Source organism: Rhipicephalus microplus, chromosome X, assembly GCF_043290135.1.
Source record: "Rhipicephalus microplus isolate Deutch F79 chromosome X, USDA_Rmic, whole genome shotgun sequence".
Classification (NCBI taxonomy): domain Eukaryota; kingdom Metazoa; phylum Arthropoda; class Arachnida; order Ixodida; family Ixodidae; genus Rhipicephalus; species Rhipicephalus microplus.
The window spans coordinates 463,117,535-463,189,623 of NC_134710.1; the positions used below are offsets into that span (position 1 = coordinate 463,117,535).

Below are 72,089 nucleotides of genomic sequence, written 5' to 3' on the forward strand. Positions count from 1 at the left end.
TTCATGCCGGCTGGCTGGTAGAATGCGGGTCACGCAGAACGGCCGTTGAGTATACAGCCGGAGGATACATACGAGCCATCGTTTCTTTCATGACCAATGTCAGGCCGCCATGACCTCGGCGACATTTAGGTAGCACAGCGGCGCGGACGTGTAAGAGAATGCTTACCGTTTTCCGATCATTTCTCATAGTGGTCAGTGAAAAAGGCAGTTAGGCACTTGTGTGATTGACATAAAACTAAAACTAAAGAGGCCACGTAAGGACAAAGGTAAGTTGGTTATATTGGAGCACATTAACGCACCAGAAAGCATAGGTACTTGTGCAGTGAACCTTATTTTTGTGCGAATCGGTAATATCACTTGCGCGTGAACACGCCCTCTCATAACAGCCGGTAGCGTTGAAACATTGTGGTTTGTCAACGCACATTGCAGTAAAGATTGTTTCGTCAGTTTAATCAGTGTGAGCAAAGAGGAACATTCCTTTTCACGCTAGTATATTACAGATATTGAATGCGATCGTGGAGCCCGTTTTTTTCATATCATGACAGCTGATGGCTTTGTCGAGGAGGTTATAAAAAATTGACGCCATGCAACAAACACTTCTCCGTTGGCAAATAAAATGGCGTTTCACAGTAGCTGTTTTAAACTTGGCCAAATTTCTTAAGATAGCAGTGTGGATGCGAGGGCCATTCCAGTTTCTGTCTTGTGCGGTGAGAAAAAAAACATGTTTCCCTAAATAGAACTGGAATGCGTAACCTGTTTTTAGGTAGCTCCTGAACATGCCCTTATGAGTATGGTAGTTTGTAATGCCTGTATAAGTATAAAATGGATGTACGAGTGACGCATATTTAGGCAATCAAAATTGAAGATGGACGCTTCAGAAGCATAAATGCCTATGTTTACCTTCAGATTGACCCTGAAAAAGCCTGGACGCTTATTCTGCACTAAGTCATTTTTTATTACGAGACAAATGACGAGAAAGCAAATATTTGTAATGAATAAAAATTTCGAAGAATTTTCTAAAACAACCATTACGTAATTTAGAACTATATAGCATTGTGGGCGATTTCGTTAGGTATATCTTTGTGATTGATTACTGGTAGTCAATACTTTTTTCCTAAAATCAAGTTGTAACCAGATATTCTACAGGAGTTCTCGTCCTCAAAAAAAGTGTGACCACTTTGTACAGAAACGGGGGGATCCCTACAGAACCTGCACTATTCCGCTTTTATGTAACATTTTCTTTAATTTCTAGAAAAAGAGGACCTAACAAACACAACGGTCTGTTTGACGGGACACACATACTGCTCACTGTAATAATAAAACTAATCATGAAAAAGGTATCATCGTACAAAAACCTGTACTTACACCAAACATAAGTTTTCTCAAATTTTACAATTAGAAGCAATATTTTACCTAATAAATAATGTCGTGGCTCACAGAATGATATGGTAGTAGTCACAAAAAATTTGTTAGGGCAATATGGGCGCTTGAGCCCTCCCATTCAACCGCGCCCTTTTTGGTAGAAAACACTAAGAACCAGAATTACCATTGATTTTGTTAACTATACTGATAGCTTTTTAAGAAGCCAGCAACCATGCCAAAAATCAGATGCACACAAAGCCGGCACATATGAGTGCGTTCTCTAATTACGCCATTAACCAGGATGGACAGTGAACCCGATGTCAGAGAGCAGAACTGAGAAAATGAGCAGGACTATTTACGCAGTCGTGCAGGTGGTCTGCTTATGCGCTCCGGTCACCTGGGCAGTGCATCTTCACGGTCTTCTTAAGACACTAATAACAATATTACAAATTATATCTGGCGTCTTACAGCCCAAAACCAGCATGTGACAACAAGAGACGGCATCACGGAAGGCTCCAGAAATTTCTACCACCTAGTTGTAGGTTTTATACTGGTCACAGTTTCTTCTTTCCATCCTTCTACTAATTCATGTTCCGACAGTTCGAGTAGGTTTGTTTCCAACAGAACTCGGCGTGAGCAGTTCATTGATCTGTGTTCAGAGACAGATATTTGAATGTTGCCAAATGTCACAAGGTTTCTAAGTTTTTTATACTGTTGGCTCTGCGTCAGTTCACGCAGAAGTTCTCCGTTTGCCATTTTCATCATTTTATAGCCCGGTCCTAAGGCTTCTGTCCAATACTTTGATACCAAAAAATGGGGAAATTGCTCGTGCCTATTTTGCTATATTTTCACTATGTATCACGTGGAATTTCGGATAGTTTGCTCTGACTTCAATGAAAGGGTTCAATTCGTTGGTGCGCCTTCTCTTGAGAGGGTAACGATCGAGTAAGCAGGGAAAAGAAGGCATTCCCATTAATATTTGTATATTTGGTAGCAGTGGTGCCCACCCACCATGGAGCTTCAACTTGGTTACGCTGCAGCGTCAAAAAACGTTGCGGATGCCAGCCGTACAATGCCGTTATAACAAAATATACAGTCCTGAAGAGAACGTACATACACGCGGTTGTTCCTTGCCGCCAGGAAAAGAGAAATGTATTGAAAAGACAAGAAGACAGAAAAGATTGAAAGTGGGAGAAAAGGCGCTGATATGAGGAGAGATAGAGATAAGAAATGGCAACTGGCGGTTCCCCTGTGTGGGTCCCCGCTGGGGTGCTGTCTACGTGAAGCCGTGGCCAAAGAGGTGTGTTGCCTCCGCCGGGGGGGGGGGGGCTTAGAGGTCTAATAACTCGGTGTCCACTCAACTTCCAGGGTCCCCTTTTCCCCGGTTACGGTTCAGGCACGCACGGCGAGACGTGGGAGGGGGTCTAAGCCCCCATTAGCCCGGGTCCGTGGTGTTGCTACACACCAAGTGCCTGCTTTCACAAACGCTTTTGTAGGGGCAAAATAATGCTAGTAGGCGTGTCGGGGTCCCTTTTCCCACCAACAAAACGAGGAGTCGGTCCTCAGAGAAACGTCAGCAATTAATGCGTTAGCAACACAGTGAAACGTGATACAAGGTAGGTCGGCGACCCAATCTCACGCTCGCTTGACGGAGTACAGGTGTCCCAAGTATCGAAGCAGTTGTCTTGCTTCACGTCAAATCAATGCACAATGCAAAGTAAGCGGTGAGAGCACAGTAGTACGTAAAAAGATGAAACCCGTATACTGCTACTGCCTAGATAGAGCGCACGACCGCGCCATTTTCTTCACTACTCATAGTTGCTGTCCGAGTGACGCCTTCGGTGCATGTGTGGTCCGGCCGGCGTGACTGTAGTCCGGCCGGCGTGATAGAACCAGCCGGCGTGATTCGTCTCTGTTTAAGCCGCGCTCGTCTGCCGCCTCAGCAAGTTTTCACTCTCACGTAAAACGTACGAAGCACAGGGTGATATTTGGCAGTTATAGTTTACTGGGCTTAGCGGGACAGGGTGGTCGAAGTGCGCATGCGCAGTGACGTACATGACCCGTACACTGTTAATCAAAAGGTTGTAGTACTTCCTAACTGGTTAGTAATTGAGGTCAGTAACGGGGAGGTCAGTAAATGTTACTAACTCCACTGCTTCTAAGGCAGTTAGTAACAGGTACTAACGTCCCCGCAGGGGCGCCTGCGCAAGTAGGCGTTTGGTGTGTAGTGACACCACGGACCCGAGCTAACGGGGGAGTTTTGACTCCCTCTCACTCCTAGTCGTGTGTGGCTTTGCCGTGTCCGGGGAAAAGGGGATCCTGGCGGTTGAGCTGACGCTGGGTGATTGGACCTTTGGCCCCCCCGGCAGAGGCGACACACCCCTTCGACCCCGGCTTCACGTAGACGGCACCCCTGGGCTGACCCACTCAGGGAAAATCGGCAGTCGCCTTTTCCTATCTCTCTCTCCCTACATCTTCGTCTTTTGTTCTCAATTTACATCTTTCCTGTATTCTCTTCACTTAAGTTTACTTCGAATTTTTCCTGGCGGCAAGGGTTAACCTAGTGTAAATATCAAACCTTGGGTAGATATATTAGGTTATAGCGGCCATGTACGGCTGGCGCCTGCGCCTCCTTCGCGTCTCGCAGCGTCCCCTTGTTGAGCTCGGTGGTGGGTGGTTGGCATGGCCGCCGAGTAAGCTACCAAATTTATGGGAACTCCTAGCCCTCTCACAACCGATCGCCCCTCCAAGAGGTGGCGCACCGATGCAAGTTTTGAACTTCTTCCAAACAAGAAAGATAACTTCCCGAAATACCACATTATCCGCTGTGAAAGTACAGAAAAGAAAGCTAGAAGCATTTCACGTTCCCTTGTACGCTGGGCGCAGGCTACAAGGCCACAAAGACCGCCAGTGGTGACCTGTTACTCAAAATAAAAGACAACGCACAGTACCAGAGACTGCATAAACTTATAGCATTTGGGGATCAGCCTATCACAATCACACCGCATCGAACCATGAACACCGTGAAGGGTGTTGTATCAGATGGAGACCTGATGGACCTCTCTGATGATGAACTTCTAACAGGCTGGAAGGAGGAAAATGACATTCAGGTGCAGCGTATCAAAATAAGAAGAGAAAATAAGGAAATCCCAACGAAGCACATCATACTCACTTTCGCATCTAGCACTCTCCCCAATGAAATAGCAACAGGATATCTTAAACTGCCAGTTAAACCATACATACCCAACCCGCGGCGCTGCTTTAAGTGTCAGAGGTTTGGGCACGGCTCCCAGAGCTGCCAAGGACAGCTTACCTGTGCGAAATGCGGCACCAAAGGTCATACTGCTGACGATGACTATCAGCTACAAGTTCACTGCGCAAACTGTGAGGGTGACCATCCTGCATATTGCAGGTCATGCGTGGCCTGGAAAATGGAAAAAGAAATTATTAATACAAAGTTTAAATTGAACATAAGCTTCCGTGAAGTGCGGCAGCGTGTTTCCCCGCATTTTGCTGGGAACACTTCGTATGCCGAAGTGGTGCGAGGGGGGTCAGCACCACTTCGGTTTTCGGCACTGTCTTGGACCACGCCCAGCGTGCCGAGGCAAACGCCACAAGCCCCTATGGAGGGAGCTGCCTCGGCTGCCCCTACCTCCTTGAGAACAGCCCCACCGAAGGCCCCTGTGAACCCTGGCAGCAGCCAGGGCACCACACAAACTAAAGAGGTCCCCTCGGCCTCCAGCCCGGTGGGGTTTAAGGCTCCGTCTGTCACGACGAAGCCTACAACGAAAACAACATTGTCTGTCGTCTCTCCTGAGGCGATGGAGACATCACCTGCACCGGCGCAGACTGCGCCAAAGGAGCGGCGGGGTTCCCTCGACCGCTCTAAAAAAAACAAAACTGTAATTACAGGGCCTTCTAAAGGCTCTGTAAGATAAGTCACTTCTCTCTTTAGACACCAGCCACACTCATTTCGTACACACAGCACTTCTTTACTCCCATAATGGAGACACAAATTATCCAATGGAACGTCAGAGGACTACTTCGAAACCTCGACGATGTCCAAGAACTTCTACACAAACATTCTCCAAAAATGCTGTGTGTACATTAAGCACACTTAAAATCCAAAAATACAAATTTTTTGCGTCAATATGTTGTCTTCCGAAAGGACAGAGATGATGCTGTGGCGTCATCTTGTGGTGTAGCCATTATTGTTAATTGCCTGGAAAAACATGATTTCCAGTCTTTAATAGATGAGTTACCAGAACCTTATCTGGTTCTAGAGGACCTGAATGCGCACAGCGGTTTATGGGGTGACTGTCGATGTGATGCACGAGGTCGTCTCATCGAACAGTACCTCTTTTCAGCAGGTGCTTGTCTGTTGAATAGGAAAGAGGCAACATATTATAACCTTGCAAGCAATACTTACTCCTCCATAGACCTCAGTATCGCATCTCCTTCACTTGTACCACTACTTCAGTGGAAAGTCATAAATAATCCATATGGAAGTGACCATTTTCCTTTAGTTTTGAGTACACCAATAATATATGAATGTTCGCCACATGTTCCCAAATGGCTGGTAAACAAAGCCGACCGGGAACAATTTCAAAAGATTACACACTTAAGTTAGACCGACATATGCGGATTAGGCATAGATGAAGCTGTGGAGTACTTCACGGCTTTTCTTACTGACGCAGCAGCCAAGTGCATTCCACAAACATCTGGACTGCTCGGCAAACGACACGTCCCGTGGTGGAACACTGAGTGTCAGAATGCGCGAAAGGAACAGAACAGGGCATGGAGGTTGCTGCGGAACTCGCCGACAGCGGAAAACATTGAGAGCTTTAAGAAAATAAAATCTCGATGCAGGAGAACGCGTCGGCAGGCCAGAAAGAAAGCTGGCACAAGTTTTATCAGGAATAAATTCATATACACAATAGGCTAAAGTCTGGGACATGGTTCGTAGGGTTGCAGGAAGACAAGTACACTCACTCCCACTCGTAAACACACAGGGCGACAGCCTGGAAGATCAGGCGAACTTCCTCGGTGCACACTACCAGCCAGTGTCTAGCTCGTCTCACTATACTGAAGCTTTCCAAAGATACAAAGCAAAGATAGAAAAGCAGAAACTAGAATACAAGTTCACAAATTACGAGACATACGATCAACCTTTCAATTTAGCTGAGCTACAAACATGACTAAACTCCTGCAGTAATTCTGCCCCAGGCTACTACCGTGTCACGTATGAAATGTTGAAAAACCTGCCGCTTAAAACACGAAAAACTTTACTATCTCTATACAATGCTATCTGGCTTTCTGGCACCATCCCTGCTTTCTGGAAAGAGGCTATTGTTATCCCTATTTTGAAACAGGGCAAGAACCCTTCCTCAGTTTCAAGTTATAGGCACATTGCACTAACCAGCTGCCTTTGTAAACTTTTGGAAAAAAATGATAAACCGCCGACTTTTACATTTCCTTGAAACACACAATCTGCTCAACCAGTTCCAGTGTGGGTTTCGAGAGGGTCGATCCACCACCGACCATCTGGTGCGTATCGAGGCACAGATCTGAGACGCTTTTGTCCACAAACAATACTTCCTCTCAGCGTTTCTCGATATCGAGAAAGCTTATGACACAACATGGCGTTTTGGCATATTAAGAGACTTGTCTCACCTGTGTGTGCGCGGTAGAATGCTTTCCATAATCGAGAGTTACTTGTCCAACCAGAAATTCCCTGTCCGTGTGGGCAGTATTCTCTCCCAAACATTTGTGCAACAAACGGGAGTACCGCAAGGTGGTGTACTTAGTTGTACACTTTTTATTAATAAAATGAATTCCTTGCACCTGTCTATCCACCACAACATGTTCTATTCCACATATGTCGATGACGTCCAGCTTGGCTTTGTGTCATGCAACCTAGCAATCTGTGAGCGGCAGGTTCAGTTAGGTTTAAACAAGCTCTCCAAATGGGCAGATGGAAACGGATTCCGGCTGAACCCAGAAAAAAGCACGCGTGTCTTGTTCTCTCGAAAGAGAGGCGTGCACTCAGAACCTGACATTGAACTGAACGGTCAACGCCTGTCTGTCAATGTGGAGCATAAATTCTTAGGCGTAATCTTGGACAACAAGTTGACATTCGTACCACACATCAAGTATTTAAAAACAAAATGTCTAAAGGCCATGAATGTTATCAAAGTGCTGTCACGTACTACGTGGGGTAGTGACAGGCAATGTCTCATGAACTTTAATAGAAGCCTGATTCGCACCCGCTTAGATTATGGGGCCGTTGTTTATCAGTCTGTGACTCAAAGTGCTTTGAAGATGCTGGATCCCGTGCACCATTTGGGCATCCGCCTTTTTACGGGTGCTGTTCGCACCAGCCCTGTAGAAAGCCTTTACATTGAGTCAAATGAATGGTCGCTTTATCTACAAAGAACTTATATATCCTTTGTATATTTTCTTAAGGTGAAAGCAGACAAGAAGCACCCTTCCTACTCCACTATTAATGATTTGTCGAGCTATATTCTGTTTCAAAACAGGCCTTCGATGAGGCAGCGCTTCTCAGTTCGCCTGAAGGGTCTAGCTGAGGAAACTGGAGTGTCACTTCAACACTGTTTAATGGCTAATGTAGTATACCCGCCACCCTGGCAGTGGCAGATTATAGACAGCGATGTGTCTTTCCTAGAAGTTACAAAACATGCACCTATTGCCCATAACAGATACTGCTTCCTGGAACTTGAACACAAATACACACGTCCTGAGTTCTTTACAGATGCCTACAAGTCTGAGTACTCCGTGTCCTACGCTGCTGTCGGCTCATCCTTTTCGGATGCTGGCGCTCTACATCCAGGCACAAGTATTTTCACAGCGGAAGCTTACGCGATACTTGCGGCGGCTAAACAAATCAAGCAATCACAAATACGAAAAGCAGTAATTTATACGGACTCCCTCAGTGTGGTAACGGCTCTGCACAATTTTAAAAAACAAAAAACCCCTGTCCTCGTCTCACTTTACTCTACTTTATGCACACTCTACACGCTTAAACAACATGTTGCAGTGTGCTGGGTGCCAAGGCACCGTGAGATCCAAGGCAACGTGATGGCGGATCAGCTTGCTGCATCCGTCGACGAAAGCACTGCCACTACACCCATACCAATCCCGGCCCTTGATCTTAAGCCGTTTGTCAAACGAAAGCTCACGGAATACTGGCAGAGCAAGTGGGATAGGCACACGAAAAACAAGCTACACGTTATCAAGCCACATCTTGGCCATTGGCCACCAGTATCGAAATCACGTCTAACAGAGGTAACACTAACAAGGCTCAGGATAGGACACACATACACGACACACTCGTATCTTTTGTCCGGTGGCGATCCACCATTGTGTGACAGATGTGGTGAGGCATTAACAGTTCTTCACTTTTTAGTCCAGTGTAAACGATTAGACCCTCTAAGAAGGCAATACTTTCTATTACCCTACCGACAACATATACCATTAAACTCCACAATGTTTGTCGGTAAGGAACCACTTTTCACACATAAACCATTGCTAGCTTTTTTAAGAGATGTCCGTTGTTACCATGTAATATACCCAGGCATTGCGTAGCGCGACCTCTTAAGAGAGGTTGCTGCTGTAGTGACTACATTTAAAAGCACTTGCCTCACAGCCCTTGGACACAAGGGCGCTGATGAGGCACTTGTGCTAGTGCCAAATATTTGTACGCATTTTTATTATCACAACCTTTGTCCTCCTTTTTACTATGCATATCACGCCCCTGTCATGATTTTAATACTTATGTTTTTACCCGCATTATCGCGAGGAATTTTAAGGCCCCTATACAGCCACGCAACATATCATTGTCCACATCTCTACTCATTGAAATGGCGCTCTTTGGCCATCAATTGGTCCTTGCGCCATAAAGCGCCACACATCATCATCATCATCATCATCAACGGGTACTAACGTAAGTAGTAAAGATAAAAACCTAAGTAGTAACTGTTTCTAAAAAAATGTACAATACACGATTATTTCGCCTCATAATCACCCGTTTTTTAACGGTTCTATTTGCGAGATTTAACATCTCGATACATCACTGAGTAATTACGCACATGTTGTCATAAAGGAGAACAGCACACATGCACAAGTGCACACAAGAAGTACAGTTTCTAAGTGGTTCCAGGAGTATTTGTAGCCCTAACTCAAGCGAATGCAGCTAGTGCCGTTGGGCGGCTATGCTGTAGGATGTAAAATTTATGTTTGGCGCCTTTATTTGTACAACTCACACTTGTTGTTTTTTTTTCATTAAGTGAGGTAACGTAGGGTAGGACTTTCAATCAGGCATAATGAGAAAATCGATTAGTTAGGTCTATTTAGCATATTGCCGCCTCAAAACGATCTAATATACAACACTTAAGGGTAGCAAGCACAGATATATTGCCTCAATTAACTTTAATGCGTCTCCGTGCTACTGAACAGGTTGTTAGACACTCCTAGTAATAACCTCTTAAGTTTGTTTAAGAAGTTCATTAAATGTGTGCATGACGAAAGGTTAGTACCAGTGCGCAAAAGGTAACCGTTGCAACCTTCAAGCGTTTGCTAACCTGGTTAGTAAAACGGTTGTGAAAAGTCGGTGATGGCCCAACAAACTTTTTTTTAGATTGTACGGCTCACTGCACACTATTTTAGATTAAACGCCACCGTGTTTGCGTGGTGTATGTAGTGCACGTTACCATGGCGGCGCTTTCGGACGTCCGCTTCAAAGTGATTTCGTGTATTGAAAAATACTGTGGATAACAAGCAATGTGGAAAAAACAGGAACATGGCCGTCGGAAAAGCTAACACCACTCGTACACGCTCCTATGACGGCCACAGTTCCACCATCCGCGACACAGACGGCTTGAGTTGCGTCAGGCGTGTGTACTTCTTTGAGGCGGCGCTGTGGGCTGCTATGTCTTGCAGCAGGCGTGTTGTTTTCAACATCGACATGCAGTCGCACAAATGTTTAAGTAGCCTGCGCGAGCGTTTTTTTTAATCTATCTTTGCCATATGACAGAATGGACCCACCTGTCACTCTGGTCCGGCACGTGACAATACATATTTTGACATTTTTTTCAAAACATGTAATCGCACTTTCAGTTACACAGAGCACCGATACAGGTACAGAGGGTTACCATGTATATATATATATATATATATATATATATATATATATATATATATATATATATATATATACATGCATTGATAACTGCTCAGCGCATGCTCCATGAGTGCAATGTAAATCCCTGGTGAGATGTTTTAAATACGCCTGACTTCTTCTCCGAATTACCTAAATGATTTGTTAAGAAAGAAATGTCAGCTTTGGAAAAGCGTGTTATTTAGAAGTAAAACACACTACAAGACCATATGACTTGCAGGTAGCATGGCAACAGACACTTACCCATGATGCAAGCTGTTCGATTCTGCCATTATGCAGGATTCTGTAGAACTCACCAGCAGTAATAAGTAAGTGTCCGTCAGCTTTACGCAGGAAGACGAGAAGAGAAATGGCGCAGCCACCACCACGCAGCGACAAGAACGATTCATCACACTACCACCCTACAAAGCTTCTTCTGGCAGGCAGGAAGACGAGAAAGGATATGACGTGGCCACCACCACGCGGCCCCATCAAACCATCGAATAAAGAACCCATTCGGAGAAGGGAAACTGTAGCCTCGACAACAGTACGCAAGATAAGCAACGGCAGCGCGTGGAACTGCCGAGGGCAACCAAGAGATGGCGCTGCGTAAACAGAAAGCAGAAATCTAAATTTGTTGTTTTTTTTGTTTTTTGTAGAAAAAATGGCCGCACTCTTCATTCCGTCCTGGGTTCGTGTGCGTATACGCGGGTACCTCGGCTTGTTGTTTTTTCTATTGCTATAGAGCTATTGGTGTCTTGTCATATTTCGCCCGTTTGTTTTAAGCGCGTCTAAACGCCTTGAAGCATGCCAAATCGTTCTTCGGAACACAGTACTTGTGTGTACAATGGTTACATGTAATCGAAGGGGATACATTGCAGCTGGCACCGCTAAAAACAAATCACGAGTGAGTAGAGGCAAGAATAATCTTTATTGACAGTGATCAAGCGGTGAGAGACCCTTGTTGAGACATCGTGCGCTTGTGAGTGGCTAGCCTTTGCCCTCCGTGAAAGAGACGAAACAAATTAGATGGCGTGTTGTGCCCGTTTGAACCTCAGCTAGTGCTCACAACAACAAACTTGTATTGTAGAACAGGCGTCAAGCATCAAAATTGTTTTTTGCTTAACTTTGAGTACGTTCTGTCAACAAGTACGTCTAAAGACCCCCGGGTTTGTTGTGATTACAACATATAGCGGTCAGAAGGAGAACACAGCTGAGCAGATTCACGCAAAGAAATCACGGTATAGCAGACGTCAACCGAGTGGCAGAAAACGTGACTATTTTGCACGTGCACGAAAATACAAGTACACACAAACGAACAGTGATTACAAAAAACCATCAGCACGCACGCAGTGACAAAAGACAATGTGCGCAAACAAAGCACAAGCATATGCACATGTGCATGATCAGCGCTGGAGTACATAATTGTACAACATTGCATATCGATGAAAGCATCGAAATTCAATTGCCAACAAAGAAATATCTACACATAAAACAAAGGAATTATACTATGCGTTAAAATGCTAACTTTTGTTTTATTTCATATTAGGGACCACTGATGAATTCATCTCGCTTGGCTGACATTTTAGCAAACACGCATGACCCCCTTCGTGGGCTTCACCTTACGCCTGCAATGTCTGAAGGTGTATTTGTTCATTAGGCAATAAACTTTGTACACTTTTAATTATCCAAGCAAGTGTACTGGTCTCTGTTTCAGTGCATAAAGGAAAGAACCACAGCTGATGGACACACCAGTGCAACATCTGCAAGAAGAGCTGTGGGAAATTCTACTAGGCGCACCAGCATCGGAGGGCATAAATAAGCAACCCATCCTCTCTATCTTCAGAGAGAAATGGTCATGTCGAAAGGCTATTCTCACCACATTCTGCCCGTACGACAGGCAGATGAAGGAGGGGGACAGCAGAGAAATATTACGACATCAGCAAGGTTGTCGCACAGTGCTGAGCCACTTAGTGCGAAAAAACAATGACCCATGTTTGTTAAAACATACACAAACGGAAAAATGAAATACTCTGGAAACGCGCACGCTCAAATGCACATGGTGCAAAACATTGTCACTTGAGCAAGCCTGTCAGACTACTTGGGGCCACGTGGTAGAAAAAAAATGACTCGTTCTCGATAATACGTACAGATACTCAAAAATAGTCGGTAAACACATGTACACTCTACAGTACATGATTTAGAGGTGACAAAAACATACATGCTACACTGAAGGTATGAGCCACAGCCGGCTGTACAGGTACCACAAAAAAAAGAACACCTCTCCAACGATGTTCAATTTACCCTGCCCTGCATTGAATGTTTTCATTTGATGCCTGGAAACTCATTTCCCTATTACTGCATTCATGGGAGAGATTACCGCTGCATTTATTTTGACATTCCAACCATGCTGGAGCCTCCTTAACTTATTGGGTGTGCGCACACGGGGTCAACACTGCTTCGTAAGTACTGATGCTGATTGTGGACAAATACACAACGAGAATGCGTGTGCAATGTCTAAGAGGGGAAAAAATGGTGGGCACAACAACTGCACTGCGCCACTCTGCGCAAAATAATCATGGTAAAGTGAACAGGGAAATAACTCGTGAACAGTGCAAATAAACGCACTGGTAGGCCTGACGTCCCAGGCACTCTTCGTAATTGGCGAACCGTGCGCCGTTCAGTACCCAGCTGCATTAATAGAACCCTGGCATCCAACAAACTGGAACATGCGACTAAAGAACATGATACGTGACATGGAACGTGAAAGTTATAGCTAAAACATGCCTGTGTTCAGTGAAATATTTCCTTAAACAGAGCAATGAATTCGGAAAAGGTGTGTACCTGAAGAGTACCAGTGCGAATTTGTCAAAGCCACATCACTTCTGAGATCTGTGTGGGAGACGCAAATACTCTGTACAATATGAACAGCAAATATGGCCTACAACAGAGACAACTTCAACTTGGAGGAGTATGCCACACGGCTGAATGTAAAGCAGAACACCTCACAATAATGACAGCAGTTAACATGTTATGTAACAAATCTACACTCACCTACACTAGTGCAGCACTGTTTTGTGAAATCATTGCAAGCTTTGTTGCAACCTTAAAGAAAGAATAGTCTTCCCCGCATACCACTGCACAAGGTTTCCAAACGCGATGAGTGGGTCATCGACTGCTTATTGCAGTGCAAAAAACAGGAAACAGAAATATGTTTTTTTTTTGCGTCACACAACTAAAAAACAGGGGCTGACCCACCCAGGGGAAATCGGCAGTCGCTTTTTCCTATCTCTCTCTCCCCCACATCTTCGTCTTTTCTCCTCTTTAAATCTATACTGTCCTCTTATTTCTTCTGTTACTTCCCCATTTTCATGGGCGGCTTGGGTTAACCTTGTGCAACTAGCCAACCTTGGCCTACGCGCATTAAGTTATCGTAGCGGTGTACGGCTGGCGTCTGCATGTTTCTCGTTTCGTGAACCTTGCAGGGTCCCCTCGTTGGGCTCCATGATGGGTGGCCGCCATCGTTACTGAATTGCATTCCTCTATCATGCAGAGAAGTTTTCCACTCCTCAATGATCGTACCGCTTCAAAGCGCGTATGCACCGAAGAATTTTCCTTTTTCAGCCGACCCAAAGAAGTATTCCCTCGTTATCATGTTGTACACAGTGAGAAGCCCAACAAAACAGCCAGAACAGTGTCCCCGTTCATAGTATCGCGGTCCCTGACAGCCACATTAGGTTATGGCTACAAAGTTACAAAAATGGCTAGTGGTGACCTTCTTTTAGAACTCCGTGACAAAACACAATTTGGCAAACTAAAGAACCTTGCAACATTCGGCGACATCCCCATCAGCGTAACACCTCATCGATCCATGAACTCTGCACGTGGAGTTGTTTCTGACACAGACCTCCTTGACCTGACGGAGGCTGAACTCCTCGAGGGCTTGAAAGAACAGAATGTGACCAACGTGAAGCGAATCACTATCTGAAGAAACAATCAGGAAACCCCCACGAAACACTTGGTACTGACCTTTGCCACAAGTGAACTACCACAAACAATAGAAACTGGCTATACAAAGACACCGATCAGACCCTACATACCAAACCCCCGCCGATGTTACCAGTGTCAAAGGTTCGGCCATGGCTCTCAGAGCTGTCGTGGTCGGCCTGCTTGTGCCAAATGCGGTGCCCAAGGCCACATCTCTGACAATTGTAATGAAACCCTACATTGTGTAAACTGTGACGGAGACCACGCATCATATTCACGTTCTTGTCCTCAGTGGAAAAAGGAAAAAGACATTATTACACTGAAGATTCGCGAAAATATCTCCTTCAAGGAAGCACGCCGAAGGTGTTCGGCTTTTCACGGCACAACTTACGCTGATGCGGCGTGTCAGGGGGCAGCGTCGCATCACCCTCCGCCACTACCTAGGCCCACGCAAAGTGAGCCATCGGGTGTGGTGGCCGCCCCCATGGTGAAAGCAGCTAAGCCTGCCCCACCTATCAAGCCGGAGACTCAGGTGACTCCAGGGTCGTCGGGTCGACCGACCACGTCTCACCAGGCGAGGTCGCTAATATGCAGCAGCAGCTCGCGTACGCGCGCGTCCAGTGCTTCACGTGAGGCAATGGACACAAACACGGTACCTCAGGTGCCGGAAACGCGGCATGGCTCCATAGAGCGCGCTAAAAAAACCAAGAAACCAATAACAGGGCCCGTAACGGCCCTGCTACTTAAGTTACAACTTCCAACTTGAACAGCCACTTCATTTTTGTACACACAGCACCACTTTCCATCAAATATGGAAACACAGATTCTACAATGGAATGTCAGAGGCCTTCTCACTAACCTCGACGATGTCCAAGAACTTCTACACATTCACTCACCAAAAGTGCTGTGTGTACAGGAAACACACTTAAAATCTAAACACACCAACTGTCTACGCAGTTACATTATTTTCCGAAAGGACCGTGATGATGCCGTGGCATCATCTGGAGGTGTAGCTGTTATAGTTAAGCAAGGTTTAGCATGTAAACACTTGAAACTCCAAACGCCTCTTGAGGCAGTGGCTGTTCGAGTGGTGCTTCTAGGCAGACTTGTCATCGTTTGCTCTATATACATACCTTCACATATTCAACTACGCAACCATGAATTCCAGTCTTTGATGGATGAACTTCCCGAACCCGATCTTGTTCTAGGGGACTTAATGCACATAACAGGCTATGGGGCGACTCTCGTTGTGACGCCCGAGGTCGACTGATTGAACAGTTTCTTTTCTCTTCAAGCGTGTGTCTCCTGAATCGGAAAGAACTAACCTATTATAACCTCGCTAACAATACCTCTTCCTCAATAGACCTGATCATAGTATCTCTATCGCTTGTGCCTCTACTTCACTGGAAAGTCATCAGAAATCCCTACGGAAGTAACCATTTTCCCGTAGTTTTGAGCACACCTACATCAACTGAATGCCCGCCCCAGGTTCCAAAATGGCTATTAAGCAAAGCCATCTGGGAACAGTTTTATGCCATCACACATATAAATTGGCGCCACATATGCACTTTAGACATTGAAGCGGCTGTCGACTACTTCACAGCATCTCTGATCGATGCAGCAACAAAAAGCATACCACAAACGAATGGACATCATCGAAAACGACGTGTGCCATGGTAAAACTCAGAGTGCCAAAATGCACGCAGGCAGCAAAACAAAACTTGGAGGGTGCTTCGGAACTCACCGACAGCCGAAAATCTTGCCACGTTTAAGAAAATGAAGTCTCAGGCCAGGAGAACACGTCGGCAGGCCAGAAGAGAAAGCTGGCACAAGTTTTTATCGGGGATTATTTCTTATACCCAAGAGGCTAAAGTCTGGAACATGGTTGGTAGAGTAGCAGGAAGACAAGTGCATTCACTCCCACTCGTGAACACACAAGGCGACAGCCTGGAAGATCAGGCGAACTTCTTCGGTGCGCACTTCGAGCAGGTCTCTAGCTCGTCACACTATACTGAAGCTTTTCTAAGATATAAAGCAAAAATCGAAAAGCAGAAACTGGAATACAAGTGTACAAAATACGAGGCATACAACCAACCTTTCAACTTAGCTGAGCTACAAACATCACTAAATTTCTGCAGTAATTCTGCCCCAGGCCACGACCATGTCATGTACGAAATGTTGAAAAACCTGCCGCTTGAAACGCGAAAAACTTTACTCTCCCTGTACAATGCTATCTGGCTTTCTGGCACCATACCTACTTCCTGGAAAGAAGCCATTGTTATCCCTATTTTGAAACAGGGCCAGGACCCTTTCTCTGTTTCAAGTTATAGGCCAATTGCACTAACCAGCTGCCTTTGTAAACTTTTTGAAAAAATAATAAACCGCCGACTTTTACATTTCCTTGAAACACACAATCTGCTTGACCAGTATCAATGTGGGTTTTGAGAGGGTAGATCTACCACCGACCATCTGGTGCGTATCGAGGCACAGATCCGAGACGCTTTCGTCCACAAACAATACTTTCTTTCTGTATTTCTTGATATCAAAAAGGCTTACGACACAACATGGCGTTTTGGAGTATTAAGAGACTTGTCTCACCAGGGTGTGCGCGGTAGAATGCTTTCCATAATTGAGAGTTACTTGTCCAATCGTACATTCCTTGTCCGTGTGGGCAGTGTTCTCTCAAAAACATTTGTCCAGGAAACAGGCGTGCCACAAGGTGGTTTGCTGAGTTGCACACTTTTTATTATCAAAATGAATTCCTTGCACTTGTCCATCCCCCGCAACATGTTCTATTGTACATATGTCGACGACGTTCAGCTTGGCTTCAAGTCATGCAACTTGGCAATGTGTGAGCGGCAGGCTCAGCTGGGTTTAAACAAGGTCTTCAAATGGGCAGATGAAAACGAATTTCGACTTAACCCACAAAAAACCACGTGTGTCTTGTTCTCTCGAAAGAGAGGCATGCACTCGGAACCTGACATTCGACTGAACGGGCAACGTCTGTCCGTCAAAGCCAGGTATAAATTCTTAGGCTTAATCTTGGACAACAAATTGACCTTTGTACCACACATAAAGTATTTAAAAACAAAATGTCTAAAAGCCATGAATGTTATAAAAGTGTTGTCACGTACTACTTGGGGTAGTGACAGGCAATGCCTCATGAATCTGTATCAAAGCCTTGTTCGCACCCGCTTAGATTATGGGGCCGTTGTTTATCAGTCTGCAACGCAAAGTGCTTTGAAGATGCTGGACCCCGTGCACCATTTGGGCATCCGCCTTTCTACGGGTGCTTTTCACACCAGCCCCATAAAAAGCCTTTATGTTGAGTCAAATGAGTGGTCGCTTCATCTGCAGAGAACTTACATGTCCTTTGTTTATTTCCTTAAGGTGAAAGTGGATAAGAAGCACCCCTGATACTCTACTCTTAATAATTTGTCAATCTCAATTCTGTTTCAAAACAGGCCTTCGATGAGGCAGCCCTTCTCAGTTCGCCTGAAAAGTCTAGCTGAGGAAACTGGAGTCTCACTTGAACACATTTTAATGGCTCCTGTAGCATATCCGTCGCCGTGGCAATGGCAGACTTTAGACTGCGATGTGTCCTTTCTAGAAGTTACAAAACATGCGCCTATTGCCCATATCCGAACATACTTCCTGGAACTTCAACACAAATACACACGTCCTGAGTTCTTTACAGACGCCTCCAAGTCCAACTCCTCTGTGTCCTACGCTGCTGTTGGCCCATCCTTTTCGGATGCTGGCCCTCTGCATCCAGGCACAAGTATCTTCATAGCAGAAGCTTACGCGATACTTGTGGCAGCTAAACACATCAAACTATTACAAATACAAAAAGCAATAATTTATACAGACTCCCTCAGTGTGGTAACGGCTCTGCACAGTCTTAAAAAACAAAAAAAACCCGGTCCTTGTCTCACTTTACTCCATTTTGTGCACACTCTACACGCTCAAACAACATGTTGTAGTGTGCTGGGTGCCAGGGCACCGTGAGATCGAAGGCAACGTGAGGGCGGATCAGCTCGCTGCATCCGTCCACAATAGCACTGCCCCTACACCCATATTAATCCCGGCCCTTGATCTTAAGCCGTCTCTCAAACGAAACCTCAGGGACTACTGGCAGAGCAAGTGGGATACACACACACAAAACAAACTACACAATATTAAGCCACACCTTGGTCATTGGCTGCCACTATCAAAATCGCGTCATACAGAGGTAATACTAACGAGACTCAGGATAGGACACACATACACGACACACTCATATCTTTTGTCCGGTGGCAACCCACCATTGTGTGACAGATGTGGTGAAGCACTAACAGTTCTTCACGTCTTAATTCAGTGCAAACAATTGGACACTATAAGAATACAACACTTTCCATTACCCTACCGACAACATATACCTTTACAACCTGCAATGTTTGTCGGTAGGGAACCGCTTTTTAGTTATAAGTCATTGCTAGCGTTTTTAAAAGAAATTCATAGTTTTCAAATCATATACCCGGGCATTCCGTAGCACGACCTCTCCTGAGAGGTTTTCGCTGCGGTGGCTACACAAGAAAGCACTTGCCTCACGGCCCTTGGACGCAAGGGTATGAACGAGTGAGGCACTTGTGCTATTGCCATACATATCCACCATCGTATTTTATTATCACCAACTCTGTTCATCTATTCGCACCACACACACCTTTCACGGCATGGTCATGATTTTATTACTTGTATGTTTTTACCTGCCTTACCGCGAGGAATTTTATGGCCCTTATACAGCCGCTAATCACAATCATCGTCCACATTCCTGTCTCATGAACTGGCGCTCTTTGGCCATCAAATGGCCCTTGCGCCAAAAACACCATATATCATCAACTAAAAAACAGAGTGTGATATTGTGGCGTAATAGCAGAAACAAAATCGCACGAGGAAAGCCTCAGCCAACCAAGCACACAAAAGCACACAACCAAGCACACAACCAAGCACACAAAATATACATTTCGCTACATCAAGAATCCTCATTGGGCCCCGCGGCGTTGGTCTAGTGGCTAAGATACTCGGCTACTCACCCGCAGGTCATAGGATCTAATCCCGGCTGCGGCGGCGGCGTTTTCGATAGAGGCGAAAATTCTGTAGGCCCGTCTGCTTAGATTAGGGGGCGCGTTAAAGAACCCGAAGTGGGACGAAATTTCTGGAGTCCTCTGCTACGGCGTCTCTCATAATAACAAGGTGGTTTTGGGACGTTAAACCCCACTTATCAATCAAAATCAATAATTTTCGGTGGGGCATTAGTTCAATGCATACAGCTTGCTACAGCTTTTTCAACTTTGTTTTTGCAGCAGACTTTGGATCTTTTACCAAGCAGAACTGACAGCTTTTGAATTGAAAGTACCAAAGCAGCCGAATGGGCACGAAAATATGAAGAAATAGCCGCGTGCAGTACACTCTACAATAGAGAGTGTCAAGCTCTTGGTGTGCCACAATGGAAAGCAGTTTACTTTGAACGGTAGGACAGTGTGCGACAGCATCAATTACGTGCGCAAACGGGTCTCCTCCAGTTTAACCACATATTTAAATGCCTGGTCAGTGGGTGCGGGTAAGTGACCATGCAAGTGTCTTGCTGTCTATTTCAACAACCTTAAACATCATAAATAACTTGTTAGGCCATGTGGGGTCCTGTGTTCTTATATTTTAGGCGATCTCGGCATGTATGACACTGACTTAAGAAACGTGCGTTTGAGGTAGCCACACGCATAATATACTTCATCACTAGATGCTCCGCTGCAGTCAGAGGAGATGTCTGCAATAACAACACTCGTGGAGCTAGGTGTCTCTTGCGTCGGTTGTCTACCGTTTTTTTTTCTTTTTGACAATGAGAAGCGCCTTCAGTTGGCTTAAACGAGCTCCTGCGTCTTGTTCACACAGCCTAACAGTCGCTACAATCCAAATGCTTGAAAATTTTTCACACAACAATGTGTCTCAGTTTAGCAGAAAACGGGTAGACATTTGGAGTTTTGTTACACCCATGTTTCTGGCATATAAGTTCAACTAAGTTCTCGAAAGGGTCTTGATTAAGTTGGCGCATCAGCAAGAAGTGAAAGTTGAAAGAATGCTGCGGGTCGTTTCAAAGCAATATGATCGCCCTGATTGTCACTTGTCATCCGACTATGGTCCTAGGTTGCCGAACAGAATTGTACTTCCAGGACTGAATCCAATGAGTACAAGCCCTTAGGAATTCGATGTGGTCTGTGGATGGTGAAATTGCATGTCTCATTTTACGCTTGTTGATGCGAACTGCACGGCTATTGTGTTGTATCAAAGAACTGACCCATGTGTTCTACAAAGTGCCCAGTGTGTGTGGCATCAGGCAGTAGGATGTTGAACGCGATTAATGGCTCAATTGCCAGAAGCACAACGTTGCTTAAAACTTGTGAGGCATACTTTACTGTCATATCACCAAAAGAGGTATCGTACAAATGCTTCTCGGTTATTTTCGGAAGGTACTTAAGTTTTGGATGGTGAGGGGCCTTGTGAACATGTTTCTTAGAAATCACACGTTTGCAAATGTGCAGGTCATGTTTTGGCAAAATATATCTAGTGCATTCAAGTAAGTGCGGAGGGTCATAAATAAAATATATTCTCGTGCCACCCATCTAAAAAAAAAAGGCTTCTCCGGGATTATGTCGAGCCCATTCGCAACCACGCAATTGTTGCCGCCTTAGTTACCATAATGGCTTTCACGCGCAGGCCAGATTCTTTCAGCTTGCGTATCAGGTGTTTCAATAAGCTCAGCAGAGGCCGAGATTGTACTGCACCTTAACCTGTCAGGAACACAACTGGCTGAAGGAGCCACCGTTTTGCTATACCAGACACCAAGAACAAGAGTGCTGTGTTTACAACACAACCGGTTCTTTCACTGCCATTGTCAACAAAGCCTACTACAACATGCCAGGTACCACAAAAGAGGTATAATCCATCTTGTTAAGGGATATATGGTATGGACTGACTTCATGCCCGATCGAAGAAGTCAACTTCAGGACGAATTTATTTGAGATGAAAAATCCTGCTATAAGACAGACTTTTAAAGACGCTTGCAAGCATCTTCCTATTTATAGCTTGTCTTTTTGCGAATATATCTTCTTAGCCATGAGCAATACGGATATTAGATGTCGGCTTCGGTATGAATATGAGTAGAACTTGAAATGCCGCTATAACACACATTTTTAAAGACCTGATTTTCTCGCCAGGCAGCAGATTGGTGTCATTTGTTCAATGCATGCTCGGGCATGCATTAACCGCCACGAACTAAAATTTGAAGTCGAGCACTCAATGCGATGAACAATATTGCGTGAAATGATAAATCCGTGTGGTATTGATCTGTGTGGTATTTATGTGTTTTTGTGACATTCGCTGAAGTTGCCATTGTTATCGTTTTGGTGTTTTGAACTAAAGCTGCTCTCGGTGTGATCACATGTTTTTTTTATTTCACCGTACCTGATGTACCCCTAGCTTTGTGATTGCTGAAGCATACCTTTTATATGGCGCACTTATCTGAAACTTATCTTGAAGGAATAATATACATGATTTGTTTTTCATTTTATCTGATGAAGCATTAGGATTGTGTTTGAAGTTTACACAATGTATGGTGTTAAGAATAAAGTGTCATTTTGAAGTGACCACATAGATTTTTTTTTATTGTACCTGATGTCCCACAAGCTTTCGGATTGCCGAAGTGTGTGTCTGCTGCCACATTCTTTATTTTCAAAATGTGTTCTTTCTTAATTTTATAAGCAGCTTTCTCTCGTGCTCTGGTTGCTGTTTTTGAATTTGCTGCATGTAGTAAATGTCCTGCGTAAAAGTTTTCAGAAAGTAAGATATGAGTGCACTATAGGCTAATTGTAAATAATAGTGCATATCACAAAAGTGAAACTTTAAGTGCATAATGGGTACGTTTGACAAATTCGAAACCTGTGTTAAGAGTTTTTATAGACTGATAGTTATGTTGTTTCGTGATACGTCTTTGATTCTGTGTTTAATTTTAGAGCACTTAATAAAAAACTCGAAGTTTAACAATAACCTGAACGGTTAAATTTATGACTTTTGAATTGACTGGTAGCATTGTATTGGCGCAACAACTGAAAAATTGGCAGATACCACGTACAGTGGGAATCGATTATATGTGAAGCATGAGTAAGAAAGGTTGATATGTCACTTTAAAATCAGCACAACATTAAGAGGTGGAGGTAAGTGATGCCATACATGATTTCCGTGTCAGAATTTCTATGTTTGGATGTGTCGTTTACCTTCGTAATCTATTCACGTCACGTGATACCAAATTTAGTTTATGTGGAGCTAGCAAAACGCCCGCGAGCACGCTATTAGCGTGGTATGTTGTCATCTTCTTACATGACACGCGTGTCACTATTATTATGTTTGCAGCAGTCATATATTTCGTTATTCATTGACGCCAGGTAACACCAAATTTTGTATATGTGGAGCTGGGCGCAGCGACGCTACGTTAGCAAAACGCGAGCACTCTATAGCCTGACGCCAGGTGCGACCGGCGCGACCAGCGTCCGTCGGCGCGGCTCGACCGACGGCAACCGGCGCAAAATTCGCGACGATGCGTCACCCAGACAACACCATGTCTCCTTCTTTTCGTGACGGAGGGATGCCGGACGCGCTGAAGCGCGCAGGCATCAAGGCAACGCAGTGCGACGGACGCCTGCGAGTATATGGCAAAACCGGCGCCTGGCGTTGCAACACCGGCGAGCACGCGCACCACGTCACGTCGAAATGTATTGGCACCTTGACTGTGGCATGTAGTCATGTTCTTACATGACACGCACCTCATGATTATCATGTTTGCACCAGTCACATACGTTCGTCATCCATTGAAGTCACGTATTACCAAATTTGGCACAGGTGAGCCTAGCGGAACGACCACTAGTGCATCATGAGTGTGGCGTGTAGTCATGCAGTAACATGACGCACATGTCGTGGTTAGTATGTTTGGATGTGTCATTTACCTATGTCGTCCATTCGCGTCGCGTAATGCTGAGTTTGTACATGCGAAGCTAGCGAAATGGCTACGAGCGCATCATGAGTGTAGCATGTAGTCATGTTGTTACATGACACGCATCCCATGTTTATCATGTTTGCACAAGTATCATACATACCTTCGTCATCCATTCACGTTCCGGAATACCGAATTTGGTATAAGTAAAGCTAGCGAAACGGCCGCCAGGACATTATGACCGTGGTGTGCAGTCATGTTGTTACATGACACGCGTCTAATGATTATCATGTTTACACCAGTCACATACCTTCGTCATCCATTCATGTACCGTAATACCAAATTGGGTATATGTGACGCTAGCGAAACGGCCGCGAGCGCATCATGAGCGTGGCATGTAGTCATGTTGTTACATGACACGCATGTCATGATTTTCATGTTGGGGTCTATCGCTTGTGTTCGCCATGCAATCAAGTCATACCATACCAGTTTTGCAGCATGCCATGTGAACGAAACCACCGCAAGAGCCACAGGACTATGAAATGTAAATCATGACATTCATGGCATACATGACATAATTTTCATGTCATGACTAGCCAAATATGTTCTTCATACAGTCGTGTTATGCCATACCAAGTTTGGTATTGATACCATTATCGAAACGGCCAGGAGAGCTAAAAGTCCTAGGCAGCTAGATAGATAGATAGATAGATAAATAGATAGATAGATAGATAGATAGATAGATAGATAGATAGATAGATAGATAGATAGATAGATAGATAGATAGATAGATAGATAGATAGATAGATAGAAGTTGCCAAAGTTCGCTAAGAAATGCTTCACACTTAAAAGCCTTTGAGCTGGTGACTTGAAGTGTGGCAGCTTGGGCTAGTTGGTATGGCATGATGATAGTTACAGCGCGAGAACAAAACGACGACACAGAGACCTTCTTGTCTCTGTGTCGTCATTTTGTTCTCGCGCTATAACTATCGTCGTGGTGACTTGAGCTCCCCATTTCTCGGTACAATGTGCAAGTTTCGTAATGCCTTATTTATGTCTGCTCTATATGTCAGTCCCATTTCTTGGCAATGTTTTGACACTTAACTGCTCTTTGAGCTAATCCATTCAGTATATATGATTCATTCATTATGTGCCCACAAGCGTGAAATAATGAATATGTCTACTGAATTGGGCATTTCATTACTAAAGAAAACTTTCGTGTCGCCGATTTTTACAGAGTTTATTGTAATAGAACATATTACATTGCGCCAATAAATGCGTTATGTTGCGAACAGACATGTTATAAATTGTGTGATTAGCACTGATTACCCTCTCATTTTTATACATACAGTTTTAGTTTGATTGCTTTTAAGCTATCATTTTGCTTTTACTATAATTTTGTCACTTGAACATGTCAATTTGAACGTCTAATTGCTCATATACGGACAATACACCATTAGGAATAAAGTTTACGAAGCGCTGATAGTAAGTAAAATTAGGTGCAGAAGCCAGCAAAGTTTGCCGGCGGCTTCACCTAATACAAAAACTACTTTTCTTGTTTACTTTTTCCAGCGATAAGTGCTGGTCCTCGTACACAATTCCACGTGCGAAGACATGATTGCTCGCAGTGTTCGCGCGGGAAAGATTAGGCGACTGATGTCAGTATACTCGTGAGCCGTCAAAAGGGGGCGAAACTCTACTCGGCAAAACTTTCGGATCCGTGCTCGAAGCAACTCATGCCTGTATCAGTACAGCAAAGCATATATTCAAGTTGTTACTTTAGGCTACGAGCTATAATACACCAGTAGTTTAGTTTGTTTGGTGCCCAAGAACTTTATTGAAAGTCAATCAGGTTCCTTCGGGCGAGGCGGTTTGAAAAGGAGATTAACCTCTGTCCCTTCTTACTCGCCATCTATAGTGTGGGTTTTTTAAAATCCTCGCTTGTGAAAGGGGCGAAACGTGAGAAAAAGGCATCCACTTGTTTGAAAGAGTCTCTTATTACTTGAGCTTTTAACTTACACTCATTATATACTCTATTTGTTTGTTTAGGAGGGTTCGGATATACAAGAGAATATCATATAGAGGAGACTCTAAGAGAAAACAACATAAAAAAGCACTGATTACCATTCAGGACATGACTCTCTACATTAGCCCTTCATCGAGAAGTTTCCGTGCTCTCAACGATGCCCTCAAAAGACGCATAAAAAATATGGCAGATTCTGCAAGTCAAGCCGTTCACAAATACGTCTTAGCATATAGTTTTCACAACGTTTCTCTAATAATACAGTTGAAAAAAGCGCTAGAAAATCTAAATCTAGCACACTTTTTAAGTCATTCCCTCTGAAAGCCCAGCGGAGTAAGTTCAAAGCCATGAAACACCTGAGCAGTTCTGCATCCAAACGGCAAGAAGTGAGTATGATACGTCGAAAGATATATCTAGCCTCCACTTGCTGAATAATGCAATGAAGTTGAAGCGTTCAGCAAGAGACAATATTAGCAGAAAGATTGGTGGTGTTTGTCAGCAAGCAGTTTAGGAGCAACACAACACCACGTTCTGTCCAGATTCAGCGCGTGGAGTCCAAGTAGTGGGTTCTGAGTAAGAGCCCACAGAGTCAAGTTCAAGTTTTTCTACATGATAAACTGAAGGAATAATTTTTTTTTCACACTGTCTTGTTTTGCTTCACTATGCGTCTCATTTTGCTTCGCAGGTTGGGGCAAAATGAGACATCTGAAGCACTTTCAATTTATTTTTAAGATAATGTTTAGAACAGTGGCGACAGGGCGATGCTTATGTAGCACATACCTTATACCCAAAGGAAAGTTTCTGAATTGATGTTGAATTGTAAGGAGTCAAATTAAAATAAATATTTACTGTTGTAAAATTTTTGTTGCATTTTACCCCACCCTACCCTCAACCCGGAATGTTAGTCAGCAACACTCGCGTTTATCAAGGTGAGAATGAAACACCTTCTTTTACTAACTGCCGTCACGTCGGTAGTATCCGTCTTACGAGCACGCTACTCGAGGTATCAAGTCTACCAGAACTAGACTCTGGCTAATTAATGAGTGAAAGTTCTTAATTTCTTAAGACTCATATCAAAATAATTTATTTACATTGAAACCACTGCAGATAACGTCCCGTATTTTCCTCAGCTTCATTGTCTGTTGGCTTTCATTGACATTTAACACGATTAATTGCAGTGCATGTGTGGACGGCTATGTTTACAAAATATGATATCACTGCCAGTATAGGAAACCATGCAACGCGAAATTATTGGCGAGTTTTGTATCCCAAAGACTTGGAAACAAATTCGTCAGCAAATAAGCCGTCAGCAATAAGCCTAAGAACCTACACGCGTGCGACGCAAGTTTCATGCAATCATTTTATTCCTTCATTTTTTTTCAGTTCTAACTATCCAGGCCTGCATATGCAGCTATATGATTTTGATTCATTGAATTTCCCAAATTATTTCCTACTTTGTACTGGTGCTCGCCAATATCGTTCTGTTCTTCCCATTCTAAATAAAGCACAGCATTTCCAAGAGCGCAACCAGATACATTGTGCTGGATTAGAAGGGTTTCTTTTTTATGTTTGTAATAATTCAGTGCAAATGGATGTCAATTTGGATTACGTAGTTCTCTAGTGAACTTAGTCGTCTTTATTTTGTTCTCATTTCACGACTACATTGAGTCGCTGTCTTTCTCATCTTTATACCGGTTTGCGCGCAGGTAAACAGCTACGCCTAGGTAACTGTGGGGATGTTTACCCCGATCAGCAGGGATCGCATTTGCCCTTTAAAACAATGAAGCCGGTTTCTACAAATACGTCGTCGGTTATCTATTTTTCAGGAGCCTCTCGAAATTTTCTCTTGAATTTATCAGCAAGCTCTGAAACTTTCTCACCTACCAGATGATTTATGCTCTGCTGCTGCTTTGACAAGCTTCGCATCTTTTAAGGTTGAAATTTTCAGAAATGTAACCTTTTTTTATAGCGCGTTCAATAAAATCGTTATTTTAATAGTCAAGTCGCATGCTGCAAACCTTTATTCATATTCACGACTCCCCTATGACTTCAAAATATTATTTTTCTCTCTATCACCAGCTGCAGTACGTGAAACAGCGTAGGAGCGTGTCAATAAATTGTGAGACAGCCGTTCATCCTCACAGTAGTGAATGCATTGATGTCAACGTAGCCCTATAAAAAGCAAACAAGAAATACCTGCAACGAATCACAATTGTCGTTATATACCATTCAATATGTAACTTTCTTCACCAAAAAATTGCAGTTACACATGAAAGTGATTTCGCCAAGTTCAGTTGTTCGATTACCTTATGAAGTGTTTAGTCATGTAACATGCTATGCCATTGAAGATTATTGGAGAGGGGAGCAAGTTGGGAATGATCACACGATCGTATTTTTTACGAAAAAAAAGACACAGTCTGACCAGCTTTCATTATCAGTTCAGTTTATTTTCGTAACTGGTAGTACAACGCAAGAAACCCGTGTTGAAGAAATATTTACAAAAAGAACACGAAACTCACGCTTATCGAGAGTAGGGATGGAGTGCTCAAAGGCAGTTCGAGAGTCAGGGTTGCGTCAGCGTGTGAGACTAGAAATGAATTGAATTACTTCCTGAGCGAGGTTTTCTTGGGGCAGTAAAACATGGACAACTCAGTCAAGACAGTGTTCACTGCCCACCGTATCCACATGACGGAGACTTCATAAACACTGGAAGCCGACCCCGGCGCCCCTGCGTAGCCAACGCGCCAATGTGAAACACTGAAACGGTGGTTGAAGCTGAGCTGGAATATGATAGTTCAGCAGCACATGCTATTGGTGTGATGTACATTTATGTACCTAATCATATGCACGCAAGCATTGGTCTTTGAAACCAATGCGAAGCATTGACCACTGTTTGAGTGTCCAATTTGATACGACCGAGCGCGAGAAAAGGAGCTCTGACCTTTGAGCCGTGGTGAAGTGGCTCACGTGCGTGAAAGATCACGTATGTGCTTCGTGTGCCTAATTTTAGTGCTTTGCAGGTTGACGATTCGGATTGTTTTAGAAAAATTTTCGGCATCTAAACCACTATCGCAAGTAATGAAACCGCGTTACGCTATCTATAGCGATTCGAGTGGGAACAGATGCGCATTGTTGAGGAAATGTGTACAAATTGAAACTTTTGAGCCGGACGTCTTACTTTGCCAGTAAAAGGTGCTAAAGATTCCCCAACAAAGACGGGTCAGAAAACTATCTTTTGTACAAGCTTACTTGCCTGCTTGCGCACGGGTCACGCTCCTTTCCGTCCTCTTTCGAATTGATTGATATGTGGGGTTTAACGTCCCAAAACCACTATATGATTATGAGAGACGCCGTAGTAGAGGGCTTCGGAAATTTAGACCACCTGGGGTTCTTTAATGTGCGCGCAAATCTGAGCACACGGGCCTACAACATTTCCGCCTCCATCGGAAATGCAGCCGCCGGTCCTCTTTCGAATCGCATACAGACTTATATTTCGATAGTCTGCGAAGCCCGAGCCCGAACATTCTTTGTAGTTTTACGAAGAACACAAGCCTTCACAATACTGCTGACGTCGCGAGAGTTTCGTGATAAAGGGTAAGCGTGCGTACGAGACTCCGCTTCTGGCCACGGAATGTTGAAGTGTGTGAGACATGTGACGCATACCTAGCTGCCACTGAGTGACATGTGCCTACGGCCCAGAAGGAGTGATTTGCGCACGCTCCTAGTGCTGCTTTTGAGAGGCTAAGGTATTTGCAGTCTAGCTGCAATTACTTTATGAAAACTGTTGTACCCGCACCACAGCTAAGCTGAAGGCCACAAAACATCAAGTAAATAAACAAACAAGCAGCTGGATTCACTCCGGTTAGCAGCAACAGCTGTAAATGATTCCACGGAGAAACTTATCGGCGAGTGGCGCCTCAGCACATCGGTTTCGTGCAGCTTGCCATGCGTGCATGTGGTGCACATGAGCAAGCTTCATTGTACCTCACATCCTGCTTCATATTTATGCCTTGATTCAAGTATAATTAGGTATTTAATATGTTTTCTTTCTTATGCAAGAGTAGATGTCATTCATCTTGTACTTTGAATATTCGTATTCATATTAGCGTTTTTAGTATAAGAAAACATCCTCAAATGTACGATTTAATATACGCCTTCCTGAGTAACACTGCCAGCGCTGTAGTTAGGGCACAAGGAATGGTGTGAGAAAGTGGACAGAGCTGCCATTCAAATGGCAACCAGGCTCAGTCGAATGGCAGCGTGGTTAAAGCTCTGTGTGATTTACAGCCTGGACAAGACCGAACTAGTGGTGGGTGAGCGTTCGTGTTTCAAGGCCCAGTATCCGTACATTATAGCTTCCGTTTATGGATACATAATTGCGGTGGACGTAAACGATTAGAGCTTAAATTCACCTCACAAAGAGAACCACGACTACCTCGCGCATCCTTTCGGAACGTGATGGCAGCCTAGGAAGCAAATCGAAGTATTTTTTTTCGCGTGGAAGTTTTCACACGTGGACGTACTTAGAAAGCACTCGTGAGAAGTTCTGCACTCTCGTGTGATGAGAGCTGCAACTGGGGATGACAGAAATCGAAAAACAGCGTTGTGATAGCGCACTCGATGCTGGGGATTTCTTGCCGAGCTGCCGCAAAAAGCATCCACTTCCTGACCACTCAGACACTAGCAACGCGGAACTTGACGGAAACAAACAGTTGCACATTTCGTCTGTATCTTAGCCCATTATACTTTTGTCATAATTGTAACGCCCGCTATGAAATTACGGGTTCATACCGACTAAAGGCGACATTGTCATTTTAGACGGAATGCATTCAAGCCCAGCTTGTTCGTTTGAAGCCATTTAAAGTACATATATGTGTTTTGTCTCGGAATCAAGCCTCCGACACGTTCTGTTAGAATCTCTGCCTTCAATTAAATTATGGGTCTAGTCATTTTCTTGAGGAGGTGGGTGTTGTATGAAGCACCGAGAAGCGCACTTCTTAACTAGGAATTGGCGTTTTAGTGACACCTGCAAATTCTGCTAAAAAGAATTCTCACAATATATCTATCTGAAATCGCGAATGATGCCAAAGGTCTGTGGCTTTACATTCAACGCTACGATTTTCTGGATTTGGAATCTGTGCAGCTCAGCACGGAAACACCGTAGCATGGAGTGCCCATGGTGCTTAGTGGGCGGCAGCAGCTACTCTAGCCACCATAAGGTACACCGCCGGCACCGGGAAGGCCTCCGAAACCTCCGGGTGCAAAGGCTGAAGACGTAGAAGCCGCTGGTGTGCCGCCAAATCCGCCAGTGTTGAAGTTCAACCCACCAAAGCTGGCCGAGTAGGTGCTAGGACCGGTACCGGGAGCGAAGGCTGCGCTACCGCCAGGGAAACCTCCACCGAAGCCTGGGGCCAGACCTGACTGCGCGCCCATGGAAGCGCCGTAGGCACCGGGGTAGCCGCCCGCATAGAACCTGCGAGTCCAAGAACGTGCTCAATCAAAGAGAAACCACGCTGCTTGCGCTGGACAAAATCAAACCACATTCTGACAGTTTATGAATCGTCTGCATGTTTCATGTAGCCTTCACTCTCGTAAGCAATTCAGCAGCATACAGATTCGCGGGTGCAGGGGCAGATTCAGTGTCGTTTAATCTAGCAGAGCTTTCATTCTCCGTGAACTGCACTAGTTGGATATCGCGCGGTGAACCAGGCGTAATGTTGAATACACATTCAGGCAATTCAGTCGGAAAATGTCCAGAAACCGCTTAGGAACGACTTCTGAATTCCCCCTTGCCATTTATTGATAATCAGCGAAACTGGGGTCTCAAAGAACTCAACGCTTATTTCTGCGTCTTAGGCCATCCGCTTTTCTTGGTTTATATTAATCATATTGTGAGCATAGTATGCCCTGGTGTTCAAATTCGTATATTTGAAGACGACTGCATCTTATTCAAAAAAATTCTTCATCTTCATGATCAGGTTGAGTTAAATAGCAGTTTAAATAACGTATTGCAGTGGGGCGAAAAATGGGGAATGATTTTGAACGCCAATAAAAGAGAACCGCTCCCTATAACGCGTAGAAAAGCACCCCTGCCTTTTACTTACCAGCATCGTTCTTCTTGGGCAAGTCGATGGCTATAAATACTTATGTGTTACAATAAAAACTAATTTATCTCGTGGAATAAACATATAAATACTATTTCCTCCTCTGCATTCACAAAGCTTTGCTTCCTAAAACAAGCTTCATAATGCCCCAAGCAATGTTAAACTACTGGCCTATTATTCTTTATTAGGACCTAAATTAGGTCTCGAATTCGCCTAGACTTGAAGAACGAACGACAGAAACTGATACGCAAGAAGCCAATCAATGATCTAGCACTGAGAGGGAAAGTACAGGAATTCAGAGTGTCGCTGCAGAACAGGTACTCGGCTCTTAGTGAGGAACCCAACCTTAGCATAGACACAATGAATGATAATCTGACGAGTAGTATTACGGAGTGTGCAGTGGAAGTTTGAGGCAGGGTAGTTAGAAAGGACACTGGCAAGGTTTCCCAGGAAACGAAGAACCTAATTAGGAAGCGTCAAATCATGAAAGTGTCAAGTATAACAGACAAAATAGAACTGGCAGAGCTTTCGAAGTTGATTAATAGACGTAATGTATGCGATGTAAGAAGGTATAACATGGATAGAATTGAACACGCTCTGAAAAACGGAAGAAGCGTCAAAGCAGTGAAGAGGAAACTTGGGATAGGCAGAAGTCGGATGTATGCACTAAGGAACAAAGAAGGCAAAATAACTACCAATATGGATAGGATAGTTAAAATAGCAAAAGGAGTTTTACAGAGATCTGAACAGTAGCCGAGACAACCACGACCTTAATACTATAAGAACTAGCAGTAACCCAGATGACACCCCACCAGTAATGATAGAAGAAGTCAGAAAAGCTTTAGAGAACATGCAAAGAGGCAAAGCTGCTGGTGAGGATCAGGTAACATCAGATCTGCTGAAAGATGGAGGACAGATTGTGTTAGAAAAACTAGCCACCCTGTTTACGAGGTGTCTCCTGATGGGAAGATTACCAGAGTCTTGGAAGAACGCTAACATCCTCTTAATACATAAGAAAGGATATGGCAAGGACTTGAAGAATTACAGGCCGATCAGCTTGCTCTCTGTAGTATACAAGCTATTTACAAAGGTAATTGCTAACAGAGTAAAGAAAACATTAGAATTCAATCAACTAAAGGAACAAGCAGGATTTCGAACAGGCTACTCAACAATTGACCACATTCATACTATCAATCAGGTAATAGAGAAATGCTCAGAGTATAACCAACCACTATACATAGCCTTCATAGAGTACGAGAAGGCGTTTGATTCAGTAGAAATATCAGCCGTCATGCGGACACTGCGGAATCAGGGCGTAGATGAAGTATATATAAACATCCTGGAAAAATCTACAAGATATCAACTGCTACCATAGTGCTTCATAAAAAAGCAACAGGATACCAATCAAGAAAGGTGTAAGGCAGGGGGACACAATCTCCCCAATGCTATTTACCGCGTGCTTACAGGAGGTTTTCAGAAGCCTATAATGGGAACAGTTAGGGATAAGAGTTAATGGAGAATACCTTAGTAACCTGCGCTTCGCCGATGCCATTGCATTGCTGAGTAACTCAGGGGACGAATTGCAACTCATGATTACGGAGTTAGACAAGGAGAGCAGAAAGTTGGGTCTTAAAATTAATCTGCAGAAAACAAAAGTAATGTACAACAACCTCGGAAAGGAGCAGCGCTTCGAGATAGGTAATAGTGCACTTGAAGTTCTAAAAGACTATGTCTACTTAGGGCAGGTAATAACCGCAGAGCCGAACCACGAGATTGAAGTAACTAGAAGAATAAGAATGGGGTGGAGCACATTCGGCAAGCACTCTCAAATTATGACAGGTAGATTGCCACTATCCCTCAAGAGGAAGGTATATAACAGCTGTATCTTGCCGGTACTTAGCTACGGAGCAGAAACCTGGACACTTAAAAAGAGGGTTCAGCTTAAATTGAGGACGACGCAGCGAGCAATGGAAAGAAAAATGGTAGGTGTAACCTTAAAAGACAAGAAGAGAGCAGAGTGGATTAGGCGACAAACGGGGGTTAAGGATATCATAGCTGAAATAAAGAAGAGGAAATGAACATGGGCCCGGCATGTAGCGCGTAGACAGGATAACCGCTTAAGGGTAACTAACTGGATTCCCAAAGAAGGGAAGCGGGTTAGGGGGAGACAGAAGGTTAGGTGGGCAGATGAGATTAAGAAGTTTGCGGGTATAAATTGGCAGTAGCAAGCACAGGACCGGGTTAACTGGCGGAATGGGGGAGAGGCCTTTGTCCTGCAGTGGACGTCGTCAGGCTGATGATGATGATGATGATGATGAAATTAGAATATGCGAGTGCAGTATGAGACCCATACACTCAAACTAACATCAAGTGCCTGGAAAGAATACAGAGTAAAGCCGTCCGTTCATTTTTGACACGTTCTCACGAGTCGACTCTCTTTCTGAAATACCGAAGGCCAATAGCATTTCTCGTCTTAGCACACGTCGAAAGCAGATAAGAATTGACCTTCTTTCCCTTCTTCTGAACCACAAACTTGCGATTGACCATTCGCCGCACCTGAGATGGTTATCGACCAGACGCACAAGGCATCATCACGCCAAATCTCGTAACACCTTATTTCTGCAGAAGGGACTCTTATATGTACTCATATTTTCCTCACATGGTCTCAGATTGGAAAGGAACAACTAGGCATCCTCATAGAATCTATTTCTCCTTCGCTCTAAAATAGCATTGTCTTGAAAATCCAGGTTTCCGATCTTTTATGAGAGCGTTTTTCTTTTCTTTTCCTTTTCTTTTCCATCTTGTATGTGCTGTACTTATTGTTTACATAAGTATTCATTACTATCTTGGCTTGAACAGTGAAAGTTATTTTTTTATTGTTTTGCTTTTAATATGTATTTATTTTTACTTCAATCGCACAACATATGAAGTACGAATATGTGGTGTTTGTTTTACTCTTTTGCGCGGTAAATGCGTTATTTTGAAATAATTTTCTGTGTCGATCCTTGTGTTCACTATGAGTGTACGCAACACTCACCTTATCTGATCTTATTACTGCTCTTATTACTGATCTTATTAAGCTGATCTTATTACTCAGTCATCTTCTTTAGCAAAAAATATATTCTTAAGCATGCGTGAGAGTATTTATTAAATGGCTCTGAAATCACCTTGGTGTTAGTGGTCATCAGTCGCGTAGCCAGAATACTGTTTCGGTGATGCACGATCCTACATGTGAGCAGGGAAGGCATGTGGGGTCAAGTTTCTGCGTATGCTCTGCATATAATAGCAGACAGATATTTCGGGAGGATCACGTGCTTGCTGAGGCACCCCCTGGTTACGTCACTCTGATGCACCAAAAGTACACTTTCTCTTTTGCGATGACTCTTACAAAACGCTTTTGTAAGACACTGAAAGTTGTACAAGTAACGAATTTTCATGCCGGCGCCTAATTATTTCAGAAAAACGCCGCCTAAATCAAATACAACGTAGTCAAGTGGACTCTTGCTCTCGAGAACGCGCCGTAATAATTTTATGGTGGGTTCGTCGTTATGGTATGGGCACTTATGTTAATGCAACATGACTGATTGCCCTTTTCGTATGTTCAAAAACACCACCATGCATATTTTCTTGTATCATTTATGGAATATGCATGACATATATTTTAAGTTCAGTCTCGTCGTACATTATTTTGACCCGAACAAAATATGCACATATCCAGCAGAAAATGTTTTGTTCATTTTTTATGTAAGATGGCAAAAGGCTTGCTTCACTGCTGATTGCTTCAACAACGGTCATGCTGAGCCCTGCGAGAAGTGCTACTTCCAATAAGTTTTTTACTCTCTGCAGTCATGCTCTTTACTGCTGTAGTTTAGCAGTTCTTTAGCCCAAGATACGGAGCTTCTTGCGCTAGAGTGTTTATACTATTTCAGGCTTACAACTGATATAGCCAAATAAGTGACGGGCCTTCTGCTTGCAGACAGACGCGAAAATGTACAACGATATGAACTGCCATCATTATTACAATATTATTGTATGGACATCGCACAACTTAGGATTCTCCGTATGTTGTTCGGTTAACCTATTCTACACGAGTTGATCTAGTTTGCTCGTAAATTTCTGAATTTCCTCAGTTCAATGAACTCATTGTTGCCCTCGGCTGCGTTCAACGCCTCTTTGTATCGAGTTTTAGGCCTCATTGGTCACCGGTGGTTGACCTGAAGGGCTACATGTCTTTTTTATGCCTCTTCACAACTCACTCATTTACCAGCGGAGGTTTTCGTCTTCGTAGTAGAGTACTCAAGCCACCACAGCCCGCTTAGAGCTTGATATGGTACTAGTTTGAGAATCTCTTAACAGATTGCAAGTACAACGAAAAGGCGTTGTCGGCATGTGCAGCAAGCATGATATTACCGTAACTACATTGACTCACGGGATGTTTTGCGAAGGCAGGCCATAGATTGAGGGCTCCGGATGGGATGCTAAGGGTGTCTGGCCAGCAGACTGGCTCTGGCTGTTCTCGTTCTGGTTGTTTCCGCGGAATCGCCTCATAATGGCGGCAGTGGCCATCAGACCGAGCAACCCTTGCTGGTGCGTCGGCAGTGCCAGCAGCAGTACGCAAACCACGGTAGCGAGGAAGAGGTGCATCGGATTCATGGTTGCTGCAAGTGAACGTTGACATGAGCCTTCTACGAGTGAGAAGATGTCGCGTTCCGGCTCAAGCACAACTTATCGCTCGTCACAGGGCATGATTGCGCTTGATAACCAACAAAATACTACCCTTAGTTATATTGATGAAGGTTGACAAGCAACACACTACCACTACGCTGATGTACCAAAACAATAAAGTGAATTTATCGCATTAAAACACACCAAATTCTTGTGTCTGTATATAGAAATGAAATGTAAGCTGCATACACACTACACTTCGGAAGAAGCTGAGTTAACAAGATGCAAGCGCAGAATGGCTTTTGCTGATTATCCGATACCAGCTAGTACAGCAATGTCACAGCGCACCAGTGCATAAACACAACGCGCAAACACGCGAAAATAGCTTGATATATTGTAAACAAAGTTTACTAAATAGTGACACTACCCTAATTACAACAGTCAGTCAGGCGATGGCCCTACATGCTCAAAGTGTGCCTATAACAGTAAACGCGAAATTGACGGATTATTAAACGTGCATTCTAAACGTAAGGCGAAGGTATGATGACGGCCAACGCTCTCTGTTTTCGGTGTTTCCGAGCTTCTCTAGTCACTCAAGTACCAAGATGAAGTTCTAGACGCACGTCTAAACGATTCCGTAACATTTCCGATGGGCTATTTCCTTGTCCACAACTGCATTTGGGCTACTGATATAAATAAAGGGTGAAGGATAATGTATTCTTCTCATTAAAATATTTGATTATTATACATATAGTGTTATTATTCTATTAGTTACCGCCATGACCACTTCTACGTTACGTGCAGTTTGATCACCTTCCGCATCCACAAAATATCTAACCAGTACAGTAGCCTAAAAAAAAACCAGGCATCTCCGAGCTATTGGAACGAACCTTTTTAAGGAAGTGCAGAACTGGGCAGCCATCGTTGTTTAGCTTGATTTTTCTCTTTCTCTGTTCATGTATTTTTCTTCTTTCTCTCTCCTTTATCTTCCTGTGCATTTTTTGTCTGCTTATTGCTATTTATTTTTTTTCGTTCTGCCATTTCCAGCACTTAATCTCTTTCTTCCCCTTTTTTTCTCTCTCTGCCTGTATATTTTTATCTTTTTCGGTATTTCTGTTTTTTTACTCTTTCACTTTTTATGACATGCCGTAATTTCCTCTCCCATTTTCTTATAGTCCTCACACCTTCCACTAGCCCCCTCACGTTCCTTACCCACCTCCTAGTTTAAGATATTATAGAAGGCTAAATAATGCTCCGCTAGCGGGCCGAATCGCCGATTGGTTACGATGATCATCTTTGAATTCGGGTACGTTGGTTCATATGCCGCCTCCTCAGGACTTTTTTTTTTCGCCAAGAAATTACCTCTTTCACCTTCTTTCTCTGCCTTTTTCTGTTCTCGTTCTCTGACTCAACATAATTATTGCAGAAAACGTCTGAAAAATTGGTGCACATGTTGTGGAAGCGAAGCAGGAGGCAACAAAAAGGACAGATAGGAAAAAGAGAGCAAGCGCCAGACCGATTGATTGATTGATATGTGGGGTTTAACGTCCCAAAACCACTACATGATTATGAGAGACGCCGTAGTGGAGGGCTCCGGAAATTTAGACCACCTGGGATTCTTTAACGTGCACCCAAATCTGAGCACACGGGCCTACAACATTTCCGCCTCCATCGGAAATGCAGCCGCCGCAGCCGGGATTCGAACCCGCGCCCTGCGGGTCAGCAGCCGAGTACCTTAGCCACTAGACCACCGCGGCGGGGCAAGCGCCAGACCGAGATGATGATAATCTATGTTTACTCGTCACCGTCTAACGCCTCAAGGATCTCCGCTTTTGATAAACTTCCCTTGCTGTGTTGCGATATAGTTCATCATTCATGTGGGCATAGCACACCACAACAAGAACACAAAAGAGAGACACGCAAACACACGCAACGCTGTGTGTGTGCCTCTCTTTTGTGCCTGTCGTGGTGCGCTATACCCATATGACTGATGAACCACAACCACCTAGCCCGGCAACGTGGCATCGTGATATAGTTCTGCGGCTTATATCACTCAAGCATTGCCAACTGTCACAATCGAACTCCTTGGTTGCTCTCTTAGAAAAGAAAGTTGTCCTTTTATCTGATTGTTTCCACGCGCTATGGAATTGGTTTTGTGGTGTTAATTTTTCTTTTATCTTCGACTATCACTTTTGCCTCTTTTTTTCGTTACGCTGCGTAGGTATATAAGCGTAGTGTGAATAATAAAAATTTTCCTGTGAGGAGCACTTTGTTGTGTCCTTCATTGTGTGGTTTCTCGTTCTTCGCGCTGTTTCCTTCCAATATGTCGTACCAACACGCCCAAGCTACCACTTTAGCCCAACTCCTTCGATGCCCATGCGTACATATCGATATAAGCACGGCTTAAAATCCGCATATAAAATTCAGACTCAATTATTTCAAAAAACGTGAACGTCTCCACTCGTTTTCATTTTTGTTAGAATTTAACTGACCAGACAACTCTACAGACAATAGTTATATAGCAATACCTCCACCCCCACCTCCCTCTTCGCTCTAAGTCCCGCCACAGTTAACATCTTGTTTTGTCTAGCAAAGGTTACTTTGTAACGAAAAAAAAATTTACGCTGTTCTGTTCTACTTACAATTATCAATAGCGAAACAGCGTTCGCGGCCTGTATGAACAAACAACAGCCACAAGGAAGTACAGAAGATGTCGAACCCAAATAGTTGCGTTCTGGTAATCTGCGTTTTAGCTTAACATCCCTTGTATGCTTCCTTATTATTTCGGCCATGAAGGCAGCCTTACTTTCCAAATATATTTGTCTTAAGGCCGGTGTAGTGCTATCTTCAGCCTCTTATGCATTTCTTTAGTGAACCTGAGGTCTCTCAGCGCGGTGTTTTATTGGTCAGCCAGCTTCTCAAATCGTATGCCCTACACAGCGGAATGGGCTGTAAGGTTTGCTTGCAAAACGTTTTGGCGCAAGATGAACGCCAGAATACGAGCCCTGCCTAGACACTCGAACAACAGCGAGGATATCTTATCTAGTATGGTATGGTTCAACTATATCGCGCACATTAAGAAAATGACGACAAACAGGTGATGCTAAATATATGGCACAATGTGGATCGGAAGGTTGACCATCGCGCTCCATGAAGGGGCTAGTGAACGCTGTTTGGTAACTGTAATCACTTATATTGCTGGCGTGAGCATTCAGGTGTCGGTTTAGTCAGAACTTTAAGGAGTGAAGAGCCACTGCTTGGGCAGCAGCTACGGCATGTGGCATTACGAAATGGTCTTCGACTGTTATCTGAGTCAAATACATCTGTTCAATTGGTGGAAAATGGGCTCGTTAGAAAGCTTCCACAAAGCATCGCACTCATATGGTGAACTGTCGGACAGGAGGGAGGCCGGCCAGGCACCTCTGACCCATCTGGCAGCTCTACCAAGTGCTCGTAATCTTCAACGTCTCTCGTGTCATACGTGAGAAGAGCGTATGCATAGATTACCAATATCCTATCAGCATTGCTAGTTACAACTTGTGACACCTCCGAAGAGAGTCGTGAATAGCGTGCTTTGATAGACTAAGCCTCTATGCACACTTCAGCCTTTTGCGGATAAAGTAGTGAGCGATGCACGCCTCCGCTTTAGTTGTAGCATTTCAGAAATAAGAGAACCGCAAACGGCATATAGCGATTTTATGGGTTCAGCATATTGAACTTCGAGGGAACTGTCGGAACCCGCCTTAGTGGCATGTTCCGATTTTCATAATAACAGGTGAAATATTTACAGTGGGACGGGCCTGAGTAAACCTCTCACGCTGTAAATTACACGTTCTGTATTTCAGACTGTCCGTACTCTCTACCAAACGAGGGTCCGTCTAGCAGGCCCTATAATTACGCCTGTAAACGCGAACACACGCTGAAACTTCCTGGGCAGCCATCCATTCGCGATGCTTTCAGGCAAGCTTTCTGAACTGTCTCACCATTATCGCGGACCTCGGTCCCCTTTACCTTTTTTTCAAGATCTGCGGACAGAATTACATTGAAGCTGCTCCTAAATTCGAGTTGCACAAACAAACAAGTATTGCATAACAATGTCACTATGCCGTTTCAGAAATAACGGCTGCGTGCTTTTTGTGTTTGAGATTCACGTACCCCCCCAATAAGGACACCTCAATTGCTACTAGGCTTTGGTAGGATTGCTCACCATGCATCAATGGTAGTGTCCTGCAAATTGCACTCGGAAGAATTTAACATTGTTTGGAAAAACTTCTAGAGGCTTTCCACGTACTATACTGGTTTCCTCTTTCATAATCACTAATTAACGTAGATATCAAGCAATCATAACTCATTGTCCTGGTGCGTACGGTCATTTTCCTCAAGATAACCCGTCTGCACTTGCTATTCACAACTATTATTTTTATGGAAATACACGTCCTTTTTTGTTCACAACGATGCCTCAAAGATCAATGGCGCTCGCTGTCAAATGCAAAGTGCCCTCAAAAGGAAGGCCGACTGCTCTGGAGACAAACTTCTTGGAGCGTGCGCCCATCATTGGACAGTCAGGTCGTGCGTGACCTGTTTCCAAAGGATGAGAAGAAGAGCTGGACGCCAGTCAACCATCGTATACCACGCCAACTAAACTACCCCCCAGCAGTCCTTCTCCCCAACTACTTGAATGCCTCTCCTCCTTCTCGATCTCTCTCGAGCGTTCGTGAAATCGAGGTCAAGACGAGTGGTTGCCGCCGGTGCACTGGCCGTTGTTGCTATTTACGGCTCAGCCTTTGATCTGAGTGTTGATGATGACGCCGCAGCCTCGCTATTACGCCCTCGTGCTGTGAAACTTCCCCGATGTACGACGCGGTTAAGAGAGATGGAATGGGGGAAGAGGGGGGTGGAGGGCACAGCTCAGAGAGTACCAAAGGCAAGCGGGCCGGGCGTGTGTCTTAGCTATGTATGAGAGTGGCGCGCAGTACTGCAGCATGCAATGTATATTTTCTACTAATCTATGAAACTTGCACTTTCAGTTTTATGCAAACAACCTTCACAAAGTGAACGACGAGCAAGTTAAACATTTTCAATGCAGTGAACGAACCGCCTAATAAAGTGTGAGTTTAAATCCATTTAATGATCGCGTACGCATCGGTTCCAGTGAACTTGAAGCGTGCAGTAGGTATTGAGTTGTCACAAATCAACGAAGATGCGCGAGCCTAAGAGGAAATAGTTCATTTCTTATATCGACGGTGGGAAAACATCTTGTGCAACGTACACAAGAAGTTACAGTGGGCGCAAGCAAACGCATTAGCAGCACTATGAGCATCAGCATGTTATCATACTGCCCGCTGGCTCTCACGTGCGGCAATAATGGTATGCTGAAAATATGGTAGCCTATCCCGTTGTGGTCAGCACGTTTAGCTTTCTATGAAGCCTACCTGAATGCTGTGCGTCCTGCGTGGTGCGGCACTTCCCTCTAGCAAAGAGGAAGGCGCATTCTTCCAGACAGAGTGAACGAGATAAGCAAAGGCATTAAGGGCTGCCGAAAGCGATAGGCCTCACCATCACTTCATTCACAATATTTGTCACAGAAATCAAATTTTCGGCTATCAAGGTATTCCACTGAAAGGCAAATTGCCAAGACCGTGTTCTCAGCCATGAGCCAAGTTACCATTGCTGCGGCAAAATGAACATTGCGTCGCATAACCAGAGTATACTTGATCATGAACAATTTTAGAACTTCCTTCCATAGCATAAGTACAAGCACGTCACCATAAAACACGGCTCTGCAGCTGTGAAAGCAACTGAGCGTGTTTTTTGCATTCAAGTTCAAAGTATACAGTCAAAGTGAAGATGGATGCTTCGGCACGGGAACTATTTTCGCATTTGCTCACTGCCCGTAGTCTCAACGCGTCTATGGCCAGGTGAACGTGGTCTAACGTGACAAGGCAGTGCTGACACCACATACATATGACAGGCATGAATTTACCTGGAAATAAGAAACAGCGTGCTTAATCTTACCTTGCGATGGCTACTGTCACTGCTCCTCTCCATAAACTTTTTACTTGGGCGAAACAACGTGAATCTATCTTTCACTAGTATAATTTTAACATGAAATGGCATGTGTGAATTGAGAAAAGTCGATAAAACAGTGCTGGTAATTCTATGAAGTTGAAATGGGTACCAACAACAAACCTTGAAAGCAACAAATATAAAGTACTCGAATTCATTATTTGACGTTAATTAATGTACTGTGCATAAATATATAGATGTATATTAGCAGCGTGTGCTCCAAATGCACTGTTGTACTCGGTAATGGACAGAATTTGGAGCACCATGTACCCAGCTGTATGTAGGTCAAGCGTGCACAAAGCTACTGACCGCGCGCAAAACAAACTGTCATTGTTACTTACTCGCAATACAGACGCGGAGCGTTAACGCTATGACAAACCAGGAGAAGGTAAAAAAAAATACTGAGCGCTTCCGTAGTTTATAGAGTGTACATCCCAAATGTGGGTGGCAGCTCGATTCCACAGCCCTGTCTTGTCTGCAGCCTTGTCTGCAGGGTGCATATTCATATCAGTGCTGTTTAAGCACACTGCTGCATTTCACTGGTGCAGTTGAGCAATTCCGATGTTACCCATAAAGTTTAAAGGGATTAACGTCCGAAAAACACAATTTGATTATCAGATGCACCGTAGTGAAGGGCTCGGGAAATTTTGACCAACTGGGGTTGTTTAACGTGCCCGAAATCTAAGAATCTGGCCCTTGTGGCGAGTACCATAACGACAAGACCACCGTTGTGATTCGATGCCGATAATGGACACCGACGAGAGAGAGCCATATTACCTCCAGTCTACTTCCATACCTGCAAGTGGCAAGCTATGCCTAAACGAAGTACATTGGTGCGAGTACATGGTCTTTCGGCCGAATGACCTTGCAGAAGCGCCCACAAAGTGCACTAATTGGCATTCTAGGATTTGGCGAAATATCCCATTTGTTTAGCTTTAAATCTATACGCTTACAATGAATTACTGAATATGCCCGTTCTTGGCCGCTTACAGATACTGCAGGTCCCGTTAAAGCGCGACTAAGATGAGGCCAAGCTTACAAAATGACCGTGACCTATATCATCAATCGTGGTGCGGGAAGTTTCATACAAATTATCTTTCTTAATCCAAGTGATACAATTGGGGGCATCGTTTATACCGTTCCTGTATACACATAACTCTTTTCAATAATTCCACTTAGTGAATCTTTGAAACCGAGACAGCGTTGTCTAAAGTACAGCCATCGATGAAATATATCCTTACTGTGCATAAGGAACTTTTTAAATTTAACTTAAAGAGATGTATACACCATTGGTACACACACGGAAGTATCTATTGTGAGATGGCGTAACACTACTGCCATTTTTTGAACATTCCGAAGAACTCATTTATCCATGCACGAAAGAAGGGTACCCCATTAGTGGAAACTCAGAAATTCTTGAATGAGCTCAAGTTCATCCTGGTTTACGCATCAGAGACAGCTTTTGCATAGAGAACCCTTCAAACCCTCCATAAAACACACTTCTTCAATGATAGAGGTTTGTATTTGTAATAAAAACGGAAATACTTGGCGCTCTTTGTACGGAGTGCCTTAAAGGAGTCCGCTCCGACAGGTGACCGCGTGGCAGTCCGAAACGCCACGCGGTGTCACTCCCACACTTCACTATTCTGCGACAACACAGAAATATTTCGTTGCCGCCCAGAAACATTGCATACACCGTGCGCTGCTCAATCATGAATCTTGCTAAATTCCGGAAGCACCAAAGTAGTCCCCCATAAGGGACAGGCCGACATGGACGCTGGTGCATTGAGGCAAGTGAGCGCCCGTTTGGGGCGGCCGCGTCTGGCCCAGCCACGCGCACACACATACACACACTCCACTCACCGGATTGCGTCTGCTCCGTGGGGCGATCTAGGTCTGGGCCAATGCCGCGCGGCCCCTTATATACTAACCTCCATTGGCCGTGCGGCGTGTGGGCACACGTTCTGGTTTCGCGACGCCCTTCGCCGCCATAACGGGGAAAGAATGAGCGCCCCTTTCACGTCTGCGTTTTTCCTTTCCAAGTTCACTGGCCTCGATCGGCAAATAAATACGCGCCGCCGCGTTCCTTTCGGCCGCTGCTGTTAATGCTAGAGTTTGGGTGCTCCAGAGGAGTCAGAAAGCGAAGGGCGCTTGTGGCCACCAAAAAGCCACGAGGGCTCGGCGATAACCTCCTCGGGCCAGCCAGGAAGTGGCCCCCGCTATCATGCACACACCTCACGTCAAGCGCCACACAGCAGAGAAGAGAGGCATTCCTACCCCGCACGAATCGAAAAAAATAAGTCAATCGCTGGCTGCTCTGCTTTGCCAAAGGTAGCGTACAGTGAGGCATCGCCATTCGGGCATGACACAGATCCTTCTCGACCATTGTCGAAGTCTGCGGATAACGCGATGCGCACTCGGGGAAGGCAGAAAGGGTGGGGAAATCATCGCAAGTCACTTCCACGGGTGCGTGCAACTTCGTCGGCCGCATATTGCTTCGCAGCAACTCCGGCAGCCTAGGCGCACTATACTCAAGCACATGTGGGGGCATGCAGCGGGGGCTATTATGGCAGCCGCGATAACAGGCCTCGCTGCAAGTGGCTACAAGAGGAATATAACTATGGTCTATAACAGTAAAAAAAATACTGCAACAACAAAAACTAAGAAGAAGGGAATGTGGAATATGAAGCCGTCGAAGTATAATTGAAGCCGAAGGAGATGACGGCCAGTTTGCAGTGAGTAATATTTCTAACACAATTTCGATCTCTTTCAGTGCTCTAGCCAAGAAAAAAAGCGTTTCATGTCGATGCTGTTAAACTGCTGCTGTTTTGCCGAAACCAACTGAAAATTGCGGAAGTTGCCAACAAAAAACCGATCAGTATACAAACGCGCGTTCTCTATGACTGCTGCCGTTTCCGCGATCTCAATGGCTTCTATATTTTCTCGTCATGTTCAGGGTGTTGGGATTTCTGGTTCGTTTTATGTCCCATTCGTATACAAAGAACTGCGAAGTATGAATTCTGAGCGATTCTGTGTTTGTAACAGTTTCGTTTTTTTTTTTTTCGCGACGACTGCTGTTTACGTATTGCCTTTGCATTATTCGCCTTGAAGGCGCATGCTATACTTAACTCACAAATAAAACCACGTCCACGAGTGATGTGACTTATTTAATATTCCAGCTCGTGAAGTTGTGTATTGTTGTTAAATGCAAATAAACAAATAATGTGTTCGCTTTTAGCTTATTTATATGATAATATCTCGGCAATACAACTTTACTTGTTTTAGCCATTGCGTTGTTTATCCGAGTTAGAAAAACGTTGGTCGACGTATGCGAGGGTTCCTGTTTGGTGAAACGAAGAGGAGCGAGAATTTCAGAGTGAAGCCAAAGTATGCTCTCAATGTAATTTATTTTGCCATATGTGTAGAGAATGAACAGTGGTATTATGGATAGAATTTTTATTATTGTAAGGTTGAAAGGTTTCTATAATAAATAAACTAGACCATAGAATTGATAGGATATTCTTTTGTGTTTCCTGGGTCTTGAAGTCGCAGATAAGTTCAAAATAAGTAAATATGTTAAATGAATTCACTCTACCTGTATAGAGTCAGGAGAGAATATATGGAGTTATTCCCAAACATGTATACTGGCTTTGGAACATTCCAGGCAACAAGCTCGTTTTTTTTTCTTCGAAGCCGCAGACCAAATTCGATCAGTAGGCTTTCCATATCAGCATTCCAGCATGAGGTACTGAAGTCCGGTTTTAAAATGAAGAGCGCAGTTTCATTTTGACGCGCAACTCTGTTTTTGTCCACACCATGCGAGAGAGCCTGCGCTGAGCATCAAAATTAGAAATTTGTGCGTAGTATAAGCACAGCTTCCCGAACAGCGTCCTCGCCACGTGTTCGCGAGCACGCTAACAATTTCGCCACTCCGTATTTGCAGACCTGCCGCAAGTTGCTTTGGGGTGCCCCGATATGCGGCAGCATGTTGGTGGAGGTAGAAAATGCATCACGTGACATGACAGGTGTATGCTCAGACACAGAGTACTTTATCTGCAAGCATTCAGAAATTTATCTACGTAATGCACAAAAAAAGAGAAGTTCAACCATAGTTGTCAAGTAGCCATGAATATAACCTGAAACTTTCGTCACCACACCGTGTCGTAAAGAGACCAATTGTGTGCGAAGTAGATGTCAACAGCACCACTGACCTCTGTTTTCAGCAATTGTTTATATTACGACAGAAAAGCGTGTCGCTACAGAGGTTGTTACAGCTCTGTTGGAGCTGAACAAATACAATTTCCGCTCTGTGTGTTTGAACAGGACTTTCAAGGCATCCGTCAACATTGATGCACCCGTTTTGACAATCACGCTAAATCCTTGCCGTGAATATCGGTGTAGCGTCGTACAGTATTTGGGAGCCCGGTATACATTACAATTCACTGAAACTCACGAATGCGAAAGGTGCAATTCGTTCTATGCGCCTCGTACGCGTCAAAGACTTGCACTCACGGTGGCGTGTTTTTTTCGCTCATCTTACTCGGTCATTTTAACGAGGCTCGTGTGTAGGAGTTGCTGCTTTTCTGCGCTACTGCACGCGGCACTAGTCTCGTTCGGTGTCGTTGTAAGAGAGCAACAAATCATGTGTCAACAATTTTATCCGCCTAAATAGCGCAGGGCAGGAAACGACGCCTGATAGGCTACTCCCCCTACTGAACGAATAGAGAGCGTGCATAAAGTGTTCTAGGCGACAACTGTGTGCGCTTACGCGGCGCTGTGATTACTGCATCCGGATTGTCTTGCCGAGAGCCTTGGCGTCAGCGGTTGGATTCGACGATTGAGTGGCTACGCTAGGTTTACCCGATGGTACTTTACTTTCAGGCAATCACTTATCGCTCACCGGTGACGCTGAAAATCCGCGGGCTGCATTCTGAGTGCATGTCGTGTTTCACTCACTGCGCATTCTATTCGCAAACGTCAATGAAATCACGAGCGTTCATGTTTTGCTTGTGTCATATATATATATATAATATATATATATATATATATATATATATATATATATATATATATATATATATATATATATATATATATATATATATATATATATATATTTATTTATTTATATATATATATATATATATATATATATATATATATATATATATATATATCACTCATACCGTGTTTGCGATAAAAGTACCACACTTCATGTGTAGGGAACCAAGAAACCAACACTGTCCTGCGAAGTGACGCATTTAAGAGGGACTAAAGGGCAAGCAAACGTTCGGCGTTCGGTGGCATTCTCGCCGTTGTTGAGCGGATTAAATAACATACTAAATGTACCGAAATAATCTGGCACAATTTAAAAAATAGTTTTTTCAAGAGAAGCATCAATCGCCCGTTCATGCGACATGGGTATCTGGCAGCAACCTCACAGAGACATTTCTGAAATAAGGCGACTTGCCTGTAGCGCACGCACAATAGGAGGGAAAAGTGGTACAAACACTAGTAACCCTGCGTTGTATATCATTGCCCTAAAGCAACGTAAGGTGGTTTAAGTGAAGCTATGACAACTCAACGGCACTTGACGTAGAGGAAAGGAAAAGTCTTCCTTAAAAAATGATAGCATATCCACGCAGTGAATGATGATGAGTCGGGCGAAGCATCCGTCAGCCAGTCCGTCCGTGCTTCCATCCGTCCGTTCGTTCTTGCTTATGTCCGTCCACGTGACCATCCGTGCGTCAATTGATGCGTCCATCCGTCTGTCCATGCGTCCGTCCGTTCGTGCGTCTATGCAGCCGTTTGTCCGTCTGCAAGTCTGTCTGTCCATCAGTCCATGCGACCGCCCGTATGTCCATCTAGTGAATACTTCTAGTACCGCTATATCCCACCTCGCAAACCACTGTGGCACATACCCGAACCGGTGGCTACATACATGCATACATACATACATGCGCACATACATACATACATACATACATACATACATACATACATACATACATACATACATACATACATACATACATACATACATACATACATACATACATACATACATACATACATACGGAGCAGCGACAGACCCACGCCATAGGGAGCTTCGCCCCTTAAAGCTTCTGTTCCAAACCGACCGCCATATATGAAAGAACAATCCACGCGTAGCGCCCAATTACACCTCGCCCGTGCTCTGTTGGCTCGCGTATGTAACGAGGAACTGTTTTATGTGGGCGTAGATGCAGAATTGACTTCCCGTATTTCCATCATGGTACTCACGTCAGCAAAATAATAATAGCTCGTAAACTGAAAGCTTAGCCTGAGCCACCCGACAACCTTTCGCTACAGAATCTTCGAGTGTAGGAGCCTTGTTCTGGCACTACGGGACGAACGTAAATGGCTTTCTCCTCAGGAATGCCTTATGTATATATATATATATATATATATATATATATATATATATATATATATACACATCAAGCGAGTGTCTTCTGTGCATCCAGTGATAAATAGAAATTGGCTTGAGCGGACAAACGTACGAAAACATTTATTACTCCTACGTTTCGGCCGGGGTCCGGGGCCTTCGTCAGCGAAAACATTGCAAACGTCAACGTGCTGCTTATATATGTTGGGGTCCCCCAACACGTGTCTATTCAATATCTAATGTCACATATATGAGAGTGGCACAGAAATCAGCATGCGAAGAGCACGATGTGATAATCACAGGACTATATCACGAAATGATAATATACGGCGAAGTCTCCGCAGCACAAAAGGGGCGTTTTCACAGTCACGGAAAGGATCAACATGATAACAGGGAATATTATGTACAGCGAATGCATTTAACAACATTGCGTTAAAACAAATCGATCAACTAACAAGAAATATAGGTAAACAACCAGCAATACTGCGCTAAAAGAACTAAAAAAACAGGTGTAAAGCAACGAGAACAGCAATATAAAGAAAACATAAGTGAATTATGCGGCAATGGTGATTAAAAAAACCATTTAGGTAAAAGTGAGATACGTGGCATTCATGAGAATGAAATAAAACACAATTGTAGGTAACAGGCTGAAAACTCATGAAAGCGGCGCGGCAGACATGTGATATAGAATTTAGCCTTGTCCCTGACATAGTGATCCCGTTGCTTAACGTGTGCCCAGGAACGTGAGCTTTTCTGCACTTTCGTTAATGCCGAATGACAGTGCTTTAAAATTGTAGATGAGAAATGATTCACATGCTTCCCGTTCGTGGTGAGATTTAGAACCAGATTCTAATATGATTGCTGTTAGGTTATCGATTGAATGTCCTGTCGCATTCAGGTACTTAGATAGGGGTAGGTTAGGAAAAGTTGTGATAGCCCCGCCGCGGTGGTCTAGTGGCTAAGGCACTCGGCTGCTGACCCGCAGGGCACGGGTTCGAATCCCGGCTGCGGCGGCTGCATTTCCGATGGAGGCGGAAATGTTGTAGGCCCGTGTGCTCAGATTTGGGTGCACGTTAAAGAACCCCAGGTGGTCGAAATTTTCGGAGCCCTCCACTACGGCGTCTCTCATAATCATAGAGTGGTTTTGGGACGTTAAACCCCACATATCAATCAATCAAAACAACCTTTTAAAACAGAGCGCCTGGCTGTACGGTATGCATGTATTGTTTTGTCTTACGTGGCTACTTTCAAAATGAAGGTATACCGGTGTCTATCAGTCGATTTTCTGTAAAGCTTTGTCGTTATTTTATCGCCTGATATGCATACCTTGACGTCCAGAAAGCTTATGTTCGATGCTGAGTAGACGAGCGAGAAGGAGATTGCTGGATGAAAATTGTTAAATCTTGCCACAAGAGACAAAAGTTCAGGTTCCCCTTGATGCGATATCAAAAAGATATCGTCAATAAAGCGCTTATAGTCAAACGGTATTAGGGCGCACGTGGCAAGAAACCTGTCCTCTAATGTGCCCATGAATATATTAGCGTAAATCGGTCCTATCTTCGTGCCCATCGAGGAGCCACTTGTCTGTACATAGTGGGTTTGATTAAATTCGAAGTTATTTAGTTGCAGAATTAGTTTTAAAAGGGAGGCTAGAGTTGAGCTGTCAATAGGTTTGTCTAGTGAAGATTCGTCATATGCACGTATTACGGACTAAATGCCGTCGTCATGCGGGATATTCGTGTATAGAGAAGCCACGTCTAGAGTGACTAGTAGCGCTTTGTCGAGGACGTCACGATCAGCAATGTCACTCAAAGAATGGTTAGTGTCTCAAAGATACGAGGGAAAGGAGGCGGGAATTTCTCTGATAAGAGCGTCAATGTAGCCGGAAAGAGGTTCAGTAACCGTACCAATAGCCGAAACTAATTGACGACCGGGGGATATTTGGTTTGTGCACCTTCGGTAATGAATAAAACCTTCCTGCTACAGGACCCCGCAGGGGCGCCTGCGCAAGTAGGCGTTTGGTGTGTATCGACACCACGGACCCGAGCTAACGGGGGAGTTTTGACTCCCTCCCACGCCTAGCCGTGCGTGGCTTTGCCATGTCCGGGGAAAAGGGGATCCCGGGGGTTGAGGCGACGCCGGGTGATTGGACCTTAAAGGCTCCCCGGCAGAGGCAACACACCCCTTTGGCCCTGGCTTCACGTAGACGGCACCTCTGGGCTGACCCACCCAGGGGAAATCGGCAGTCGCCTTTTCCTATCTCTCTCTCCCTATATATTCGTCTTTTGTTCTCACTTTACATCTTTCCTGCCTTCTCCTCACTTCACTTTACTACAATATTTTCCTGGCGGCAAGAGTTAACCTTGTGTGGCTATCCAAACTAGGGTAAACCATACTGAGTTATAGTAACTGCGTACTGCTGGCGTTGCGCAGACATGCCTACATGCTCTGCCACGTCCCCTCGTTGGACTCCGTGGTGGGTGGTAGGCGCCGTTACCGAAAAATCCACATTTTCTCATGGGATCCTCGACCCCCTCTCTAACTGATCATGCCTCGAAAAGGGTACGCTCCGACACAGCTTTACTACTTTGGCCTAAAAACAGAGAAACGTTCCCAAAATACCATGTCCTTCACTGCAAACAATTATCTACAAAAGCTAGAGCAATCTCACCCTTCCTTGTGGCCAAGTGCTTGAGAGAGACCATTGGAACCGGTTATAAGGCCACGAAGATGGCAAGTGGTGATCTGCTTTCCAAATTAAAAGACAAAGAACAGTACAATAAACTCTCGCACATTGTAGCCTTTGGTAACATCCCCGTCTCTTTGAGCACACATCGTGCCATGAATACAGTGAAGGGCGTGGTATCGGACGAAGATTTGATGACACTGAGTGAAGAAGAGCTTCTTGATGGATGGAAGACCAAGGTGTGATACATGTTCAGCGCATCAAAATCAGACGTAACAACAATGAAATAGCAACAAAGGACTTGATACTCACCTTCAATTCAACCACTTTACCTGAGACTCTCGAAACTGGCTATGTAAAACTCCTTGTCCGACCTTTCATTCCAAACCAGAGGCGTTGTTTCAAATGCCAGTGATTTGGTCATGCATCCCAGAGCTGCCGAGGACAGCTGATGTGTGCTAAGTGTGGCACAACCGGCCACAGCGCTGATGAATGTAGTCATGACGAGGTCCTCTGTGCTAACTGCGAAGGTAGTCACCCCGCATACTCCAGAGTGTGCCCATCCTGGAAAAGAGAAAAAAAAATAATAACTATAAAAGTTAAAAAAAATATCACATTCAGGGAAGCAAGACAACGGGTCTCGTTATCATTAGCACTAAAAACACCTTTTTGCCGAAGTGGTGCAACGGGGGGCGGCACCACAAAGGCCCTTGGCAGTTGCCCGGACCGCGCCCAGCGTGCCGAGGCCAATTCCACAAGCCCTTGCGGCGGGAGCAGCCAGCGCTGCCCTGCCCATAATCAGCCTGTCCACACCAGTAACCTCTACAAGCTCTGGCAGCAGCCAGGGCAATCACGAGGCCAAGGGTGCTTCATCAACCCCCAGCTCGATGGGGACAAAGACTTCGTCGATCGAGGCGAAGTCTAAGCGACGCACAGATCGCTCTGTAGAGCGGGCGTCCAGTGCCTCGCAAGAGGCTATGGACACCAGTCCAAGCCAAACGGCGCAGGAAGCGCTGAAGAAGGGGCGAGTTTCACTCGACCGCCCCAAAAAGGACAGAACGCCAATTACAGAGCCTGACAAAGGCCCTGTAAAATGAGCTAATTTCCGTCTTCTCTGCACACAGCACTTTTCCCTTCTTTTTTTCCACTATGGACAACATCATACAGTGGAACGTAAGGGGAATACTTAGAAATTTAGATGACGTCCAAGAACTTCTGAGTAAGTTCAACGCGAAAGTGCTATGTGTACAAGAAACGCACTTGACTCCTAAGCACAAGGACTTCCTACGACAATATATTATTTTCCGAAAAGACCGGGATGATGCTGTCGTACCATCTGGCGGTGTAGCCATTATAGCTGATCGTAGTATAGCATGCCAACATTTGAAGCTCCAAACGGCCCTTGAGGCAGTGGCCATTCGAGCTGCACTTTTTAACAAACTCATTACCATATGTTCTGTGTACATACCACCGCATCAACAGCTACACAGACATGATCTAGAATCATTAATAAACGAACTCCCAGAGCCGTTTCTGGTTCTAGGTGATTTTAATGCACACAATGTCCTGTGGGGCGATGCTCACTGTGATGCGCGAAAACGTCTCAATGAGCAGCTCCTTTTCTCTTCTAGTTTATGTCTTTTAAATATAAAGGAGCCTACGTATTTTAGCCTTGCAAACAACACGTACTCCTCCATAGATCTTAGCATTTCATCACCGTCCCTTTTACCTGTTTTTAAGTGGAACGTTCCTAAAAACCCTTATGGGAGTGATCACTTCCCAATCATCCTGAGTGCGCCGAACAAAGATCAACTACCCCCGCAGGTTCCTGGATGGAAGATTGACTCAGCTGATTGGGAAGGGTATAGAACTCTTACACACATTACATGGACTGAGCTGTCTGCCCTGACTATAGATGACGCTGTCACGTATTTTACAGCTTTTATACTTGATGCCGCATCTAAATTTATTGCCAAAATGAGTGGTATGTGTTCTAAACGGCGGGTCCCATGGTGGAACGACGCATGCAGGAAAGCATGGACCACTCAGAATAAAGCATGGGCGTTGCTTCGCGATTCCCCTACAGCAGAAAACCTGGAAAATTTCAAGCGGGTCAAATCGCAGGCAAGGAGAACGCGTCGACAAGCTAGACGAGAGAGCTGGACAAATTTCATATCGAGTATAAACTCGTACACAGACGAGGGAAAAGTGTGGAATAAGGTAAAGAAAATTAAGGGCCAACAAACGTATTCCCTTCCACTAGTAAATAGCCTCGGGGAAAGCTTGGAGGATCAAGCCAACTTTCTTGGCACACATTTCGAACACATATCGAGCTCCTCACACTACTCCGAATCCTTCCAGAATTACAAGGCCCGAATAGAAAAACAATACTTAGAAAGAAAATCCGCAAGAAATGAGGCATATAATGCACCATTCTGCTTAGCAGAACTGCGAACAGTACTCAGCTGCTGTAATACATCTACCCCAGTTTCTGACAACATAATGTACGTGATGCTGAAGGAACTACCCTCCGAAACTAAAGAAACGCTCCTCACTCTTTATAATCGCATATGGTTTTCAGGTGTGATTCCCTCCTCCTGAAAAGAGGCTGTTATAATTCCAATTTTGAAGCAGGGAAAGGATCCCTCTACTGTATCAAGTTACAGACCTAAAGCGTTAACAAGCTGCCTCTGCAAACTATTTGAAAAAATGATTAATTGCCGCTTACTCCACTACTTAGAAACAAACAAATGGCTCGACCCATACCATTGCTGGTTTAGAGAGGGCCGATCTACCACCGACCATCTTATACGTATCGAGGCACACATACGTGAGGCTTTTGTTCATAATCAGTTTTTCTTATCTGTGTTCCTCGACATGGAGAAGGCCTACGATACTACATGGAGGTTTGGAATATTGAGAGACCTCTCACACATAGGAATACACGGTAATATGTTCAGTGTCATTGAAAGCTATCTGTCTGATCGTACCTTCCGCGTTAGAGTGAGCAATGTTCTGTCCCGAACATTTGTACAGGAAACCGGAGTGCCATAGGGTGGGTTGCTCAGCTGTACGCTGTTTATTATAAAAATCGATTCTCTCCGTCTGTACATTCCACGTAATGTCTTTTATTCAACATATGTCGACGATGTGCAGATAGGTTTTCAATCGTGTTCTCTTGGGATCTGTGAGCGACAGGTTCAGCTCGCCCTTAACAAGGTATCCAAATGGGCTGATGAAAACGGGTTCAAACTGAACCCACAGAAAAGCACCTGTGTCCTTTTTTCACGAAAAAGAGGCTTGCACCCTGATCCTGAACTGGTCGTTAAGCGTGAGCGTCTACCCGTAAACACAGAACATAAGTTCCTAGGTATAATTTTAGATGCGAAGTTAACCTTTGTACCGTACATAAAACATCTTAAAAATAAATGCTTGAAAACGATGAATATCTTAAGGTGCTGTCGCGAACAACGTGGGGCAGCGACAGAAAGTGCCTCATGAATCTGTATAGAAGCCTTATACGCACACGTTTTGAGTATGGGGCAATAGTCTATCTCTCTGCCACGCCAAGCGCTCTGAAAATGTTGGACCCTGTTCATCATCAAGGCATCCGCCTGTCCACAGGCGCCTTTCGAACAAGCCCAGTTGAAAGCCTTTATGTAGAATCGGACGAGTGGTCACTCCATCTGCAGAGAACATACTCTGCCTTCATATATTTATTTATTTATTGAAAATATCCTTACAGTAAATGCGAACAGTGAGCTACCTGCATATTCCACCATCAACGACCTGTCCAGCTCTCAACTTTTTTACAATCGACCCGCAATGGCACGTCCTTTCTCGCTGCGTGTTAGAGACCTTGCTGAAGAAACAGATGTCCCACTGCTTGAATACCACCTCAGTCCCCCCCCCCCCTCACTCGGCGGCTCCCGCCATGGCAGTGGCATGTTATAGACTGTGACACATCTTTCGTAGCTGTCACAAAGCATGCCTCCCCCATACACATTCAGATGTATTTCTTAGAGCTGCAAGATAAATATGACTGTCCAGAATATTATACTGATGCTTCCAAGTTCATACTGGCGTGTCCTATGCGGCGGTCGGCCCATTCTTTTCGGATGCCGGCGTTCTGTCCACCAGCACAAGCATTTTTACAGCCGAGGCTTACGCGTTATTCGTAGCGGTTAAACACGTCAAAGAATTGAATACGCCAAGGGTAGTTATATACACAGACTCCCTGAGTGTCGTAAAAGCATTGAAAAATCTTAAGAAACACAGAAACCCTATAATTATATCTCTCTATTGAATACTCTGCGCGGCCTATACTTCCAAGCAACATATTGTCGTTTGCTGGGTGCCAGGACATTGCGAGATCGAAGGAAATGTGTTGGCCGACCAGCTCGCCAGGTCGATTAACGGAAGCTCTGCCAACTCCTCAGTTGCTGTTCCTATAATGGATCTAAAACCAAAGATACGGAAAAAGCTCAGGGCTTACTGGCAGAAGTTATGGGATCGTAACAAGTTACACTTGATTAAACTATACCTCGGTAACTGGCCACCCACGTCGAAAACACGCCGTACAGAGGTCAGTCTCTGTCGGCTTAGAATAGGACACACACACAGCACGCACACACACCTTTTGTCCAGTGGTGACCCACCCAGCTGTCACAGATGTGGCCGTCCACTTACCGTACTTCACATACTCCTTGAATGCTCTGAGCATTCAATGTTCTGCAAGGCTTACAGGAAAAAACATTTTCCACTAGCGTACAAGGAACGCATACCCCTTCATCCAGCTATGCTTATTGGTCGCGAACCTCTTTTTAAATATAAAGCATTGAATGCATTCTTAAAGGAAGTAAATACTTTTCACGTTATCTACTCAAGTGATCGGTAGCACGGCCTCTGAAAAGAGGCTGCTGCTGCGGATGCTACATCCAAAAGAGCACCTGTCTCCCGGCCCTTGGGACCAAGGGCGCTGGCGAGAAATCGGTGCTAATATAACGCTCCTATTTTATGATTTCATGATAACTAAAGACTCATTCTTACCAGGCATGCTTCACTTCACTTTCATGATTTTAATAAATATATGTCTTACGCATCTTTAGAGCGCAGAATTTTAGGCCCTTTTAGAGCCATTTATCATAACCATTGCTCCCATCCGACATCATTTCCTGGCGCTCTTTGGTCATCAATGGCCCTTGCGCCATTAAACAACATATATCATCATCATCGTTCCTGCAACAGGACTAAGCGGTATTAGTGATACCATCGTATTTTCACTGATGCACCCTTTTTGTAAATGTTCCCCAAGGGCCTCGGCAATAATGCGTTTAAAGTCCTCAGTTGGGTCGTGACCGAGCTGCTTATATAGTATGCAGTGTCGCCTAGCTGCCTCAATGCTTCAGTGATATAGACGGAGGTATTCATTACCGCTACTTCACCGCCTTTTTCAGCGGGCTTAATAACAATGGCTGAACGGTTCTGCAATGTCTTATTGGCTTTCCTTACATTTGAGATCAGTTGTGTTTGAAAGAATGTTTCTGGTTATATGCTGCAAGAATATTGTGTTGGACAGCTGAATATAAATATAAATGAATACCTGAATGAATATGAATATGAATAAATATGAATGAATACCTCCGTCTATATCACTGAAGCATTGAGACAGCTAGGCGACACTGCATACTTTATAGGCAGCTCGGTCACGACCCAACTGAGGACTTTAAACGCATTATTGCCGAGGCATTTGGCGAACTTTTACAAAAAGGGTGCATCAGTAAAAAGACGAGGGAATCACTAATACCGCTTAGTCCTGTTGCAGGAAGGTTTTATTTATTACCGAAGGTACACAAACCAATTAACCCCGGTCGTTCATTCGTTTCGGCTATTGGTATGGTTGCTGAATCTCTTTCCGGCTACATTGACGCTCTAATCAGAAAAATTCCCGCCTACTTTTCCTCTTATCTTCGAGAAACTAACCATACTTTGAGTGACATTGCTGATCTTGACGTCCTCGACAAAGCGCTACTAGTCACTCTAGACGTGGCTTCTCTATACACGAATATCCCGCATGACGACGGCATTTAGACCGTAATACGTGCATATGACGAATCTTCACTAGACAAACCTATTGACAGCTCAACTCTAGCCTCCCTTTTACAACTAATTCTGCAACTGAATAACTTTGAATTTAATCAAACCCACTATGTACAGACGAGTGGCTCCTCGATGGGCACGAAGATAGGACCGAATTACGCCAATATATTCATGGACACATTAGACGACAGGTTTCTTGCCACGTGCGCCCTAAAACAGTTTGACTATACGCGCTTTATTGACGATATCTTTTTGATATGGCATCACGGGGAAACTGAAATTTTGTCTTTTGTGGCAAGATTTAACAATTTTCATCCAGCAGTCTCCTTCTCGCTCGTCTACTCAGCATCAAACATAAGCTTTCTGGACGTCACGGTATGCATATCAGGGGATAAACTAACGACAAAGCTTTACAGAAAGTCGACTGATAGACACCGCTACCTTCATTTTGAATGTAGCCACGTAAGACACAACAATACAAGCATACCGTACAGCCAGGCTCTCCGTTTTAAAAGGTTGTGCTCCGCACAATCTGACTTCAGGGAAAATTGTGACAAGCTCACTGATTCGCTAAGAAGACAAAAGTACCCACCTCACATAATTGACGATGCCATCAAACGTGCTAATGAAATGGACAGGAGCGTGCTCCTCCACTCCAACAAGCCTGCTCAACAGCGACCATCTACAAACCTCATATTAACGCATTCCGCATCAGCACCAAACGTTAACCACACCCTATGAAGGCACCACAACATTCTTATGCAGAGCGAACGCCTCAAAAACATACTTTCGGAATCGCCACGTGTGGTCTTTCGCCAGTCGAGAAACTTGCACAATTTGCTGTCTTCACCTGTACTAACTCATCCTGCCTATTCACGTTGCCACCCTTGTGGCAAACCACGTAGCAAGGTTTGCGTACACATGACCACCTCTATTTCAGCCCACAGTTCGGCGTCGAATTTCACAATGAAAATTAAAGGTGATTACAATTGCGATACGAGTAGCTCTGTGTACCAACTTGAGTGCTCAGTCTGTAAGCTTCCGTACTTAAGCCATACAGCGACACCATTCAGACTTCGGTTTAATAAACACAAGGCAATGTCACAACTTTTTTTAACCTACCCTCATCTAAGCACATGAATGCGACAGGACATTCAATCGATAACCTAACAGCAACCATATTAGAATCTGGTTCTAAATGTCACCACGAACGGGAAGCATGTGAATCATTTCTCATCTACAAATTTAAAGCACTGTCATTCGGCATTAACGAAAGCGCAGAAAAGCTCACGTTCCTGGGCACACGTTCAGCAACGCGATCACTTTGTCACGGACAAGGCTAAATTCTATATCACATGTCTGCCGCGCCGCTTTCATCAGTTTTCAGCCTGTTACCTGCGTTTCTGTTATATTTCATTCTCATGAATACCACGTATCTCACTTTTGCCTAAATGATTTTTTTTAATCACCATTGCCACATAGTTCACCGATGTTTTTTTTTTTATGCTGTTCTCGTTGCTTTACACCTGTTTTTTGTTAGTTCTTTTAGCGTATTGTTGCTGGTTGTTTACCTATGTTTCTTGTTAGTTCATCGAGTTGTTTTAACGCAATGTTGGTAAATGCATTCGCTGTACATAATTACCCATGTTATCATGTTGATCCTTTCTGTGACTGTGAAAAACGCCCCTTTTTTGCTGCGCAGACTTCGCCGTATATTATAAATTCGTGATATAGTCCTGTCATTATCACATCGTGCTGTTTCGCATGTTGATTTGTGTGCTATTCTCATATATGTGATATTAGATATTAAATAGAGACGTGTTGGGGGACCCCAACATATATGAGCAGCACGTTGACGTTTGCAATGTATTCGCTGACGAAGGCCGGACCCTGGCCAAAACGTAGGAGTAATAAAAGTTTTCGTACGTTTGTCTGCTCAAGCCAATTCATATATATATATATATATATATATATATATATATATATATATATATATATATATATATATATATATATATATAATATATATATTATAATATATATATATATATATATATATATATATATATATATATATATATATATATATATATATATATATATATATATATATATATATATATATATATAATATCGTTACAATACTTTGCGTGAAAGTCCTCTGATGTTTATCAGATGATTTTGATGGAGAGTGTTCCAATGTTTTTACTGTCATACGCGAGTGCCTTTGTCCACTAGAAGCTATATTCGAGGGTCCCGTGCCGGGAAGTATTAGCTTTTTAGATGTTAACTTTACCTTCAGTGATGACCGGTCTTACTTGTACTACGGCCTCAGGGCAAATAAACCATTGTTATTGTATCTCTAAGACTATTCAAAATTAGTTAAGGGAGGAATTGTCGGAATCTGTTTCAAGAACGCACTAACTGTACCATTGAAGCGCTCAGCCAGCAGGATGTGCGTCTTCAGAATGCCGGTTATCCCAGACAGGTCTTGGTCGCTGAATGAATATTGAATGAAGTGCGAAAAGATAGTAACCCTGAAAGCAGACAAGAAACTTGTGAAGGAGAGAAAAAAAACGAACGGCAATGACTCCTTATATTCACTGGTTGTCGCACAACCTAACGAAAATTGCATCGCGTAGTGAAACTGACGTTGTTTTCTCAGCGCGCAATTGGTTGATTTGCCTTTGCAGACAGACAACACCAGTATAGAAGTTTGCTGCCAACGGCCAAGTAAAACACAGAAATAAGTTTGTCGAATGTTTGACATCAGGCATTTATGCCACTCCCTTGACTTGTGGAAAATGGTACGTAGGGCAATCTGGGAGATGCATCAATGGTTGCGTGACCATAAAAATAAAGTTGGAAAAACTGCTAGTCATGGTTTTCTCCCGCAACATTGTAAGCAGCATCAATGTTCCCCTATCTTTGAGAACATCAGAATAATCGCTAAAAGCGAATGTGAAATGGCTCATCTTTTAATAGAATCTGAGCAGATTTAGGCACTTGGCGATTTGTGTGTCAGCCAGCCATCGATAGCACTGTCAGAAAAATAATAAACATATCTGCGCAAGACATGAGGTTATCAGTGTATATTTGTACGTATGCGCTTATATATTTTATGTTGACTTTTCATTCACGTGCTCACATGACTGTGACTCAACAGACGAGTGCCTAAATGTTCTATGGTTTCTGTGAACAAACCTTGTTGGAACTTAGCGCTCTGTCTGTCTGCATGTACCCTCATTTCTTCCTGTTGCTTACGTGCGCTGCAAAGAAACTTGCTGAAGATGAACTACCAACAAGCCCGCATCGCATCTGCCATGAACTTCGCTTTCGTTTTTATAAGGATTGCTCTAAAAAATGCACAAATATTTTTTACACAAATTATGCACAAAGTATTTTCTGACTCAGGCTCTTGAAGTCTGGAATGTAGAACTTTCGTGTGATGGTGGCGGTAACGCTTCAGAGAAAGCCTTTATACCCTTCCGATTTCGCAAAAGTCAAATTTAAGGAATTATATGGACCCCATTGAGGCAAATGAATAAAAGCAATACTATACAATACGAAACATATCTCGAACGCGCCCGATCTTTTGGGAAACAACCCCGTTGGTGGAGTACCTACGGTGCTCCACAATTGACCCGCAGGTCGCAGGGTCGAATCCTGGATACGGGGGCTGAATTTTGAATACGGGTGAGAAATATTTATTTATTTATTTAATCATTAAGGGCAAAGCACCTCAAGACCCCACAATGTCCCTCTGTTCATAAACGGTAGACGTGCCTCGTCGTCTACAGGAGATGTAACGCAGGTGCAAAGCATCTAGGCACAAACCGTTTTATCCCGACACATGCTACACAGCTGTGAAAAAAAAACACCTATGCAGTCCGTCGATTTGGCCGTCTTTTTTAGTTGTCAGTCATTTTTACAATATGGGCCTTGGAACTTAGCTTCATCCACTCGTTGTCATTCTCTTCGGCGAAATGCGTGGATGTTTATTTATTCATCTATTTAATTTTATGAACTGCAGCCCCATTCCGGGCTATGGCAGGAATGGAATGTTATACAGTGGTGGTCCAGCCGTTTTAAGACTTGGAATAATTTTCGGACCAGAAAAGAGTCAGTTTTGTAGCCTATCTGGAGCAGCGAATACTCGTTTTGGGATCACTTGGAGCAGAACATGTGCGAACTTTCAGTGAATGTTGTTTTTTAATACGCATTCTAGAAATCGTGCTCCAATCTTAACAAGGAGACAATGGTTTTTTTTATCTGTGGGGTTTAACGTCCCAAAACCACCATATGATTATGAGAGACGCCGTAGTGGAGGGCTCCGGAAATTTCGACCACCTGGGGTTCTTTAACGTGCAACCAAATCTGAGAACACGGGCCTACAACATTTCTGCCTCCATCGGAAATGCAGCCGTCGCAGCCGGGATTCGATCCCGTGACCTACGGGTCAGTAGCTCAGTACCTTAGCCACTAGATCACCGCGGCGGGGCAACACAAGGAGACAAGACCAACATGCAGAGAGCAGCCGTCAATGAAGTTCTTAGCCCTACAGAGTGTCCACTACACACCGCAAGGTGTCGACTGAAGTGAAGCACCAGTGATGATGCAAGCATCGGGCATACCGTTCTTCAAAATGACAAATGCCATAAGGTCACTTCCAAAAGAAAAAAATACTAACCAGAAAAACAAACAGTTTAAGCAGTCTTACAATTGAAGAAACAAGCCAAACAAAACTCGTTTGCTAATTGAACATACTGTTTAAAATTGCCAGCGTAGATAACGCACTCAATATTCGTCACTACTCTTTGTGGACGATGCTCCACCGTACTCAAATTGTTAGAGAGGAAAAAACAGACTGACATTCTCTGTCATTTTCAACAACTTTGCAACTTTAAGTTAAGTTGAGCACTTCATGTTTTCGAAATATTCAGACAAACCTCGTATAAATAATACTGGTACAAAGTGAATTAGCTCAAAAAAGAGCGGTATTGTGATCAAACGTAAAATGGGGGGGGGGGGAGAGAAGGCTAATTTTAAGACCCTGAAAGACAAGTCCGCTTGTCAGAACGTTGGCATTTACGACACCCCCTGTTTACGAATTTTTGACCTTAACGTGTGCTACCAAGGCGTGATTGATAGGAATGAGTTTCCGCGCTACTCACTCGGTTGGGAAATAAGTGAACACGCGCCACATGACAGGGGACAACTAGTTGGTGAGGACGGAGGAGTACCATCGGCATTTTTTCATGGGGGGATAAGCCCCCCCCCCCACACACACACACGTGTGTGGAGGGGGTTAAGGTCCACTACAGGTACGGCCTTCACGAACAACTTAATTACACAAAAAGATGATTGTAGAAGCTAATTCCATCCCTTAATACTGCCTGACAGAATTCTGCAAGTATAGTAAAAAAACCCTTTTGTTTATCCTAATTCTATCCAAAGGGAGCCAATTGTGGAATAAAAAACTTTTGTTTGAGCGAGACCAATACTAGAGGCCTGCTTTTACAAAAGAAATTTAAAATACGAACTTCTTTATGTACAATGGCCAGAGAGAAAGAGGGAACGAGAGAAACAATTTTATGAAAAGGCATGAGGTCGTTATGTGTGCCAGTGGTGTGGAGGGTGCTGGCATGTAGCTTGCCATGACCGTTTCGGTCCAGTTAAACACTTCTGTCTGAATACGGCAGTTAGTCGACAGTAGGAGTGACTGTCATGCCTCGACGGAGGAAGCTGCAGTATTATTTTTGTGGTTCGTTCCCCTCGCATTCCCAAAGAGCGTGAATTCGGAGAGCGTTCACGCAGCCACAATGTGGGAAGTGTGATTGAATGTCTTCTAGGCAAGGGGCTCGGAAAAAGAGAAGTCTGCTCCACTATTATCATATCGAAAATGTGTACATTAGGTATGTGTGCTCAGACATTGCGAACACGTTGTTTTTACTGGACTGCATTAAAACGCTCTAGTCATCGTTTCTCGTTTTCGTGAGGAGCAACGATGTAGCTTGGAAAGTTACGTTGATGTTTTTTTTTATAAAACATACAATGCACACCCTTGGACAATAGTAAAGATTAGGATTGGGTAGCAAGAGTACTTATATGTTATGGCAGAAGAATGAGATTACACTAAAATAAAAAGGTGCGAGGCTTTTATAAGCTATTCTTAAATTAACAGTGTGACCTCGAAAAGTCTCCCAATTACAATGCATGCACATATTTATGACAAGTCTAGGGAACACTCATTTACGGCAGGGGCAAGTACCTGAGAAAAATGTCGAATCATAATGAACACTGAAGGTTGAGCGTATTTATCCACTCTCTGAGACCAGCCCGATACAAGGAGCCTGCAGGGCACGTAGTGGAGCCAGTGTGCGTTAGTTTAATAATAATTTGTGTAGTTTAACGTCCCAAAACAACCTTATCGTCTCAAATATAGCATGCGTACCGTCTTGAATGGACCATTCTTACAAGGCTGGTCTCGAAACGTGTCATTCAAAAACCTTCTTTGCGTCATTTGTAATCCGATCATTCTCTCGATGGAACCGCCTTTCCGAAGCCATCGTATCAACTCATGACAGTTGATTACTTGAAAGAGCTTTATCGAATATTTTACACACTGATTCGACTTTTTTGCTCTCTGCAACAAGAGTGAATGCAGGACTTTATTTTTATTCCTTACGTACATATTTTGTCTACTTAGGGCTGATAATAACTGCGAAGCCGAACCACGAGATTGAAGTAACTAGAAGAATAAGAATGGGGTGGAGCACATTTGGCAAGCACTCTCAAATCATGACAAGTAGATTGTCACTATCCCTCAAGAGGAAGGTATATAACAGCTGCATCTTGCCGGCACATAGCTATGAAGCAAAAACCTGGAGACTTACAAAGAGGGTTCAGCTTAAATTGAGGATGACGCAGCGAGCGATGGAAAGAAAAAGGGTAGGTGTAACCTTAAAGGCAAGAAGAGAGCAGAGTGGAATAGGGAACAAACGGGGGTTCAGGATATCATAGCTTTAATCAAGAACAGGAAATGCACATCTACCGGGCATGTAGCGCGTAGACAGGATAGCCGCTGGTCGTTAAGGGTAACTAACTGGATTCCCAGAGAAGGCAAGCGGGTTAGGGACAGACAGAAGGTTAGGTGGGCAGATGAGATTAAGAGGTCTGCGGGTATAGATTGGCAGCAGCAAGCACAAGACCCAGTTGACTGCCGGAATATGAGTGAGGCCTTTGTCCTGCAGGGGATGTAGTCAGGCTGATGATGATGATGGTGATGACGATAATGATGATGATAATGACATATTTTGTCACAATTTTGGATTTGCGATCATTGTTTATCACTTGTCTGTCAAAATTTTATCTTGCTTTATTTTAGCTAAAACTGTATATACATGCCTTTTATGTTGAAATGTTTTATATGCTTGTGTGATTTTGCTTTTGTCGCTTTTGTACCAACTCCCCTTTTTAACGCTCTGGCACCAATGGTTTTAAAAAATAATAAATAAGTGAATGGGGGGCACGGAAATTTCGGCCACCTCGGGTTCTTTGAACTTCACCTAAATAGAAGCACATGGACCTCAAGCATTTCCGGCTCCATTGGTAATGTAACCGCCTTGGCCGGGATTCAATCCCGCGACGTGCGGGTCAGCAGCCGAGTGCTTCAGCGACTAGACCACAGCGGCGGCCAGAGTGCATTCGTGTATGGCTTGAAGCTCTTCCAGTCTTTCCTGGTAGTCGGAACGTCGAGGCGCTTGTTTGAAGCCGATGAATAATGTATGTATTAAAAGAAGCTGTTTTCCAAATTTAGACCTCATTCATCCTCCGTAGTTTATACATCAGGCTTGTGACAAACACACTATGAATAATTAAGTTTCTCCAAAAGGTAGCGAATCTAGTAGCATTATATATTAGGTTTTATGCATAATGGAATAATCTGTGACACTACGAAACTATCCCAATTTCAAACAAAAAGGTTTTGTAACTGAGGCATCTCTACTTGGCTCAAGTTCTGCCGCAGAATGCAGAGGCGTTTACAAGAACTAACTAGATGGAGTATCACTGAGTTTTGCCATACCAACGAGCACTGGGTTTACATTGCTTTATCGTAATTTATGAACAATTATAATGCGCGCGACATAGCCAATTAATATGTAACTAGCATGCTTGTTAGCTATCCAGACTAATGAACTAACTGATTGTGATTCTTCATGCTTCTGTGGACGACAAAGTGTTAGTCGCCGACACCACTAAAAAGCTCATCCTCGTGGGGCAAATTGGTAAAAATGACAGCTCATCCTGCGTTCAGTAAAAAGAGAAGTACCATGAGTACACCAGAGTGATGCAAAGCATTTATTTTGTCAAAGGAACACAAGGCAAATAACAATTTACGTCTTTGTGAAAGGTGAATGCTTCAGAATGTCTAGAATGTCAGTGCAATGCACAGGCACACTTTGGTTATAGAGCAACCGTGTGATTAATGTTAGACACAATTTGTACCATCAGGGGGACATTTTTAAACCCAAGCCCAATGACAGTGGTGCCTCAGCTCAATTAATCACACGTGCTCAAACTTGTCATGACAAGAAAGGGCATTACAGTACTTAATGACACTGAAATGCAAAAAAAATATCAAATATAAAGTGACCTTGAGAAGATGTACCCTGAATTTTCTCGGGACTGTTCTTAGACAGTGCGAGCATGGCGCAGGCTATATCGTACATACGGTCGTACTAACAGCTTTAAAGAAAATCGGGCTTATAGTAATCTACATACTAAGTGATTCGCTCACACGAAACAAGCACTATGACGTTTCTTAGATGGTATATCAAAGCCCACGTCAAATCCTACTATTTATTTACATTTAATGCCCCTTCAAAGAATTCAGCAGACAAAAAAAAGAGAAGATAAAAGAGCGAAATCAGCATTTGTCTGCCAGCAGGAGGCGAGCACATTGAAGAATCAAGGAAGGACCAGTGGCCTTTCTTGATTCTTTGGATTCAGGTAAAGTGGTGCGCTCTCTGGAAGAAGCTGCCTGTCAGAAGCATCATTGTAAATTTAAAGTTACCAAAACGAAATCTTTCAGATCCAGAAGATAGCGCAAGAGATGCGAGTGCAGGGCAGAAGGTCCAGAGCTTCGAGCAAGCGAGGCTGAAGTTGAAAGCTTGCGTTGGACCGCTTTCCACCCGAGTTTGAAACAAGGCAAGATGAAGTGGCTTAGAGCGCCACTTTACTGTTTGATTAGACTTTGCAACGTTATCTCAGTGAGCCTGGACTATATTTATCACCATACGTTGTCATCTCTGTTGCAATACTAAGATTTTGACTAGAAATTTGCATTTACCTTCTTTTATGATCCCCAGCACCCTCTTTTGCCAGTGCATATTGTGAAGGGATGGATTTATTCGGCAGTGACTGGTCGATGCCAGTCGTGCTACACTGCTGATGAAGCCCGGATTTCAGTCCTTCAGAGAAGCTACAGTGCTAATATCAATGAAATAGTCTTGTTAATGCTCATGTAGAGAGAAGAGCGTCACGATCAATGTGGTACTTTGTGGCTGTTTCGCACTGTTAGAGTCCGCAACGTGACAGTGACACACTATCTCTGAAATTTGCCAGTTCTGCATTAGTCTTTGCACTCCCATGCAAGGCAAGACACCTCAGATCTGGATGAACACACCTACTCGACCTCTGGGTTCATATATCATGTCGCCGTACAACATTAGAATATCTTTACGAAGATACTTCTGTGTATCTGTGACACCATGTTGTACTATGCATTAAGGGCAAACTTTAAAACAACAGCTACATTAGTTCGAAACCTGAGAAAACCAACAGGCCTGCGCGGAACACTCGGCACTGTCGCAGTGAAAGCTAGAAAAGTGTCCCTTAAGAGCCTTTTTTAATACTCTTTGGGTAGCTGCTGCAAGCACACTTGCAGGGTACCCACTACGCCATTAATCATAGAGTAGTAGTCGGGCAAACACTGTCCCATTCTTCGTCATTCTTTGGAGAAGCGTGGTACCTGCTGCACACTTGCAAGAGAACTTTGTGCAATTTTTCGCTGCTGTGTCTTACGACAATGAAGAATTATGCCAGGAGCTTTTGTAATCCCCACAATGTCGCACAGTGGGCATGCACCGCAGTTAATAGGTAAACAAGATCAAGCTTTTGTAAAAGGTCTGAGCATTCGACGAAATACTCGTTACGCAATTTTATTATTTGTCATCTGCTTGTTTTATTGCTGTTCTAATAATGTTTATTACACATAATACTGCGATTCCTTACCCCACATCAAGACTTCCTAGGGCCAATTTACAAGGCAGTTCCAAGCACTGACGTGGCTCTGTTGTGGAATACTGGGCTGGCACCCAGAAGACCCAGGTTTGAATCTCAATGCGTCCTTGCTGTTTTTATTTACTGATTTTTTTTCTTATTTTGTGCGATATAGGTCACGGACACCGGCGGCAGCAGAAAACTACGGCGCGCATGTGACCCCTGTTGTGATCTCATAACAGCTTTCGCTGTGAAAGACAGACAGGCATGAGTCTTGTCAGCTTGCCTTAAAGCAGTACGCCCAACGATGTGCTTGTATAGCCTCGATGAAGTCAGGGGCAACATAATAAACTAAAGCCCGATGGTGGGCTAGTTGGTTTACTTCCTTAAAGTGTGAGTAGGCGCGAACAGACAACGCCGTAGAAGAGTATACTGACACTGACAGAGCGCTACTTTCAACTCATCTTTTTTATTTTTGCACGAACCAATACATGTATGCCGAGCGAGCAGAAACAACATGAACACGAAGAGAAACTCGTGGATTCACATCCTTGAACTGAGCACGCGTACATTGCATTATCACGGCATTGAAAAAATTTCATGTCCCTGCGTCAAATCAAGGTAATGCAGCTTTTTTTGAGAAAGCGATGCCGATGGTTGGCTAATGCATATGTCTGATGATCTTGCGATTTCATACGCTTCCATAATCTTCCTTGTCACCTTGCCGGGAGACCTAAATAACATTTTAGTTTTTTTCGAACAAGGGCATGCGTACTTCATCTCGGCAATAAATATCCAAATGACCTGAGATTGCTCACGTGACATTATAAAGATGCTATTTCAATCTCTGATTGATACATCGGCTGGTCTGACCGACATAGGGTTTTCTACAGGAAAACAAAGTAGCATAAACAACGTTGCGAACGCAGTTGATAAAAAGTGTTCTATGATTAACGAGGCAAGTTTTTACACTGTTACAATGAAAATGGATGCGTAGACACAGCATTTGTAGACGTTCTGGAGCTTAAAAGACCACATACACCCCTGACTTTCCCGCGGTCCTTCTTAGATTGTGCGAAACACCATGCAATATCGCGCGACGGCCACTTTTTTTTTTTTTTTTGCAGTGCGACCACTATTGCTTTTGGATGGGCGTTTTAGCTTTCTGTCAAAGTCCCGCCATGGTGGTCTAGTGGCTAAGGTACTCGGCTGCTGACCCGCAGGTAGTGGGATCGAATCCCGGCTGCGGCGGCTGCATTTCTGATGGAGGCGGAAATGTTGTAGGCCCATGTGCTCAGATTTGGGTGCACGTTAAAGAACCCCAGGTGGTCGAAATTTCCGGAGCCCTCCACTACGGCGTCTTATAATCATATAGTGGTTTTGGGACGTTAAATCCCACAAATCAATCAATCAATGGATTTCCGTCGAAGCCCTCTGCGACCGAGCTAAACACACATACTGGATAACCTGACTCTGCCAAGCGCTGGTCTTGGTTCAGAAAACTGCCTTCAACGTTGTGGTTACAGGACTTCATAAGGGAGTTATTCAAACAGGATTGTACAGTGGTGCGTTTAACGAGCTTTAAATAGGCGGAGGAAAACGGCAGGACGAACTTATTGGCGCCTAACTAAATCTTAACTTCTTCAGTAACTTCATCGAAGGACATGGTATCTATGATCTACCACTGCCGAGGCGGGACATATACAGCGGGGGCAGCCAAACTGTGTTCTCAAAATGGCACACACATTTCTTTCGCTGGACTCATCACACAAACTGCTTAGAGCTGTCTCATGGCAGGGTGGTTTTCCAATAAAACAGAACAGGACAACTCATTGATGGTAGAGTGTAGGGGGTGTTCATTGTTTGTGTTTACTTTATAAAATTATAGAAATGATAGGTATGATCTCTGGAGATGTAGCGACCACTCGTTCTGTTCAACGTACACTGTAAACAAAAATATACCCAGCTGGGAGGAATCGGTGAAGGATTAGCCCGCTCTGCTCCGGTGACCTCCCTCAAACCGGATTCTACGGGAGCAAATACATTCGTTTTCCACCGTTCTCCTCCCGTGATCGCCGGATGGAGGAAACCGGAGGAAAACGAGGCCAATCCACTGACTCTACTCCTGTGGTTCCTCCAGAAATGCTCCCGCACAACGCTTTTGCCTCGGTAGATGCTCCCCAGTTGCTCCGTGTCATCGCAACACTGGCAATAATTGGCTGTTTGAGGAGTGACGTAGGCAGCCTCGCCACCAGGAGGCCGTTCCTCACAAACCAACATGGCGCAGACCACGCCGGTGCTGTGAGGATTGTGCTAAGTGCTCGGCCGCGTTGGAGAAAAAGAAATCGTTATGAGCACCTTCGGATATCACAAGCGGCAAGTAGCAACGAAGGTTTTCAATGACAGAAGGGAGTTGTGCGAACGGTAATCGTGTGATGGTTCCTGGCAGCGAACGACACAATGTGATCTCGTGAGTGTTGAGGGACCCGGCGGTTGCTGGTGCGGCGAAAAAATGGTGAGGGAGCTCTCCTTGAATTACCTGTGTTATTTTTGTCAGGTAGTGCTAATATTGAATTATGTGGGGTTGCAAACCAACCATTTCGCTAATTTCACAAGACGTCAATGAAAAGTTAGCGGAATTACGTGTTTTTTTTAACATAGCTTCGGTAAAGCAAAACGGAGAGGTGAAAGAGTTGGTTACTGATTCATTTTGGCGTAAATGTAGCGCAAAAAAAAAGTGAGCACCACTTGCACTTGTGGTTGTTCCCTTTCTTGTACTTGTCCTTTTTTGCGTAGCATTAACGCCAAAATAACGTCGGTAAATTGAAAGAAGTCGCTGTATTATTTGGAGCGCTGATTAAATATCTAACAATAAAAATAATATAGCTTTGGGTCGATTCTATCAAACATTTATAATTGTTATAGGTAAACCTAGCTGTTTAAAAGATGTTTTTCGTCTTGTCAGTACACATAAACGCTAACATTTCTCCGCTTTCCATATCAATACACGCCAGGTTGAAGTCAACCACTCCGTAAAAATTATTTTGATAGAATATTTAGGCTGAACTAATAAAACTTTATTATTGAAATTAGTGTTATTTCTTTATAAATGTAGTGAATCGACGTAGGTCAATGTAAATGGTACAGACTTTCAGAACGCATACACGCACTCATACCTGTGAAAAAGTTATCTTCCTTGGGTGAATGGTATCTGTGATCTTCATCTAGAAGTATACTTAACTCTTCGCGGGACGTGGTGCTTTCAGGAAAAAAAAGAGAGGGGCGATAGAAACTGACGATCCTAAAAACGAGGAATGCAAAAAAAAAGAACAGGGGTTGCTTGGCAGAACGAGTCGTGCAGCGCTGGACGTTTTGTGAAAGGGGGGTAAAGGGGGTGGAAGGGGGGTAAAGCTAACTCATATGACAGTCCGGCTGAACATTCTAAGATTGAGGGGAAGTTGTAGTAAAAGAAAGAGAGAAAGGAGAAAGCACCCTTTCGAAAAACCAGCGGTATTTTCTGTGTTGGTGATGGTAGAGATCCTTGCTGCTGCATTTTTTCTCTTTTCAGTCGTGCTACCGAGGCACTGACTGTAGTTTTCTTCTTCTTCTTTTTTTTTTGCGGAAGACTGGAGTGCGAACAGTGCTGAGACGCAGTTTTGACCTGGGAAATGCGACGACACTGGCTTGTGAACCGAAGAGGGGAAAAGAAAATTTCTTCAAGCCTGGGACGCTCATCGTGACGCTTGCACCTGCATCACCTTCTCTGGCCTCCAAACGTGTGCACGGACCTTTCAGTTGAGTAAACTGGTTAACCTTCCCTTATTTTTGTGAAAACGCAGTTGGCTTATGTGGCGTAATATTTGTGCGTTTTATTGCTTATTTATTTTGTTATGTTGTAGTGAAGTTTTTCTTATTTTGTGCTTGAAGCTGTTTGTCTTGAAGAAGTACACGCTCATACAATAACTACTTAAAACAATTATCACAGCGACTAGTATCAAAACAGAGCGGGCAGTACGTATTAAAAATTACAAAATGCTAACTTATGCCGAAAATTATTTTAGAAAAGAGATGAAGATGGGCTTTCCTTAAAGACTGGCCGCGACCATGCAAACTGTAAGGGCTCACTTTGCTAGAAGTATGACGATGAGCACGCACAAAACTGTGACTGTAATAATCAAAATTATTGTTTCAT

At 44.0% G+C, this 72,089-nt stretch overlaps 2 protein-coding genes across 2 annotated transcripts in view; both read right to left on the reverse strand.

The window, feature by feature from the left end:
- LOC142776667 (uncharacterized) overlaps positions 1-91 on the reverse strand; it is a 10,455-nt gene extending 10,364 nt beyond the window's left edge. Inside the window, exon 1 of the mRNA XM_075880704.1 lies at positions 1-91. This exon is cut by the window's left edge and continues 605 nt beyond it. The gene's annotated coding sequence lies outside the window, so the exon portion shown is untranslated.
- Positions 92-27,992: 27,901 nt separating this feature from the next.
- LOC119187110 (uncharacterized) lies at positions 27,993-44,373 on the reverse strand. The gene is made up of 3 exons (XM_037435359.2): positions 44,265-44,373; positions 36,100-36,328; positions 27,993-31,039 (listed from the first exon to the last, which is right to left on the reverse strand). The coding sequence occupies exons 2-3, from the start codon at positions 36,321-36,323 to the stop codon at positions 30,772-30,774; spliced, it is 492 nt and encodes a 163-aa protein (XP_037291256.1). The 5' UTR covers positions 36,324-36,328; positions 44,265-44,373; the 3' UTR covers positions 27,993-30,771.
- Between the last annotated feature and the right edge of the window lie 27,716 nt (positions 44,374-72,089).

Excerpts from the sequence above, each read along its gene's own strand:
- LOC119187110 (XM_037435359.2), bottom strand. The coding sequence starts at position 36,323 with ATGAATCCGATGCACCTCTTCCTCGCTACCGTGGTTTGCGTACTGCTG. Across the intron at positions 31,040-36,099 it reads CTGCCTTCGCAAAACATCCC|GTTCTATGCGGGCGGCTACC; the intron begins GTGAGTCAATGT and ends TTGGACTCGCAG.